The sequence below is a fragment of the Pelobates fuscus genome, chromosome 9, assembly GCF_036172605.1.
Source record: "Pelobates fuscus isolate aPelFus1 chromosome 9, aPelFus1.pri, whole genome shotgun sequence".
NCBI classification, from domain to species: domain Eukaryota; kingdom Metazoa; phylum Chordata; class Amphibia; order Anura; family Pelobatidae; genus Pelobates; species Pelobates fuscus.
The window spans coordinates 131,248,919-131,321,007 of record NC_086325.1 but is presented as its reverse complement, the minus strand read 5'-3'; positions in this window follow the sequence as shown (position 1 = coordinate 131,321,007).

Here is a 72,089-nt window from a genome sequence, read left to right as displayed (position 1 = left end):
CCACCTGCTAATATTTACACATTAACACAGCATTATCAACATTACTTACCCAGGCTGTGTCTCTGTGGTCCCAGCAGTGCACACACCAGCCAGCAGCTTTGCTTGAAGAAGGTTCCTCCCACACAGGCTGCCACTACTCCAGTCCAGCCTGAGACATGTGCGCCCTCCTTCTGCAATCTGCAGCACATGACTGCTGTCTAGATGTAATGCCCAACCAACCCGTTGCCCCCTTTCCCAATGACACACAAGAGACCATATTAAGTTGGGTAAGGGCAACGGCCACAGCTTTATTTATTCTTACATGCCAGCAACACAACCATACTGTCAGCTGTTGGGGTGATTGCCCAACAGACAGGTCTATCCCCACAAACCATGAGTCCAGAGCAGCCTGCCTCTGCCATCAGCTCCCAACAGGCTGCGACTCCCCAAGCCTCCTCGGCAACTTCTTCACTTCTGCCTGCGCTGGCCAGGACTCCCGCCTCCGCGATGACGACTTCCTTTCATGCCTCCTGTCGTCATCGTGCCCCCCAGCCGACAGCGCAGTCTCAATCCTGCTCTGTAAACCCTTATTAAGGATATCCAACCCGATGGCATTTAAGTGCCAGCTCCACATGTCGGACGACTATCCCGCCCAGCCGCCGTACAAATTTTCCTACGGCAATGTTAAGCTTGCGTAGGCTCTTCTCCAAACCGCGTGAATGCGGCAGCGCGCGCCAGCACAGCCTGGAAACCACCTCCGACCAAACCAAGGTCATGTCCGGAAATATCGCCATGCACCTCGCCAAGTCGTGCCAAATCGCGTGGAGAAGATCCACTGTCCTGGATTCCCCTAAGTTATTTCCTCCCGCATGGACCACCGCCACCACCGCCCCTGAGACAAACTTACGCAGCGCCACGAATTCTGGGTATATTTGCTGCCATCGAAGGCCCCTAATGCCCTTCCACCGAACTCGGGCCAAGTCAGATGAAAACCCCAAATTCCGACCATAGGCCCGGTCTTCTGCTCGCCGAGCTGCCCAGTACACGTAGGAATGCCCTATAATCCACACGTACCGGGGCCGACCACCTACAACGAGAAGAGGGTTACAGCATATGAGGACGGACATATGACTTAAAACGCTGCAACTCCCATCTACCAATGCGCCGAATGCCCGCAGCCGAGTAGCCCAATACACTCGCCTGAGTGGCAGCCCCAATCCGAAAAGAATGGGCCGAAAACCCTCGACCATCCATCCCACCAGCGGCCAATGCTCTCCGCAGCATCGCCGAGAACTGATACCGCGTTAGAGGCGACCCATCCGAGTGAGCTAACAAAGGGCCCCCCCCGCTCCGGATGAACCTTCAGGAATTCGTGAAAGGCCCCAACCGGACATACTTCGTCCCTAGTGGCCCCTAAACGAACCCAGGCACCCCGGGCCGCCTGGTCCGTCTTAGATCGCCGCACAAGAATGTCAACGGTGGAAGGAGACCACCGCACATCAGACAATGCCAACGGCGAGGCCTTCCCCTTCCTAAGGGCAACCAACTCGCCGATGCAAAAAGCTCCAAAGAAGCAGAACGAGAAGGCCAAACACAATAACTTGGAACCATACTCTGAACTACAGACCGTCGGCAACACTGAAAGAATCTGTCGCAACATCTCCTCTGAAATCGGGCGTCGACGATCCGGGCACCCCCGCAGCCGCCACCCCTTTATCACTCTCTGAATCCCAAATTCCTTGGTGATATCGCGCCAACCCATGAAACGGAACAGAAAGGACAGAGCAGCCAGCGCCTTTTCTGCTGCCGCGCAAGACTTACCTCTCTTGACCATGCCCTCCAACAGCACTAGAGTCGCCTCCAGACGCCCTGTTTTCCGCGGATACATCCCCGTTCCGTGCTGACGACAGCCACTGTCTCCACACTGCCCGATATGTCTTCCAGGAAGACTCCGCCAAGGAGTCTGATACCAAGCCCATCAGGCCTCGAAATCAGCTTCCATAAGGAGTCCGGACACCTCAGACCGATCCGCCGCACCTCCGGCGCTGCCTCGCAAAACCGCTCCCACTGCAATCGAGACAAGGCGTCAGCCACCACATTTTGCACACCCGGGACATGCCGCGCCCGCACCCAAACGTTAAACTGCAGACTAAGGAGCACAAGTTGCCTGAGAAGCGCCAAAACTGGTGGGGACGAGGAGGACGACCGGGCAATCACATGGACCACACTCATGTTGTACGTGTAAAAGACCACCGTGTGATTTCGAAGATCCTCACCCCACAGTTCCAGCGCAACCACTATCGGAAACAGCTCCAAAAAGGTCAAATTCCGTCGAATCGGGGAAGACCGCCTCTCCTCAGGCCACTCCCCCGCGCACCACTGGCCCCGAAAATACTCCCCGAAACCAACGGACCCCGAGGCATCCGTAAAGAGCTCTAACGCAGCATTGGAGGTGGCCTCCCTCAACCAGCAAGAGTGCCCGTTGTAACAGCGTAGGAAAGAGCTCCACACTGCCAGATCCGCCCTAAGGCGCCTCGTGATCCGAATGTAATGGAAGGGTTCCCTCACCCCCACCATGGACAAGGACAATCTGCGACAAAATGCCCGACCCATCGGTAAAACCCGACACGCGAAAACCAAGTGGCCCAAAAGGCCCTGCATTTGACGCAACTGAACCTTCTTAGAACCCTTGACCAAGTCAACCAGACGAAGTAACACCACCAACTTCTCCTCTGGAAGCCAACAAAACATACTCTCGGTATCAATCTCGATACCCAGAAACGAAAGAACCAACACCAGGCCAACCGTTTTTGTTCCGAAACTGGAACACCGAAATCCGGCGCCACACGTCGGAAGGCCTGGAGCAAAGCCCATGGGCATGCACATATCATAGTAGTAGGAACCGTTAGCAAAACACCCTAACAAGTGGAAACAATCCGGATGAACCGGCAACAAACGAAAGGCGGACTCAATGTTCGATTTTGCTAATAACGCCCCATGACCGGCCCGCCGAAGAAGGAGCAATGCCGAGTCGAAGGACGCATAACGCACCCTGCACACATCCCGGTCGATGTCGTTGTTTACCGACGCCCCCGCAGGGTACGAGAGATGGTGAATTAACCTAAAAGCTCCCGGTTCCTTTTAGGGTACCAAACCCAACGGAGACACTCTCAAATTGTGGAAAGGGGGGAAGTCAAAGGGGCCGGCCATCTCCGCCTCCAATTTTTCCCATAATAAGCCCTCTTTTCCCCGAGTGGACCGAAGGTTGTCGGCAAATCGACCCTCATCCGACAGCACGAATGGAATCCAGAAACCCGTCGTGAACCCGTCGAACAAAAGGTCCGCGACGTCCCGCTTAGCATACCTGTCGAGCCACGATCGCATCTTTTCCACGGTCACCGGAGTCCTCGCCGCGAGAAACGTCATCCCTACCAGAGCCCTTTGCGGCGGATGGTCTACCCTTCCTGAAACAGCGAAGGGCAGGGTGGGTTCCCCCGCAGTGGGCACACTCGTGCCGGAACCTACAGGAACTAAACCATTTACAATGGCTCTCATTGAAGGCACGCCGGCAGCCCCTGGAAAGGGAGAGGGACGACACGGGGTCATCAGCAGCAGCCAAAGGCTGCCGTCTTGCACCCCAAAACCCATGCCCGGACACGCCGCCATCTTCTGGCGGAATTGCTGGTCATATTTGAACCAGCATTGCCCCCCATAAACCTTGTAAGCGCCCCAAATTAAGTCCAGATAGCCAAATAGCAAAGGGGCCTGCTCCGGGAAGCGACGCACTAGGACACTCGCAAAGATATTAAATCCCTGCAGCCAATTTCCGAAAGTGCGCGGGATAGCCTTACCCTTCTCGCCTTCCAATTGTTCACCACGCCGAGGTCTGTCCACTGACTCCTTGTCCGGCAGAACAAGCGAAAGGAGATCCACATACTCACCCCGAATAATCTTTTCCTGCACATCGGGTGGCACGTGTAAACCTAGCGGGGCCAACTCGCACCCAGGGAGAAAAGACCCATGACCCCTACCCCCTAGACTATCCGTACAAACTTGACCCTGAGCCCCTTGACCACTACCCCTAGCTTGCCCCTCCACTAAAAGCCTCAGCAGGCGCAGCACCTCACTATCCTGCCCTGACCCCCCTGCAGAACCCCAGACGCCAGCGCATGCCAACTCACTGAATGGGGGCAGGCGTAGAGGTCGCACACCATCACCTTCCCTATCCTCCTCTGAATCCTCATCCGAGTCTCCCTGGAACCTCCCAGCTCCCAGGGGTGCTGCAGCCGACACGGCCTCCCGACCGCCGGCATCCAGGAGGTGAAGGAGCCTTGAACTGCCCGGTCCTGCCTGCTCCAGCTGCCTTGGGGCTGCCGCCTGATCCGCGGCACCCCTTAAACTGCCTGATCCTGTATTTTCTGTGTGCTTCCGTGTTCCCGGCATCCGGTTTCCGGCGCGGGCGCACACTTCCGGGTGCGACCCGGCGCCATCTTCTGACGTCACTGCCGGTGCGCCTACGTGCGCGACCGGCGTCCTGACGTCACTTCCGGCCGCGCCAGAAGAGAAGGTGGGCTCCGCGATCTTCCCGCCGCGCCGCCATCTTGAAAATGGCCGCCGGACACAGCCGCAGCCCTCACCTGCGACCGGACCACTCGGGGGGACGTCGGAAGGCTCGGCCCAACAGCCCCAGCCACCTCAGAGCGCCTGCTTCGCCTGCTTCTTCCCTCTCTTCCTCCCCTCACCGGACTGGGAGACAGTCGCGACGGCGGCCTGGAATGCCTGGCCCGCCGTCCTCCATCCACTGGCCCTGCCTCTTCACTGGGGACACCGTCCATGCCGGCCAGCACCGCTGCCAGCGAGCCTGCTCCATGTGCAGCCCGGTAAGCCTGCAACAGGGCCACCAAAGACTCCTGGGAAACTTCCATCTCGCTCAGAAACTCAGGAAAACAGGTAAATGGTGAATTCTGTTGATTAATGTATTTTTTTTTTGTGTTAGGGGTCAGCAAATGGGTCAAAGAAAGTTAGGATCCCTGCACTTCCAAGAGCTGACTAGTAAGTCCCCTCCCCTAACTGTCCTTATAACTGTCCTTCCATCTTGGCCACTTTGACTCCTTAGCCTAGCATCAGTCATGTCCCCCCTTCCTTGTCAGTCCAGGGAGGTGTTTTTCCGCCCGTGCCACATTGAAACAGGAAGGAGACCCCGGAGTGCCGATTACACTGTTCATGTAGCTAACAGCTACACTGGTGCATTCTGAAGCCGAATCCGAATGCACTGAAATGTTACAGCGTAATCAGCACTCCTAGTGCACTCCTCCTAGTCCTAACCTGGGGGGGATTTCACCATACCTGTCCCCCCCGCATTATTTCCTGGGGGGGATCCGTCCCCCCTGGTTCCTACACTCATGCCTTCAAGTAAACATGAGAGGGATGGGTGCAGCCAGTGTGAAAGACTGGGTGAGTAATGTGACAGACAGACAGGATAATGTGACAGACTGGTCGAGTAATGTGACAGACTGGATAATGTGACAGAAAGAATAATCTGACAGACAGGATAATGTGACAGACAGTGCAGGATAATGTGACAGACAGGGCAGATAATGTGACAGACAGGGCAGATAATGTGACAGACAAAATAATGTGACAGACAGGATAATCTGACAGACAGAATAATAAGGAACAAAAGAAGAGAAAATAATAAAAGAAAAAATAAATACATTTTATTAAATATAATTACTTACCGCTGGCGATGTGGATAGATTTGCAGCAGTTCCGGTTCCAAAGTAGCGCGGCGGCAGTGTGCAGTCCTGTCACAGATAGGATAGAGCGCAGGACTCTGACATTTTCAGCGGTACCAGGGCGGCATGGTGAGCTACCGGGTGAGAAATCCCAATGCCCGATTTTCGGCAGATCTGAGCCGTTTTCGGCCGAAATGGAATAGGCCCGAAATTTCGGTGCACCCCTAATGGGAAATGTAGTCCAGAAACAATGTATGGTATCATGGTTAGCCATCACTCCACTAGAAGTACTTTCTGGATTTAATGCTACAATATTTGCAGGACCTACACTCTGCATGGAGATGCTGAACGCTCTCCATAGGAATACATTAATTCAATGCACTTCTATGAGGAGATACTGACTGGCGCAGGCTAACAGCGCAGGTTGACTAAGATCATCAAGATTGATGATCTCAGCCAGGGTGTAAGGGAGATCGGGGTGATTGGTAAATAAAGGTTAGTAAATCATACCTTTTTAATGAACACTTCCACTTTTAAAACCAAAACATACTTACATTAAAAATGACCATTCTACAGTTGTTGTTTTTTTTTTAAATCTCTATTTAGTAGAAATATCCCTAATGAATATATTCATGCATGTGGTCATTTGGGTATTTCTAAAAAGTGTTTGAAAAAGCTGCAGCCTTTGCAAGCTCTCTGTGGTGCTCTCCACGGCGCCAAGCCCTCAATTTAGGCCCTGCAGGGCTTCTCGGATTGAGGCCACGTCGGCCGAGATTTTCTTGTGATGGTCCTCCATGCTCACCAGTGTGGAGGTTGCAGCGGGTGGCGGGGGCTGCAACCCGTGACAATGGCGGCTTTGTCTGGGTCGGGAAGCTGTCCCCCTCCGCATCATCCGACGTCTCGTCGTAGAAATCTGAGCATCCACCGTGGAGGGATGAAAATCTGCTTCCAGAGCTCGCCTATATGCATGCCCATCCTAGGTTTTTCGGGCTTAAGTTTTTTTGGTTTTTCACCTCATTGGGCTCTGGTAAGGTTTGGGGTCGTCACAGAGAGGGTTTAGCCTGTGTCAGGGGGTTTAAAGTGGGTTGAAAGGTATTCTGGGTATTTTGGGTTATAGTAGTCTGGAGCTCAGCAGCCATGCGACCATCCACTTCAATAGTTAAGCACCGCCCCTAATTTTTACTTTTAGCCCTGCTGCAGGCTAGCAGCAGAGTTGAAGGGCAGTGACTCCCGACATTGGGAGGGGGCCCAGCGGCTTTCCCTGCGTCGCCGGGTGCGTGGCCCCTCAACTGCCTGGAGAGAGACCCAGCGACCCAGTCTCCAGCTCCGCCGGGTGTGAGCTGCAGACTGTGCATTGTATCGCGATCTCCAAAAGTCAAAACGTTGCCGTGGCCTATGGTACCACCAGGGAAGGTGATGACCTAGAGGACCAAACAGAGAGCAACCAGGGGGCTTCACCAGTCACCTCCTCCTTCGTTCTGTCACCAGTCACCCCCCCCCCCCCCCACTCTGTCAACAGTCACCCCCTCACTCTGTCACCAATCACTCCCTCATTCCTCATTCGGTCACCAGTCACTACCTTTCTTACTCTGTCACCAGTCACCCGCTCCCGCACTCTGTCACCAGTCAACTCCTTACTCTGTCAGCTCCTCCCTTTGCCACCAGTCACCCCTTCCCTCACTCTGTCACCAGTCACACACCCCCTCTACAACCCCTCCATCATTCTGGTGACAGAGGGAGGAACGAGAGACTGGTGACAGAGTGAGGGAGGAAGGGGGTGACTGGTGACAGAGTGAGGGAGGAGATGACTAGTGATAGAATGAGGGAAGGGGTGACTGGTGACAGAGTGAGGGGGTGACTGACCTTATTATTTTTTTTATCTTCTTTATTTTTGTTGAGGATACATACAATCGGACAATGCCACAACATCAAATATCAGCAGTTCATCATTAACATTAGTATGGCACAGGATAAGAATGCACAATTTTGATTTTATAAACAAGCTCGCTAGAACAAGTATCTGTATGTTAAGCAGTGAATAACATGAGAGACAAACAACTAGCACATCTTGAATAATGCAAGAGAGCATAATAATTTGTATACTTCAGGTTAGGCGTATATGCAGTAAAGGCTAAGTAGGCGAAGACATGTAACCTGACTTAAAGATTAACATTAAAGCAATGTAACATACACGTGTGGTGTAAAGTATTAGTCAGGCTCGGCTAATGTGTTTGAGAGATCAGTATGTACAAAAACGCATATAGTACTTAAGTGCTAGGCAAGAGGCTAGCTAAAATGATAGAACATTTAAAAACAAAACATAATAATCCTCAGGCCAGAGCATCCTCTCTAAGTTGCTAAGCTTGCAGCCTTGCAAAGTGGACACAAATGTGCTAAATAACAGAGAACTTATATTACCCCGGGGAACCCCAGCTCTTATATGTGAGACGAGGAATGCCCTTCAGCAGCTTAAAACATCAGGCTAGCTATAGCTATAATACATTAGGTTAGGTCAGAGGACAGTAGATGAAGGTAATATGGTGGAGTTAGGGATAAGCTCAGCTGCATGAGTTACGGTTCATCTAACCCCCTCCAGAGGCATAGGACAGTTGTGGGTTGTTCCAGCTGCTTGTATACACCACATCTTTGGTGTCGGTCTGTGCAGCTCCACGGTGCTGCGACAGCCTAAGCTTAGTGATGTTATCTCACGCCGAGTGCCGGGCATCCACGCTGATGACTGTGGACTGATGGACTGTGGTTGGGCTTCTGGAGGGAATCTCACTGCAGCCGCCATTACAGGTTGTTCCCACCGTTGCCACCTGATGCAGGTCTGTATCCCCTCCGGCCCAGGCACTTCCTGAAACTTGGTCGGTAATCTCTGGGATGGTTGGGCAGACTGTTGCAGACACTGGTCTAGTTTGACCCAAAGGTCTGTGAGCTGTTGGTCGATTTTGCAGGTAAGTTCCTCTCGCTCCCTGCTAGTATCAGCGTTACTTGAGGGTTCCCGCTCTGCGTAATTGAACAGGTGCTATTCTGGGTTGCAAATGGCCCCAGAGGCAAGGACCGGGATCACCCCCACCAGTCCAAAGGGGGTGAATGGGGCTAGCACCGCGTAGCTCCGGAGGTTCGACTGATAGCCACTCGGCAGGATAGCGAGGCGGCGGCTGTCCACCCCACTCACCACCCAGGTAGGCCTCAGTTTCCAAGATGCCAGTTTGCCTTCAAATGGACCAGGATTCCCTTGTAGGTGCAGAACATTCAAAAGGTTAAATCTGAAAGTTTATTTGACCCTTTCCTCTAGCAGGGATTTCCAATGAGGGCTGATGAAAGAGAACCCTTCAAACAACTTTTGATCTTCTGCGCTAATGGGTGTCTAGTGGGCCTCTGATGAAGGCACAGGCTTCTCATATGTCACAGATGGTAAAGGATTGTCCGGTGATGGCTATAAGGAAACACAAACAGTGCTGTAATGTGCTGAAGTCCTCTATCTATATTACAGTAAGGTGAGATTATTCTGAGCAAAGAGACCATAAAGAAAATATACAGCACTGTTAAAACATGCGATAAAACCATTTTCATAAATATGATTAAGGATTTATTCACTAAATTAAAAATGTACCAAATTGCTGTAGTGTCAGCATCTCCGGGAACACAGGACTGCTTTCAGGCGTCGGTGAGGTAGTATAGGGATAAAACTACAAGAACTGATCTTCCATGCCGCCCTTCAGCATGGCGGTTGGCCCTGCCCCCCGTCACAGACCTTATTTAAATACGGTTTTGATTAAAATAATTTTTTTGTTTCAGGACAAGTCTACTTGTCATGGCGGACAAGTAAATTGGGCAAACTCTTTAGTCCCTAAACATGTAGTTTTTTACATTTTCACACCGCTGTCTACTAATTTTCCCCTGAGGAGACTTGCAGTCTCTTTTTGGAGTAATGACCATTAAGAAGCCTCTGAATCAGTGTCCCTCTGCGCATGTCTGAAGAGTTTTCTCTGGACTTAGGCAAAGCACCAAGCTCTCACAAGCATAAGAGATGTTGGCTCAGCAAAGAGAGGTATGCTGGCCACATTTTAGGTTGTGGACATTGCACATAGGTGCGCGCAGTGATGTGGACACACCAGCTCGGGCCGCCACCATAGTTCAATGCAGAGACTATAATTTGATGCAGGAGAAATCAGACAACTGAAGGTAGCTCAGTGGAGCTAACAAAAAGAGGAAGTGGCTTTACTCAGCTGGGATGTGTTTCTAATTATAAAAATTATGATTTCTGAAAGAAATCAGCACTTTTATAAATCACCTTTAAAATGGGACACTGCTTACCCATAAAACACTTCAGCAAGCAGATTGCTTTATGTGTATGGAGTGGTCCTTTAAATACTTACTGTATTTCTTACCGTAATAATTAACCTTGTAGATGCAGAGCATTCAAAAGGTTAAATCTGAAAGTTTAATTGACCCTTTCCCCTAGAATGTCCTGGATTTTCTCATCTGGGATACAGCAGACGTTAATTATGAGGCTGCCGTAGACTGGGGCGAGGATTTCCACTGAGGGCTGATGAAAGAGAACCCTTCAGACATCTTTTGGTCTTCTGCGCTAATGGGTGTCTTGTGGGCCTCTGATGAAGGCACAGGCTTCTCATACGTCACAGACGGTAAAGGATTGTCCGGTAATGGCTATAATGAAACAGAAACAGTGCTGTAATGTGCTGAAGTCCTCTATCTAGTAATCTGGGATAATTGATGCACTGATTGCAATGTATATTACAGTAAGGTGAGATCATTCTGAGCAAAGAGACCATAAAGAAAATATATAGCACTGTTAAAACATGCAATAAAACCATTTTCACTTTTCCAGATGCCTGTTTGCCTTCAAATGGACCAGAATGTACAAAATTGCTGTAGCTTTAGTGTCAGCATCTCCAGGAACGCAGGACCGCTGCTTTCAGGCGTCGGTGAGTGTAGCGTTACTTACCTTATCCGGGCGCCGGCCGCGGTCCTCTCTTCAAGCCGCGCGCGGTCCTGCGGCTCATCCGACTCTCTGAACAGGAAGACGGGCAGTGATCGCGAGATGCGGTCACGTGTCCCGCCTGCCGCTAAGAGCGCGCCGCGAGTCTCGGGCGCGCTCTTAAAGAGACAGTGGGAGGCTCCCATTGGCTCCTGTCATGCCAATCAACCCATACACTTACCTTTTGGGGGTGTGGAAGTGACAGGAGCCAATCACATTAGTTTGAAGGCTACTTATACTCACCCTTTTCCCTTAGTTCCTTGCCCTATCGTGGTTTCTGCTACAGTTCCCTTTAGTGCTTGTTGTGTTCAGTTGTGTTTCTCCGTATTTGACCTTGGCTTTGTATTCTGACTTCGTTCTCGCTTTGTCCTTGTCTGTACTGTTTGCCGGCTTGCTGATTCCTGTGTACCAGACCCCGGCTAGTTCTCGTTTACGCTGTCTCTTTGTGCCCTTGACCTCGGATCGTTCCTGACTCTGTACTTCTCCTATTACGTCGAGTCCGGCCACTCTAAGGTCCGGTAGACGTATCTTTCCTCTGTGCTGCCTTCTGTTTGGCTGGATCCTGCGTGTAGGGGTATATACTCGTTACATTACGATAGGGCCATGGACCCCGCAGATTTAGCTCAACGGATGGCGTCCCATGAGGCTAGATTTGTAGAGCAGGATCACCGTATGGATCAGATAGTTCAAGCTCTCCAGATGCTCTTAGCTAGAACCATTCCAGCAACCGCACCTAACCCTCCTACACCCCTGCTTCCTGAAGTATCGACTGTGCCTAATGCTACGGCCCATTTTGTCAGGGTACCTGTGGTCTCTACCTCCGAAAGAGGTAGAGACTTAGCTGTTCCTCCATCCAGACGGTCTGATGGCTCCCTTCCCCGCGGTCTATCCGGTCATGCTAGGCCGGCCGCGAGGGAGTGACTGCCTTTTACAGCATCTAGGCAGGAAGTAGTCATCAGGACACTCCCCCGGAACGACCTGTCAGTCAATTGCTGCAGGACCAATCAAGACGCCTCGGAGGCGTGGTGACTGCTCTGAACAGGGTATTTAACAGAGCTTCTTTCATTAGCTCATTGCCCTGTCGTGGTTCTAGCTTGTGTATTCTATTATCCCTTTTGGTTTTGACCCGGCTTGTTTACCTTACTCTGCTTATCTCTGTTACCCTTGATTCGGCTTGTCTCTCGCTTACCTGTCTTCTGTTACCCTCGACCTCGGCTTGTCTTTGACCATTCTTTACTGTACTACTTACGTTAGTCCGGCCATTCTAAGGTCCGGTATACGTATCTGGCTACTGTTTGTACTCTGCGTGTTGGATCCCTGTCCCGATCCTGACACATTTAACGCCTCCTCCTAGGTATGGAGGGGATTCTAAGACATGCAGAGGGTTCATTAACCAAATAGAGTTTCATTTTGAGATGTATCCAGGTTCATTTCCCACAGAGAGGTCTAAAGTTGGGTTCTTTATGCATCAACTTACCGACAAAGCACTTGAATGGGCAAACCCTATTTGGGAGGCTAACGGACCTATGGTGCATAACTTTCACAGTTTCCTAACAGCTTTTCGCAGAACTTTTGACACTATGAAAAGGTCTAAGAATGCCGCTAGAGCATTAATGAGGGTTAAACAGGGTTCTAGGTCTGTGGCTGATTACGCTATATAGTTTCGTACCCTTGCCTCACAGGTCGATTGGACCAACAATGGGTTTACTACTGCCTTCATGGAAGGCTTATCAGATTCTATATTGGATGAGGTAGCAGCTAAGGAACTTCCTGTTGCCTTAGAGGACCTTATTGACTACCTCATCGATATAGATAATAGGATTCGTGACAGGCTACCAAGAATAGGAATAGACGTTTTGTTACACCTATTCACCCCAGAGTTAATACACCGGAAAGTGTAAAAGTATCTGAAGAGGAACCCATGCAATTAGGGGTTGCCAAACTCTCTGATAATGAAAAATTACATAGGAGAAGGGGACTGGCCTTGGGTGTGATTTCTAAGTCTCCTACATTGCCTCCTAACCGACTGCTTCTTCCTGTTTCTTTACATATGGGAGAGAGTTGTATCGTTGAAAATATATACGCCCTGGTTGACTCTGGGGCAGCTGAGAATTTTATAGACTCTGGTTTTGTAAAGAAAAACAATATTCCCATCAGGGAGAAGGAGATACCCTTGACCGTTGAGGCCATAGATGGTAGACCATTGATATCTCCAGTTGTTACTCACGAGACTGCACCGCTACACATGTACACAGGGGTTCTACACTATGAAACCATTCGGTTCCAGGTCATCACCTCTCCTTCTTCACAGTTGGTGTTAGGTTATCCATGGTTACGTGCTCACAATCCCATTTTTGACTGGGAGACAGGGCAGATAAAATCATGGAGTGAAGCCTGCCATGAGTCATGTACTATTGAAGTCACGCCTGTGAATTCTATTAATGTTCCTACCACTCCTCCTTTGTCTACGGCTATACCCTCTCAGTATTTATCTTTAAAGACTGTCTTTGATAAAAGAGAGGCTGACAAATTACCGCCTCACAGACCCTACGATTGTGCTATTGACTTGTTGCCTGGCACTATACCTCCCAAGGGCAGGGTGTACCCTCTATCGGTTCAAGAAAACCGTGTTATGGAGGAGTACATTAAAGAATCATTAGACAAGGGATTTATTAGGAGATCCTCTTCTCCAGCTGGAGCGGGGTTCTTCTTTGTATCAAAGAAAGAAGGTGATTTAAGACCTTGCATTGATTATAGAGGCCTTAATAAAATCACCATCAAAAATGCTTACCCTATACCATTAATAACAGAATTGTTTGACAGGCTCAAACATGCTACGGTATTCACCAAATTAGATCTTAGAGGAGCATACAATTTGATACGTATAAAAAAGGACCACGAATGGAAGACAGCCTTTAACACTAGGTCAGGTCATTATGAGTATACCGTCATGCCATTTGGGCTTTGCAATGCCCCAGCAGTATTCCAAGAATTTATTAATGATGTCTTAAGGGACTTTATTCACTCATTTGTTATTGTGTACTTGGATGACATTTTAATATATTCTACAGACTTACACACACATCACAGACATGTTACGACAGTTCTGAAGACCCTTCTTGCTAATGGTCTTTATTGCAAACTAGAAAAATGTCTATTCGACCAATCCGAGGTCCAGTTTTTAGGGTATTTGATTTCCGCTAAGGGTTTTCGGATGGATCCCAAGAAGCTCGCTGCGGTCATAGAATGGCCTCTGCCGCAAGGTCTGAAAGCCATCCAGCGTTTTCTGGGTTTCTCTAATTATTATAGACGTTTTATCAAAGGTTTTTCGTCTATCGTAGCACCTATTACTCGTATGACTAAAAAGGATGGCAATACACATGTCTGGTCTACTGAGGCACTTCAGGCTTTTGACTTTCTTAAAACTACGTTCGCCTCTGCGCCTATTTTACAGCATCCTGTCCCCTCATTGCCATATATACTTGAGGTTGATGCCTCCGATATAGGGGTAGGTGCTGTCTTATCCCAAAGAGAGTCTCCTGACAAGCCATTGCATCCTTGTGGCTTCTTTTCTAAACAAATGTCCAAAGCAGAAAGGAATTATGATGTGGGTAATCGCGAACTCCTTGCTATCATTTTAGCACTCAAAGAATGGAGACATTTGTTAGAGGGAACTAAGGATCCTATTCTCATATTTACGGATCATAAGAATCTATCCTACCTTAGCGAAGCTAAAAGATTGTCTTCAAGGCAGGCCAGGTGGTCACTGTTCTTGTCTCATTTTAATTATATAATCACCTATAGGCCAGGTGATCGGAACACTAAAGCAGACGCTCTGTCCAGACAGTTCGAGACTATTGACAAACAGGAGATTGATGTCACTCCTGTCATTCCCCCAGACAGGATAATAGCAACTACTATATTGTCTATTTCCTCGTCCCTCTTGCAGGCCATACAAGCGAAACAAAGCATGGCACCTAGCGAGAGGCCTAATGATAAATTGTTCGTTGACGTTCCCGAGAGACGGGATATTCTGTCACTGTATCATGATACTAAGACTGCTGGACATCCTGGTATTTCCAAAACGGTGTCAGCCGTTTCTCGGTATTTCTGGTGGGATACCTTACGTAAGGATGTTACTGACTATATAAGTGCTTGTACTACTTGTGCATGTATGAAAACCTCCCATAGAGTTCCTTGTGGGCTGTTGCATCCGTTACCCGTTCCCGAGAGACCTTGGTCTAATCTATCAATGGATTTTATTGTTGAATTACCCCCCTCGAATGGTAACACAGTCATCCTCATGATAGTAGATCGGTTTTCCAAAATGGCTCACTTTGTGTCTCTTCGCAAGTTGCCTACTTCCAAGGAAATGGCTCTTATCTTCGCTAGAGAAGTGTTTCGATTACATGGTATTCCCTTATCTATTGTATCCGATAGGGGTAGCCAATTTATTTCCAGGTTCTGGAAAGCCTTTTGTTCAGAGATGGGTATTTCTCTCTCATTTTCTTCCGCTTACCATCCCCAGTCTAATGGAGCTGCTGAACGTGCCAACCAGTCTCTGGAGCAGTACCTCCGTTGTTTTGTGTCTCACCATCAGGACAATTGGTCTGACCTGCTTCCTTGGTCTGAATTTGCTCGGAATAACGCCACTCATGATTCTTCCGGCACAAGCCCTTTTTACGTTGTCTATGGCCAGCATCCCGTGGTTCTTCCGGCTGCGTTCTCCTCACAGGGCATGCCAGTTCTGGATGAGCATTTGGCTGGTTTACGTAATACTTGGGAGCAGGTTCAGCGTTCTTTGGTGGACTCTGCTGCCCGCCAGAAGGCTCAGGCTGACAAGCATCGCAGAGCGGCTCCTTCCTATGTTGTGGGGGACTGGGTTTTGCTTTCCACACGGAATATTCGCCTCCGGGTGCCTTCTATGAAATTGGCTCCCCGCTTCATTGGTCCTTATCGCATTATACATAAGGTTAATCCCGTTTCTTATGCCTTGGGTCTGCCTAAGAATCTGCGTATACCCAATGTATTTCACACCTCGTTGTTGAAGCCTTACGTACGCAACCGCTATACCCGGCATACTCCCCCTCCCCCTCCTGTCTCTGTGGAGGGTCATGAGGAGTTCGAAGTGTCTGCTGTTATTGACTCTCGTTTCCTTAGGGGTCGACTTCAGTACTTGGTACATTGGAAGGGTTATGGGCCTGAGGAGCGCAGTTGGATTTCTGCGGATGCTGTTCATGCTCCCCGCCTTGTACGTTCTTTCCATTCGCGTTTTCCTGCCAGGCCTGGTCCTGCCCGCCCGGAGGGCGTGTCCTCAGGGGGGGGTACTGTAGCGTTGCTTACCTTATCCGGGGGCCGGCCGCGGTCCTCTCTTCAAGCCGCGCGCGGTCCTGCGGCTCATCCGACTCTCTGAACAGGAAGACGGGCAGTGATCGCGAGATGCGGTCACGTGTCCCGCCTGCAGCTAAGAGCGCGCCGCGAGTCTCGGGCGCGCTCTTAAAGAGACAGTGGGAGCCTAAATTGCAAGAAGGCTCCCATTGGCTCCTGTCATGCCAATCAACCCATACACTTACCTTTTGGGGGTGTGGAAGTTACAGGAGCCAATCACATTAGTTTGAAGGCTACTTATACTCACCCTTTTCCCTTAGTTCCTTGCCCTATCGTGGTTTCTGCTACAGTTCCCTTTAGTGCTTGTTGTGTTCAGTTGTGTTTCTCTGTATTTGACCTTGGCTTTGTATTCTGACTTCGTTCTCGCTTTGTCCTTGTCTGTACTGTTTGCCGGCTTGCTGATTCCTGTAAACCAGACCCCGGCTAGTTCTTGTTTACGCTGTCTCTTTGTGCCCTTGACCTCGGATCGTTCCTGACTCTGTACTTCTCCTATTACGTCGAGTCCGGCCACTCTAAGGTCCGGTAGACGTATCTTTCCTCTGTGCTGCCTTCTGTTTGGCTGGATCCTGCGTGTAGGGGTATATACTCGTTACAGTGAGGTAGATTGATCACCATTTATGACATTTATAGGGATAAAACTACAGGAGCTGATCTTCCATGTCGCCCTTCAACATGGCGGTCATACAACACAGATGGTAAAGGATTGTCCGGTGATGGCTATAAGGAAACACAAACAGTGCTGTAATGTGCTGAAGTTCTCTATCTAGTAATTTGGGATAATTGATGCACTGATTGCAATGTATTTTACAGTAAGGTGAGATTATTCTGAGCAAAGAGACCATAAAGAAAATATACAGTACTGTTAAAACATGCTCTAACCATTTTCGTAAGTAAGATTAAGGTTTTATTCACTAAATTAAAAATGTTAGCAAACTGAGGTCCACATGGCAACCTATAGCTGATGTGGGAAAATCTCCAACTCCAGCTATACTAAGAATGCAATTTGTATTTCCGTTTGCCGGTATTTGGAGTTTGGTGAACAGTCCTGTTTGTTTTTATTATGTCAGAACATGCACAAGTAGAAAAAGAATATATATCCAATATTTTTTTTTTTGTGGCCATCTAGTAGCTAATTCAAGGGGTTCTCCAAGCTTCATGACCACTTCAGGGATTTGAACAAGTCATGATGCCTGAAGTCTGTTTCAGTATAAAACGTTGCCCATATAGACTTTAACCCTTTTGCTGCGGGAAAAATAACGAGTTCTGGGCTGGCTAATTTCACTTCTGAATGAGTTTTCATGCTCAGTGTGCCATTCAGCAGCTGAGAACAGTCTGGATCGACTTCTGCAACTCTACATAATGGTGACTGGATCAACTTCTGCAGCTCTACAGAAGCCATGAGTGCGTCACCAGAGGGTAAATGAGCCTCAGTAACTGGCAGGGGACCCAAGTAAGAAGGCAAACAGTTTAAGAATGGTTTGTCACTTTTCCAGGCAATCAGGCCAGGTTGCTTGGAGTAACCCTTTCACCATGATTCATCTAATGAATTTAGCCCAGTTACAACTAATAATATACTAACTTCCCTACCCTTACCTCTGGACCTTAATTGTATCTCTTATATTTGTCATGTTAAAACATCCGATTTGTACCATAGGCTAGTTTATTATCCATTGTTCAGACTTGAAAAACAGGTGGGAATGGATATGACCTATTACCCCCAAACGCTTATATGGTGACATACACAGCAGCACGTACTTTGTTTAAGCAGGAGGAGGACCTGCTGTGACCTCTCTGTGTAGGCTGTAATTTCTGGATGGGCAAGAGAGTGATTATAGTTTGTGTTTCTCTATTTCTGTCTCCAGTTCTAGATGTTATGATGCTTTAAATCTCTTGAATACTTGCTTTTCAATACCCACATTTTCTTGTAAAAACTAAGCATTGCCTTCTTTCTTACTGATGGGGTAGTCTAACTCAAGGAGCCCTCTGTGCACTTGGACAGTTTGAGCATGTGCATGCCATTCCAGTCTGTGTTCTTCGCTTGAGATGTTCTATGAACACACAGATAGCCCCGTTCTTTTCCCGGCTCAGTGAGCAAGTTGTAGGAGCAGTGGGCCTCACACCATACAAATGAATGTGTAAGCTAGAGATGGAATGAAAGCTAGTGATGACGCTTATGATTCACAGATTACCAAGAAAATTATATGGTATGTTTTTAGGGTCAAATCACCTTAACTACTGCAATATTTGTAGAATGGATTTTCCACGAGTAAGTAAAAATGTAATAATAACAAGCATGTTTCATTTTATCATACAATTATATGTCATTCTTCAATTTCCAGTAATATGCACATTTTTTAGGACATCCCATGTCTATGTGCTTAAATACTCAAGATGGCACAGAGAGTCCCGAAGCACTAATATACCCACTTATGTAAAGATGTAGTTATGTCTAAATGGTGACACTCCAGTAGCCATCTCAAACAGAATAACTCTAAATGACCACCAATACACGGCAGCGCCATTTCCTTTGCCCCTTCTACATTTATCAAATCAAATGTACAAGACTAGCGATAACTGTTCATGTTGAAAAAGCAGGTATAAATTAAGATGGTAACAAATCTATAAAGTATACTATGAGATGTGACAATTATACTTGGAAAGGAAACTCACTGCCTCTTTATAAAGTGATCTTGACACAATTCTGTTCTGAATCATTTAAAAACAATTTGACGAGTACCAGGGAACGGCTATTACAGCAAGTAGCATTGCTTAGAATGCACCTTAACTTGCGGTCATCCCAATCTGGCGTAAGTATATGCTTATTTAAACACTCAAATTGCCACACCCACTGCAGTGCTATGTAATGGTTTTGGTGTGAGGAATATCCTGGCACTCCCACCCCCATTGTAAGTAGCCAAACAGTTTTAGAATGGTTTGACTTCTTACCTGCCCGCGCCAATCCCTGCATCCACTACTTATGACAAAGAGCTGGAACTGCTCTACCTGAGCTTAACCCGGTGGTAAAGGGCTTAGCTCACTGATTGGGAATTATCAGCTGATGCTCTCAGCCAATAAACTACCCTGCACTGCAGGGTTTAGCTCAGGAGAGTTAAGAGATGCTCCTTCTGCAGGAGAATTCGGCACTATGTAAGTAGTGGAGGTGGGAGAGTGGCACCTGCAGACTCCAGGTAAGTAGTCAATCTGTACTGAAACTGTTTGACTACTTACAATGAGGGGGAGGAGGTTGCCAAGTCTTTCCTAGCACCATAACCACTACATTGCTCTGGTGCTTATGGTACTTGGAGTGTCCCACTTTGGCATGTTTATGATGTTGTGCAGTTGTTCATTAAATGGAACATTTAATTTTCAAATATAATCTTTAAAACCAGATTGCGAACGTTCACACCTTACTAGGACTTCTGAAAAGGCAGTGTTTACATTAAAAAGCCTGCAGTGACAGGTGATATACAAGAGAACCACTATATTAAAGAGACTATAGTCACCAGAATAACTACAGCTTAATGTAGTTGTTCTGGTGAGTATAATCATTATATGCAGGCATTTTCACGCAAACATTGCCTTTTCCTCCAAGTGGCCACTCAGATGACCACTGGAGGAGCTTCCTGGCTCAGTGCTGCACAGAAGGCAGTAGTGCCGTTCAGCGTCTCCACACTCTGCATGGGGACACTGAATTTTCCTCTGAGATGCATTGATTCAATGTATCTCTATGAGGAGATGCTGATTGGCCAAAACGGTGTTTGGCTCCAGCCCCTTGCCGCTTTTAGCCAATCCAATGCTTTCCCCATGGGAAATAAGGTGGGTGTATCAATAAATGAAGGACTGGGAGAACAATCTGACCCTTCACGAGGGTGTACCTGGAAATACGCAGCAAACCAAATTGTGCAGGCTGTGGTTTACTGTACCTGTTATAAATATGGCATGTGCAAAACTAAAATGTTAGATGATTTTCTCATGTTCTGAAACTACAACTCTCTTGATGCTCAGTCTACCTCATGTATAGAAGGACTGCTGGAAATTTCCCCGAATATAGATTAGAGGAATTCACTGCTCTTGTGCGTTCGTTTGTGTTCAGGGAAGTTTCCCCGAACATAGACATGCGCACCAGAGCAGGGAATCCCCACGACGGCTTGCACTTATGCCTGGTCATAAGTGCGTGCCGTCGTAAAAAACAGGTAGGTTGCTAAATGAGGACCACCTGTAGTTAATTAAGCTGAATTCCTCGATAAATTAGTAGGCACTAGTTCATCAGTTATCAAGGAATATAACTAAAGTATAAGGATAATGGGGCAGAAAATAAACAATGTTTTAGTAAGGAGAGAAATCACTTTATAAAGCAATGTTGTTAATTATCGATGAATAATTCCATTAGCATGGAGGGATTGCAGGCCAAAAACAATCTGCAAAGTGAAGAATCTTGCTGGTACTAGTGCCAGCTGGGGTAAATGACAACTTTCCCTCCCTCTCTTATTTTGCTACTTTTCATAAATCCGAAGCACTTCGCACTTCCGAAATTTTGCAATTCGGAAGCATCTGAATGTCCGAATTGCCAATATTTATCCGAATTTACATTTGGAACAACACGAATTGCACCTGTCTAATTCTAACCCTTCTCCCAGTTTCCTTAAAAGGTCATTCTACGTATCAAAACCACTACAGCTTGCAAGGACCTTGAGAGTGCAGTCTCAGGTCCTTGGCAAGCTCATTATCTTCCAGAGCTTTGACTTAAAAAGTGTAGACTTGACTTTCACAGTTATCCTCCTGGTTAGGTAGCGGCAACATGGTCAAGTTGTAGGGACACCAAGGCATGGCTGGGTGCATGTTTCTTACAGAGCACCGCAATTATGGAACGACCTCCCACACACTTTCAATACTTCCCTAAGCCTAAAATCCCTTAAGAAAGCCATCTATACATATCTCAAAACAGAATGCACCAGTCATGGTTGATTATATGTTTCTTACCTATTCTATGTTAAATTTTGTATTTATTGTGTATTAATATTGTTTTTGTATTTTATTGTACCCTATTGTATCAATTCAATGTTTCGTGAACCCAGGACATACTTGAAAACAAGAGAAATCTCAATGTATCCTTCCTGGTAAAATATTTTATAAATAAATAATTGTCTGCAGTTGGGAACTTTGTCCTAACCCCCATCCTCCACAAACACACCTCCCATCCTCTAACCATTCTACCTACTTCTTAATCTTGAAATATGATAAAAAAAAAAAGTTGTCTATAAACAGTTGCTGTCATTACAGCTAATATATCAGTGCATTTAATATATCAGAGAATTAAAAGTACTGTGGTATATTTAACATGCTTTTTATACTGACAGTTATTATTATAGCTCTGAGTATACTGATGGAAGTACCGTGAATTGCAAACATTTTAGGTAAATAAAAATGTGAATTCGCTAAAATGGAGAATTTTTCCAAATTAGTACTTTTTGCCTAGAGGTGTACTGTTTTCCCTCCTTGTAAATCTCACATTTGATGATGGACCACATGTTCTCAATGGGGTTCAGATCAGGTGAACAAGGAGGCCATGTCATTAGATTTTCTTCTTTTATACCCTTTCTTGCCAGCCACGCTGTGGAGTACTTGGACGCATGTGATGGAGCATTGTCCTGCATGAAAATCATGTTTTTCTTGAAGGATGCAGACTTCTTCCTGTACCACTGCTTGAAGAAGGTGTCTTCCAGAAACTGGCAGTAGGACTGGGAGTTGAGCTTGACTCCATCCTCAACCCGAAAAGGCCCCACAAGCTCATCTTTGATGATACCAGCCCAAACCAGTACTCCACCTCCACCTTGCTGGCGTCTGAGTCGGACTGGAGCTCTCTGCCCTTTACCAATCCAGCCACGGGCCCATCAAGACTCACTCTCATTTCATCAGTCCATAAAACCTTAGAAAAATCAGTCTTGAGATATTTCTTGGCCCAGTCTTGACGTTTCAGCTTGTGTGTCTTGTTCAGTGGTGGTCGTCTTTCAGCCTTTCTTACCTTGGCCATGTCTCTGAGTATTGCACACCTTGTGCTTTTGGTCACTCCAGTGATGTTGCAGCTCTGAAATATGGCCAAACTGGTGGCAAGTGGCATCTTGGCAGCTGCACGCTTGACTTTTCTCAGTTCATGGGCAGTTATTTTGCGCCTTGGTTTTTCCACACGCTTCTTGCGACCCTGTTCACGATTTTGAATGAAACGCTTGATTGTTCGATGATCACGCTTCAGAAGCTTTGCAATTTTAAGAGTGCTGCATCCCTCTGCAAGATATCTCACTATTTTTGACTTTTCTGAGCCTGTCAAGTCCTTCTTATGACCCATTTTGCCAAAGGAAAGGAAGTTGCCTAATAATTATGCACACCTGATATAGGGTGTTGATGTCATTAGACCACACCCCTTCTCATTACAGAGATGCACATCACCTAATATGCTTAATTGGTAGTAGGCTTTCGAGCCTATACAGCTTGGAGAAAGACAACATGCATAAAGAGGATGATGTGGTCAAAATACTCATTTGCCTAATAATTCTGCACTCCCTGTATACTTTACTACATATTAGAACATAGCATCCAATGCAGGTATTGAGAGTGCTCAGATATCTGATGTTATTATATCTTGTAATTTCACAGAATCCATGAGATACGGATGTTTATTATTTAAGCGCTCCTCCTTTTACTCAGTAATAACTCTGTCACTATGCAGTGGCGTAATAAATTCTAGATTAACTATCCAGCATTTCCACCTAAACTCCTACATATATGTCTCTTTCTGAAAACATTCTTGCATCCCTCTCCTGTTTAAAATGTTTGTACATTCTTCTATTTTACCCTGTCCTAGTCCCCTGTTCTTATCAAACACTATCTTTATGTCTCACGTTGTACTGCGGAGTTCCAGCCTTCTGCTCTTCATTAGGAACTGGAAAAAATATCCTCCATTTAGGTATTCCAGTATGAAAAACAGATGTTCCTTATTTAAAGAGAAATAAATCATAAAATCATACTTCCCAAAGAAAAAACACAACTATTCATACATTTGATAACAGCGGCAAACCAATTGATCCCTATATACTGGAACAAAAAAAAAACGCCGCCCATAAGAGATTGGATCCAAAGAGTGGAAAACACTAGGAATATGGAGGAAATTTGCTACTCCCTTTCAGACAGATACCACTCTTACACATCTATCTGGTCCTGGTGGTGCACGTATCTTCAGCATTCACCATGAGGGGGGATCCCACACGCACCCTTGGGCAAGACGCAATAGCATGGCCAAGCTAACCGAAGGGGAAAACTTCCAACATACACTCCATACCATTCTACCAGGGTTATCTTTGTTTTTGTATTTACTTAACCCCTTAAGACCGCAGCCAAATGTACAAGTTGTGATCCCAAAAAAATGTAAACAAACCACAGAATTGTACTATATGTCTGTTCAACAATTATTTACCTCTTTCATCCTAAGTACACTTATTATATATCATTTTGTTCAGGGGAAACAGAGCTTTCATTTCTTATCAAACATTCATATATGGAACTCCATTTTATATGAATATAAAATATAATGAATATAATGAAATCTAAAAAAACTTAAAAAAATTAAGAAATTTTGTTATTTTTCAATTTCAGCATGGCAATTTAACTGTTAATGTCAGAATACTGTTTGGTTTTCCTGCAATAAAACATAATATTTGTATTCAGAAATGTCTCACGAGGGGGGCGGAGCCTGACCTTGGAGCTGCTCAGACACGTGTGCCGCGAGCTCCTACTGAACGGGCGCAGTCAAAGGCAGAAATCAGCGACTATAGAGCCCACAGACTCACCGGGGTGCACGTCCCACACTAGGAGTGCACCACTGAACAGAATGATGCCCGATAGATGCCCGTCGGAACCGGGCAACCGGAACGCCAAATGCGGCCTACTGGAAAAGGAACCGGGGGGAGGCGGCCGCTCTCCAGGAGCCGGACCCAACAAGCGACACTGAGGGTCTCCTACCCCCCCTCTGGACCGGTGGGGGTTATCCCGGTCCCCAAGGGAAGCCCAGTTCCCACCTTACCGCAACCGCGCATCGAGCATAGCAGCAACGAAGTGGAGCCTAGACCACACAAGATGGCGGAGGCCCTCTCACAGACCTCGCTGGCCCTCAGCCAAACACAAGAGTCACACCTCTGAATTTTTTTTATTTATTTGTAGGTTCATCGTAAGTTAAACAGTAAGACTCGCAGGTCTGATCATGTATATAATATTTGCATAACATAAGCAAGGAAAACTCGGGTTCCATGAGAGAAACATACATTTTGTAGGCCCATTGGCCAGCCCGCTCACGTTATAATGGGACTCGCAGGTCCGTATCGACTTTCTGGGGAGTAGGTCTAGTTAACCTCTCCCTACTGTAGGAAACATATATGCTATAACATTGAATTTAACAACGTAGTTTTAGTGAAACTCCAGGTGTCAATCTTAAGTGGGAGCTTGCACATATCATGTAGCTTATATTTAGTGCTCGAGGTCTAGAATCCCCCCATAACTGTTACCTATGGCAGAGCTCGAGTGTTGCTTAGGTGTCCCTGCACCCCCTCTGTGGTGCCTGAATCCTTGTCTTCAGCTATTGTGTGGTAGGTGTCGAAGTTCTGTTTAGTATGGGTGTCTCTGTTGTACGCGGGTGAGATGAGTTGTGCGTCTATCTAACTGCCAAACGTTCGTCATGCTTTGCTATATTCCCATCTAATCGCCAGGTATCCACGCCACAGAGTGTCCTGGAGCTCCGTGCCTTTGATCAGATGTCATTGTTTTTTGTCAGCTTCCATCTACAATTGCTCGTTTTGTTTATCCTTATTACTCTCCTAGTTTATTATGTTATTTGTCTGTCTCATAATCAACCCGTCTGGCCTCGATCCCGGTTCTTCCGAGTTCTTCCGGTTCTTCCGAGCCCCGGTATTCAGATAGGAGGGGGTAAGGAAAGGGTTAGGAGCAGGGGGTAGTGGGCAATCAAGCTACGTGGGGTGTGATTCCTCCAACAAGGCTTGCGTCGGTCGGCACCCCTGCCGTGGATCCCGGTGCGTCTCCATCTCTACGGTAACGGGAAATGTATAAGAACCATGGCATCCACATCTCCACATGCCTGGTTCCTCGTCCTGTCAGAGTAGCATGTGCTTCTTCTGCTCCCTGGATATCTTCTACTCTGCGAATCCACTCTTTTATGGTAGGAACTTCACTCTTTTTCCAGTGGGCTGGTATGTTGGCCTTGGCGGCATTAAGCAGGTGTCATAATATCGATTTCTTGTACGACGATATGGGTTGTGTCGAGATGTGTAACAATGCCAATTCCGCGTTCCACTCCGGTATGTGTCCCAGGATAAGCGTCACTGTTTCCCTAATCATTTCCCAATATGGGGTGATAGCTCTGCACTCACACCAGATGTGTAGCACCGTGCCACGTCTTTCCTGGCACCTCCAGCACACTGGGGGAATTGAAGGGAATATGCGGTGCAGTAAAGTTGGTGTTCTATACCATAGGGAGAGCAATTTGTAATTCATTTCCTGGTAATATGAACTTATAGAACTCTTATGTTGCCAAAGCATCGCTTTATCCCATTGCTGGGTTGTGAGTGATTTTCCGAGTTGTTCTTCCCATTGCTGTTTAAACGGCGTAGCCGTAGGCGTGCCTCCGATTAGTAGATGTTTATATAGTGCCAAAATTGCGTGTTCTAATGTGGTGCCTCGTCGCAGAGTTCTTCAAACAATGTAAGGTCTCTGTGCAGTCGATTTTTGTGCGGTAGTGATTCGTAGAAATGTTTCAGTTGTATCTGAATTGGAGGAGAGGGGTTCGTGGCCTGTCTCCTAATAGCGAGGGGAGATCCCGCAGTCTCCTGTCTTCGAGGGCCTTATGTATGGGTATGTATGCACCAGTGCTCAGGATGGGCAATGCTCCGGGAGGGAGTCCCCCCTATGGCTTCATTATGTGTGATCGGCATCATTGGACTGTGTATGGGGGGATACGTGGTCTTGCGTTCTCAGTGTTTTCCAACTATGTAAGGTCTGTAGGACCATTCCTTCATTATCATTATGAGTTAGTAGTCTTCCAGAACTTCCCCAGATCTTTGCCTGCATTGTTGGTCCAATGAGGCCTCTGTCGAGCTCCACCCATTGTTTAGTCGTCTGTGCTAAGTGCCAGTCCAGTATACGTTGCATGATCGTGGCCTGATGATATTTCTTAAAATCGGGTAATGCTAGCCCTCTGTAAAGACTAGGTCGGCATATGATGTTGTGTCGAATCCTAGATCGTCCTCCTCGCCAGATAAATTTAATCACCGCCGTTTTCAGGACGGAGAAGAAAGCCACCAGTATTGCGAGAGGTATAGTCTGCATGAGATATAGGATCCTTGGGAGTATATTCATTTTAATCCTCGACACCTCGACTCCTTTGACACCAGGCTGGAGGTAATATTTCAAGCTTTTTGGAACAAACTGCAGGCACGCTTTGCCACCAACCAGCCTACACAGGTACAGAGGAGAAGCCCAGAGGGCTTGGTGGGAAAGCATCCCACGGGCAGAACACTTACCCTAGCAGCTCAAAAAGAAAAGATGGGGTCACTACAGCGTACTGCATGGAAGCCTGCACAAAGGGCAGCACTCAAAACTTCACAGAAGCGCAATCCTGGAAAGCAGCATAAGAGAGAACGAAGAGGGGCACTGCAGAGCACACCCAGACACAGGAGACACCGCCATGTACCACTCAGCAGCCTACTTGAACCCCGGCCCAGCTATCACCCTCGGGCAGTATGTAAAGAGCAACCTGCAAGCAGTTCCCGAGCCATAACCTGTCCCCACCAAAGACCCGCGGCTGTGGGAGAACCCGGGACAGGACTGTGATTGACACTGGAGATGGTGGGGTAGCTATATGGGGACATGGACATGTAACACAGCACCAAACATGACGCATAGCTTGGTGGGCATAGGCTGAGCACCATACTTGAAAGCAGGACCTGGCTACCATGTCCCTTAGGCCCCAGGTCTCATGCTAACCGTCACCCGCCTATATCCTACCTTTAACTATAGACTAAGGGTCTGTTCAGCTCATAAGGGTCCCCATCTCCCACTGTTTGTTCTTTGATTTTTGTTTATTTTTCTTTCTTGCTCCCATAGATGGTACTGGTGAAATATAACATACAGTAGTATGGCATGATAAAAGTTGTCACAGTCCCACTTGATAGGGTGTCCAGACTGAGTTGGATATTTTGAGAAACTTCGTTAAAAATAGCCAAAAGGCAATATTACCAAGCATGTTCCTACACCTGTCATTAGGATATTGTCTCTATCGATAATTTTCAATAGTCACTTATACATGTCATAAAAACCATACTGGACACTCAGCATGTACTCTATCATCTATAAAGAACTCATGATTAACCCTTTACGAATGTTCTCTATCTTTAGTGAATTTAGCTTGTTGCTTAAAAAATTTAAAATGGTGCAGTTTCTAGAAAAGCCAATTGTTTCTGATGTATACTCTTTAATGTCACTGTTAACGCTGTTGTGGCGTTGATGGCTGGTTTGTACCTCTCATGCCTTTGAGACAGTATGGAAGCCCAGAAATGAAAATTACCCCCATCATGGCATACCATTTGAAAAAGTAGACATCCCCAGGGTATTCAAAATGGGGTATGCACAGTCTTTTGTAGTAGCCACTTGGACAAAAACCCTAGCCAAATTTAGCGTTCGTTTTTTTTTGTTTGCATTTTTCATATAAAAACTGTACTTTCACTGATAATATTATATTATTGTTAGTATATAGTTTACTGCCCTGAAACACCCCTAGTTCTGTTCAGTGATGTCTCACGAGCGCCAAGGTACCCCCATGTATAGGTTTTATGGGGTTTTGGAAAGTTACAGAGTCATATATACGGCTTATCCATTTATGCTTTTTCACATTGAACTTTGTCAGATTAGTTTGCTGTGTCTATGCTGCCTTTGAGACCGTATGGCAGCCAAGAAATGAAAATTATCCCTTCATGGCATACCATTTGAAAAATACTTTTTTACATTGAAATTTGGCAAAGTGATTTTCTGGGCCTATATCGCATTTGAGAGAGCATGGCAGCCCGGGTAATAACATTTCCACAATTATGGCATACCATTTTCAAAAGTAGGCAACCCAGAGTATAACAAATTGTGCATTTGGATTGGAGGAAGGCAGATGTTGTTCCTATATTTAAAAAGGGTTCAAAATCCATGCCTGGAAATTATAGACCTGTGAGCTTAACTTCTGTAACTGGGAAAATATTTGAAGGGCTATTAAGGGATATATTCAGGAATTCATTGGGAAGAACTTTGTTATTAGCAATAATCAGCATGGTTTTATGAAACATAGGTCATGTCAAACTAACCTAATTGCATTCTATGAAGAAGTAAGTAGAAGTATAGATCAGGGTGTTGCAGTGGATGTGATCTACTTGGATTTTGCCAAGGCATTTGATACGGTTCCTCGCAATAGGTTAGTCTTCAAACTAAAAGAAATTGGTCTAGATGAATATTCTTGTTCTTGGGTAGAACATTGGCTTAAGGATAGAGTACAACGAGTTGTCATAAATGGTAAATTTTCAAGCTGGACAAAAGTGGTAAGTGGTGTCCCTCAGGGTTCTGTTTTGGGACCACATTTATAAATGATCTTGAAATAGGCATTGAAAGCCATGTATCAGTGTTTGCAGATGACACAAAACTTTGTAAAGTAATAAAATGTGAGCAGAATATTGTTTTGCTGCAGAGGGATTTGGATAGATTGGGGGACTGGGCACTAAAATGGCAGATGAAATTTAACGTAGAGAAATGCAAAGTTATGCACTTCGGGGTTAAGAATACACAAGCAACTTACACACTAAATGGTAGTGAATTAGGGATAACCACACACGAGAAGGATTTGGGAATTGTTATAGACAACAAATTAGGCAGCAATATGCAATGTCAATCTGCAGTTGCTAAAGCCAGTAAGGTTTTGTCATGTATAAATAGGGGCATAAATTCTTGGGATGAAAGTATAATTTTGCCTCTTTATAAATCGCTGGTAAGACCACACCTTGAATATGCTGTGCAATTTTGGGCGCCTGTTCTAAAGAAAGATATCATGGCACTAGAAAAAGTCCAGAGATGAGCTACAAAATTGATAAAAGGAATGGAGCATTCTAGTTATGAAGAAAGGTTAAAAAAATTAAATCTGTTTAGTTTGGAAAAACGGCGCCTGAGAGGGGATATGTAACTCTATACAAATATATTCGGGGCCAGTACAAACCTTTATCTGGAAATCTATTCATAAACAGGGCTATACATAGGACACGAGGTCACACATTTAGGCTGGAAGAAAGGAGATTTCATCTAAGTCAAAGAAAACGTTTTTATACAGTAAGAGCAATAAAGATATGGAATTCTCTGCCTGAAGAGGTGGTTTTGTCAGAGTCACTACAGATGTTTTAACTGCAATTGGATAAATACTTACAAAAACATAACATACAGGGATATAATTTCTAATTAGTGGGTTAATAGCTGCTCGATCCAAGGAGACATCTTACTGCTATTTTGGGGTCAAGAAGGAATTTTTTCCTAGTTTGTGGCAAAATTGGAAGCTCTTCAGACTAGGTTTTTTGCCTTCTTTTGGATCAACAGCAACAACATATGCGAGGAAGGCTGAACTTGATGGACGCAAGTCTCTTTTCAGCCATGTAACTATGTATACTATGTATACTATTTTAAGATGTTTGGTCTAACCACTTTATCAGAAATGAAGGGCCCACATAGCAGTTATAGCACACATGAACTCACTTTTCACAGGACATTTCATATTCCTGATATGGGTTATTGCAACAAAGCCTCACTATTTGTATTTAATATTGTCTCCTGAATGTACAGTACCCCCATGTACTAGATTTTCTGTTTTTGGGGGAAGTCACAAGAAAAGAATATTAGATGTCCTTTTCGAAGTTGGCAATTTGACAAAGTGATTTTCTGGGCCTATGTGGCTTTACAGAGAGTATGGCAGCCTGGGAAATAACATTTCCACCGTTATGGCATACCATTTTCAAAAGTAGGCAACCCAGAGTATAACAAATGGCATAATTTGAGATGTTTGGTCTAGCCATTTTAAGAGAAATGCTGGGCCCATGTAGCGATTTCTAATTTTATTTTTGTCTTTTTAATCAGATAAATTGCATTTTCACTGGAAATGTCATAATCCTGATATTAGTTAGTGCAATAGAGACTTGGTATTTTGATTTAACACTGTCTTCTGAATATAACCGTACCCCCACGTACCATTATTTCAGATTTTTCTGATAAGTCACAGGGCGAAATATATTTGATGCCCTTTCAGGTTGTAAGTTTGTCAAAATGATTTTCTGGGCCTATGTGTCTTTTCAGAGAGTATGGCAGCCTGGGTAATAACATTCCCACCGTTATGGCATACCATTTTCAAAAGTAGGCAACCCAGTGTATAACAAATGGCATAATTTGAGATGTTTGGTCTAGCCATTTTAACAGAAATGCTGGGCCCATGTAGCGATTTCTACTTTGATTTTTGTCTTTTTAATCAGATAAATTAAATTTTCGCTGGAAATGTCATAATCCTGATATTAGTGCAATAGAGACTTGGTATTTTGATTTAACACAGTACCCACATGTACCATGTTTCCAGGTTTTTATTATATCACAGGAATAGAACAGTACCCCCACATACACTTTGATTTGAAGGCAGAGAGAGGCAGAGAGATCTTTGATATCACATAGAGAGTTACTGTGTGAAAAGTTTGAGAAGTTAAAAAAAAAAAACTATTTTTTGTAACCCTTTCAGTGCTAACTACAGCATTAACCCTGTGAGTAGTTTTTTATTGGTAAGTCACATTTCAAGTACCGTATATACTTGAGTATAAGTCAACCCGAATATAAGTCGACCCGAATATAAGTCGAGACCCCTAATTTTACCCCCAAAAACTAGGAAAACCTATTGACTTGAGTATAAGACTAGGGTGGGAAATGCAGCAGCTACTGGTAAATGTCTAAATAAAATTATATCCCCCCCAAATTATATTAATTGAATATTTATTTACAGTGTGTGTATATAATGAATGCAGTGTGTATGTGTGTATATAATGCAGTGTGTTTGTATGAATATGGTGTGTGTTTATGAGTCAAGTGTGTGTGTGTATATGAATGCAGTGTGTGTGTGTATTAGTGCAGTGTGTGTGTGTATGAATGCAGTGTGTGTAGTGTGTGTATATAATGCAGTGTGTGTGTATGAATGCAGTGTGTGTAGTGTGTGTATGAATGCAGCGTGTGTGTATGAATGCAGTGTGTGTGTGTGTGTGTGTGATGCAGCGTGTGTGTGTGTGATGTAGAGTGTGTTTGTGTGTCTGATGCAGAACCTTGGTGGGGGGTGGGCATTTTTATTATTTTTTTAAATTATTATTATTTTAGTATTAAGTTATTATTTTTTTATATATTATATTTTATTTTTATATTATTATTATTTTTTATTAATATATTATTTTTATTGTATTTAAATTTTTATTTATATATTTTTTTGTCCCCACCTCCCTGCTTGTTAGCTGGCCAGGGAGGGGGGCTCTCATTCCCTGGTGGTCCAGTGGATGGGCTGTGTAGGAGGGGGCTGGCAGAGAGCTGTTACTTACATGACAGCCCCCAACAGGACCACCGGGCTTGTAATGAGCCCAGCGGTCCTGTCTGTATTATGGCAATGTAAGTTGCCATAATACAGACATTAACTCGAGTATAAGACAAGTGGGGGTTTTTCAGCACAAAAAATGTGCAGAAAAACTCGTCTTATACTCGAGTATATACGGTACTACAAATGTAGTATTTTGAGTTGGTTTAGCCACTTTAGAATGGCTAGCGTAAACAGGGACAGGCCAAGGTCAGGGGAATCCAGAAGTCAGAGTAGTCGGTAAAACAAGCCAGTGGGTCGGTACAGGCAGCTTACAAAGTGTAGTCAGGACAAGCCAAGGTCAGAAATCCAGGGAAATCAAGCAAACAAACTGCAAAAGTCCCATACAGAGTGATTCAGAAGTTCAGCTCTGTATGGTAGACTTTGAAACAGTCTGTTATGCAGAGGGAGGGTAGAGATGGGCAAGTTGGTCAATAATAACTGGAGTCCTTTCAAACCCCTTTCTTGTAGCAAACAGCACTTTCTTTGGGGAGATTTTTTTTACTAGGGGTGGGTGGGATTCGGGAAGGAAGTGTTTGCCACAAAGTCTTTGGAGATCTCCTGATTCCAAAGTGGGATTGGGGGGCTGGGTAAATAACATAAATAACGGGACAAAAGGCTTAATGTTAATTCGAGGAATGGGCAGGGCCTACCTATGACCTCTTTTGAATAGAGGACATAGGCATTAAAAATTGCAATCTGGCTCACGTAGATTGCAATTTTCTTGTACCAGGTCCTAGTTGTTCAGAAAGGGCTGTATGCATTGGTCAGCCATGTCTACTCCCCCCATAAACTTGCTGTAGTCTACAATGCACTTCGGCTTTTCCAGATGCTCAGTGCTACCTCTCACAGACACTGGCACTGTACATTCGTCATGCATCGTAGACAGCATGTACACAGCTTTCCTAGCTCTGAAGCGAAGAGCAAGCAACTCATCCTGGCGGAGAGCTGAAGAGAAACCTCTACTGCTTCTGCCTCTTGCCAGGGCTTGGGGGAAACCCCTACGATTCTTCCTCACTGTGCCACAGGCTAGGGATTCAAAGCAATATACATTTTTAATTAATTCTATACTGGTATAATAATTGTCAACCCATAGCCTATATCCCTTATTCAACAAGGGAAGGATTAGATCCCAAACAATCTTGCCACTTGTACCCACAGAATCAGGGCATCCTGGTGGGTCAAGATGGCTATCCATCTCCTGGTAAATGCGAAACGCCCATGTGTAACCAGTACAGGAGTCGCATAATTTATAAAATTTAACGCCAAATCGGAAAAATTTGTCTGACAGGAGTTGGATAAGGGGCCGAATTTTTTAGAGCCTGTCAAAAAGTGGGTCGTTTCTAATGGGACACAGTGAGTTATCATTAAAATGAAGGAATCGCACCACTGCTCAACATAACCTCAAGGAAAAGAGGGGTAGCCAGGATGCGTTGCTTGCTCCAGTAGGACCTGATACTGGGCTTTTTAACTATATGTCAGGATCATCATTGGGTTTTACACAATATTGTGTATTTGGGTCTGGCTGGGATCGAACCTGAGTTGCCTGCATCCCAGTCAGGATCCTTACATTGGGCTCCACGCATCTTTGACTGTTTCTACATGTCCTTGGTATCCTGTAGCCTGAGCCTGTTTGCCTGGGATTTGCACACCTGTTCCTGGTTCCATGATCATTGCTTGAGACTCCCTATTTAAACCTCGCAAGTCTGGTCCTCGTTGTCAGATCGTGTTTCCTGTTCCGTTTGGTTTCACTGCTGTTTATCTGACCCCTGGTTTTGATCTCCTGCTCGTCTACTGTTTTCGCCTGATTGCCGCCAGCCCTGACTTCTGATTCTGTTACCGACTACTCTTCTGGATTTCCCTTGTCTGTACTGCGTTCCAGGAAGCACTGGTTATTTCAGCCCCAGTGCACTGTGTCACACCACAGATTTCTGTCCTGAGTCCTCTCGGTCTGTGCCGAATTGCAAAGGGTGCCTTAACTCTGCCTGCCGGACTCGCACTCCAGGTAAGATCCCTGACAGTACGATCTGACCAAATGGAGTCTGCAGAGTTGAGGATTACCGTTGCAGTCTTGACCCAGCAAGTTTCCCAGCTCACCCAGGCTTTGCAGGGCTTACAGCAGGAGCTGGCTTCCCTTAAAGGGAGAGTAACCTATGACTCTGGACTATCTGAACCGCTGGTTGCTCTACCTGAGAAATTTTCTGGGATCCGGTCTAAGTTTGACACCTTCAAGGTTGACTGCGAGATCCTGTTCTCCTTGAGACCACTTACCTATGCCACAGATGCCATTAAAGTGAGGACAGCAATTACCTTATTGTCGGGGCACCTTAAGATTTGGGCCCACCAATATTTACTCACCAAAAGCCCAGTCCTGGATTCCTGGGAGTCCTTTATTCGGTCCTTGGGGCTACAATGCAACAAGACACAAAAGTCCTATGTACAGAGAACACCTACTGTTGCTTCCCATATATTGCAACCCGGACTGGAAATGGTTTACACTACTCCTTTCACTCGGACTGATGTTACTACTAACCCTACCACTCCCAAGTCTCCTGAAATGCCTGAAACATCCTATACATCTGGCAGCGAGGCGGAAGAACCCATGGAGATTGGACTGGTTAGGTGTCGTCAGTCATCTCAAGAAAGGGCAAGAAGGGTGGCGCATGGACTGTGTTTTTACTGTGGGGAGAGAGGGCATTTAATCTCCTTTTGTCCCATTCGTCCTTCTAGGCCTCGGGTTCTCCGTCTGGGTACTACTCCGGCATATCCTATGAGACCTGTCTGCCAACATGCTGCCAGTCCTTGCTTGACCACTTTGAACAATCCTCCGTCTTCTATAGTTGTTGCTCCTGAGGATGTGCTGGAATCAGTTACGAAAGAACCTGAGATCGCTATTTCCACTAAGGAGTCTGCTTCTAGGAAGGCAAGCACCACAACCACTACAAGTCGTATCAAGGAAGTCCCTCCTGCTGGTTGTACCTATGCCTCTAATGGGACTCTAGTCCGGAAGGAGCACTTGGAAGTTTTTGAAAAGGCCCTAAGAGCTATGACCTCCACTCCTACAGGTACTACTAAAACCAAGAAAACTAAAAAGTAAACTCCTGGGTCGTACTTGCCTTCCTCTTCTCGCCTACGGCGTCTTTGAAGGGGGGGTAATGTCAGGATCATCATTGGGTTTTACACAATATTGTGTATTTGGGTCTGGCTTGGATCGAACCTGAGTTGCCTGCATCCCAGTCAGGATCCTTACATTGGGCTCCACGCATCTTTGACTGTTTCTACATGTCCTTGGTATCCTGTAGCCTGAGCCTGTTTGCCTGGGATTTGCACACCTGTTCCTGGTTCCATGATCATTGCTTGAGACTCCCTATTTAAACCTCGCAAGTCTGGTCCTCGTTGTCAGATCGTGTTTCCTGTTCCGTTTGGTTTCACTGCTGTTTATCTGACCCCTGGTTTTGATCTCCTGCTCGTCTACTGTTTTCGCCTGATTGCCGCCAGCCCTGACTTCTGATTCTGTTACCGACTACTCTTCTGGATTTCCCTTGTCTGTACTGCGTTCCAGGAAGCACTGGTTATTTCAGCCCCAGTGCACTGTGTCACACCCTTGGGGATTTCTGTCCTGAGTCCTCTCGGTCTGTGCCGCATTGCAAAGGGTGCCTTAACTCTGCCTGCCGGACTCCCACTCCAGGTAAGATCCCTGACACTATACCCATCAAAAACGAATTGGCTCGCAGTCGTCCACTGTTACAGTGATGCCAGGTGTAACAGTGAATGGCGGTATTTCTGGGGCCATCATATTTGGAGGCACCCAGTCTCCGCCTGGCATTGGGCTTGCTGAGCGTCCTCTTGTGAGTGGTGGTGGGGCACCATCACTTGAGGTCTCACTCAGAGGCTCAATGTCAGAGGCAGTGATAGTGTCACTGTCTTGCAGAGTGTCACTATCACTGCCTGCCAGAATGGCATACGCCTCCTCAGCTGAGTAGCGACGTGCCATTCTAGGGGGACAAATTAATTAATTTATATACTAAAGTGGGTAATTATCTACCTGCCTATCACCTACTACCCGCCCTCAAAAAATAATATAAATGTACTGATCACAGTGTAGGCAGCTGCAATCAGTACACTGAAAGGGTTATTTTTTGATCTATAAAAATAACCCTAAAAAAAGGTCAGTCTGATCAGTGAGCCCTCTGATCACAGTAATCACTGATACAGTACTGTACAGTATAGTGATCACGGCAGCGGGGAAAGGGTTAAGGGAGATTTGGGTTGCTGCGACTGACACAAAGGGTAAAAAAAAATAGAAATATTTTTTTTGGACCCAAAAAAAAAAATAAATATAGTACAAAAGTACTACATGCCCTAATCAGGGTTAAAAAAAATAATTAAAAAAAAACTTTTATAAAGTATTAAAACTTTTTCTTCACAGGATCAGCTCAACAACGATCTCTCTGCCTCTCTCTCTCAGATCGAAGTGAGGAGAGGGGCAGAGACAATGTGTCAGCCAGTGATTTGAGATCATTGGCTGACACATACTAACAGTGATCACAGTGACTGGCTGTCACTGTGATCACCTCCTACAGATCGCGGTAATTGGCCACAGGGGGAGTGCCTGGGTGGTACAGGCATGCCCCTCACCGCTGTGGTGTATCACCAAATTAATATATATATTACACAAGTTCGTCTACATTAAAAGGTATTTATTTAGAAGGCAACAACACAATACTATAAATGTATCACAAACACACAGCCCAGACGCACGGAGCAACAACCCTTTTTAAATCTATCTATACAGGGAGTGCAGAATTATTAGGCAAGTTGTATTTTTGAGGATTAATTTTATTATTGAACAACAACCATGTTCTCAATGAACCCAAAAAACTCATTAATATCAAAGCTGAATATTTTTGGAAGTAGTTTTTAGTTTGTTTTTAGTTTGTTTTTAGTTTTAGCTATTTTAGGGGGATATCTGTGTGTGCAGGTGACTATTACTGTGCATAATTATTAGGCAACTTAACAAAAAACAAATATATACCCATTTCAATTATTTATTTTTACCAGTGAAACCAATATAACATCTCAACATTCACAAATATACATTTCTGACATTCAAAAACAAAAACAAATCAGTGACCAATATAGCCACCTTTCTTTGCAAGGACACTCAAAAGCCTGCCATCCATGGATTCTGTCAGTGTTTTGATCTGTTCACCATCAACATTGCGTGCAGAAGCAACCACAGCCTCCCAGACACTGTTCAGAGAGGTGTACTGTTTTCCCTCCTTGTAAATCTCACATTTGATGATGGACCACAGGTTCTCAATGGGGTTCAGATCAGGTGAACAAAGAGGCCATGTCATTAGATTTTCTTCTTTTATACCCTTTCTTGCCAGCCACGCTGTGGAGTACTTGGACACGTGTGATGGAGCATTGTCCTGCATGAAAATCATGTTTTTCTTGAAGGATGCAGACTTCTTCCTGTACCACTGCTTGAAGAAGGTGTCTTCCAGAAACTGGCAGTAGGACTGGGAGTTGAGCTTGACTCCATCCTCAACCTGAAAAGGAAAAAGCTCATCTTTGATGATACCAGCCCAAACCAGTACTCCACCTCCACCTTGCTGGCGTCTGAGTCGAACTGGAGCTCTCTGCCCTTTACCAATCCAGCCACGGGCCCATCCATCTGGCCCATCAAGACTCACTCTCATTTCATCAGTCCATAAAACCTTAGAAAAATCAGTCTTGAGATATTTCTTGGCCCAGTCTTGACGTTTCAGCTTGTGTGTCTTGTTCAGTGGTGGTCGTCTTTCAGCCTTTCTTACCTTGGCCATGTCTCTGAGTATTGCACACCTTGTGCTTTTGGGTACTCCAGTGATGTTGCAGCTCTGAAATATGGCCAAACTGGTGGCAAGTGGCATCTTGGCAGCTGCACGCTTGACTTTTCTCAGTTCATGGGCAGTTATAGTGAGTGAGATGAGTAAGGTAAAAGAAAACAGTCAAATAGGGGTTGCAGGGGTTGCACCCCACATTCCCCCACTTTTTCTTCATCTATGTTGCTCCATTATCTAGTTATCCCTCTAGTACAAGAGAACCTAGGAGGAGCAAAAACCTGATATACAGGAGAAATTCAACCCACCGTCCCTCTGGAATAGTTCCCTCAGCGACATAAGTTCTCCTGTACTTTCCTATGGCTGTCAATTCACATATTATACAAATTTGTCACAAAAAAACCCCCAGAAATTTAGGTGAATGTGTGTGTGTGTGTGTTAAATGTGTATGTATGTGCAATGTAAAACTTTTTTTTATATATAATTTATTTAATTATTGGTTTTGTTTTATATAAACAGCATATATATACATATCATACATATCATACAATGTATACAGATAAATACAATAAATAAGGACATACATATAGACTAGAAAACATATAACAAAGTTGACCATCCTATCCTATTCATTCAACTCTACCCTCAAATTACATAAAATTAGATTAAATTTCCGCTCCTTCAGAAATTACCAATTAATTACTGCACAGTATATACATTCCAGCATTTAATTCTCAAGGACCTTTAGCCAATCATCCCAAATCTCATATTGTCTAATATTAATACTTAAATTAGAGGCTATTCCCCTTTCCATTTTGCATTGAACAATAATAGATGTCTTAATTTGTGGCCATGAATCTATTATTGTCCTCTTCCAATTTTTGGCAATAGCCATTTTAAAGGCCATCAGAGCCTGAATCAAAGGATCTCTCTTATCTCTAGTTAATTGCGGTAGTTTCAAATGTAAAAGCAAATTGTCTGGGGTCCAGGAATGGGTTATATCCAGCAGTTTATTTACATGGTCCATAAATTGAACCCATGCTTCCTTAATTGATGCACAATCCCACCATATATGTAATTCATTTGCTCCCTCATTTCCACATCTCCAGCATCTAGATGTCCCCTCTTTTGCAAATTTCTGAATCTTGTTGGGAGTCATGTACCATCTATTAAGTATTTTAAAATGTGCTTCCCTAATATTTAGGCAGTGTATCGTGGAATAAACTGATTGTAAAGCCTTATACCATTCCTTTATATCAAATTTTATTGCCAGATCTCTTTCCCATTTACTTTTAGCTATAGGGTAAACAGGTCTTTTTATCGTTTTTATAATCTCAACACATCTAGTTAGTATTTTAGTATTTTTCTCTGAGTCTATCAGAACATTTAATTTAGATAATGAGATAGAGCTCATATTACTTCCAAGGGCACTTTGCAAAAAACTTTTAATTCTAATATAATTAAACGATTGTGAATACGAAATACCATATATTCTGCGTATCTCAGCGAAAGGCATCATCTTCCCATCTACTAATAGGTCCGCTAATTTTTTAACACCCAGTCTAGTCCATTCGGACGTATCCATGTTTTCCATCCAAATATCTAAATTTTTAAAAGTCAGAGCAGGTAAAACTTTATTTTTCAAGTCTGAGAGTTTTTTAAAGTGTAGCCAGAACTTTAGGAGCGATCTAGTTATCAAATTATCCAACATCTTATATTTTTAGTTCTACTATTCTTTCCTATAGGCCACATTAATCTTACATTATTATATGGGTCTGTAATATCTGCCCCTTCTATTTTAAACCAATCTTGTAAGCACGGGTGCTGCTTAATTAAAGGAAGAGTATGCATCAACTGTGCCGCTTGATGGTACAAGAAAATATTTGGAAAACCGATCCCTCCTTCCTTATACTTCAAGTATAGGAGATCCTGGCCTATTCTAGGTTTCTTATCAGACCAAATATAATCCCTAAATAACTTATTCACAAGTCTAAGCCGTTGGGGATGAATCTGTAGGGGAATCATCCTCAATAGATAAATAAACTTGGGGAAAACATATGACTTAATAAAATTAACCCTTCCCCAACATGATAACTGCAAGGCATTCCATTGTTTCAGAGAGTGAGTGCATTCTCTAATAAGGGGGATTACATTGGCCTTCATTGTATTCTCTGGATCCTTCACTATATTAATTCCAAGATATACAAATCCCTTTTTTTCCCATTTAAAGGCAAAATGTTCTTTTAGCTGTTGTAATTCGTTTCTTTCCATATAAAAGGATAATGCCAGTGTTTTTTGAACATTGAGTTTATAATTTGACAAGTAACTGTATCTTTCAATTACTTGCATAACAACTGGAACTGACTTACTTGGGTTGGTTAACGTTATCAAAGTATCATCGGCGTATTGACTTATCTTAATATCCTCCTGATATGATTTGAGGACGTCCTACCTGGTATAAACCCCACCTGGTCCTCAGCAATCAAGAAAGAAATTATATTCTTGATTCTATTCGCAATAATTGAGGCATAGATTTTATAGTCATTATTTAATAGGGCAATAGGTCGATAATTGGTTATTTCTTCCGGATTTTTATTATGTTTTAAAATAGGGGTAATATTAGCTTCCAGCATTTCCTTAGGTAATTTGCCTGTATTAATCACAATGGAAAACTTTTATTGAATAATGTATGAGAGAGAGAGAGAAACAAAAACAAAACAAAAAAAAATTCAAATATATCCCCCTTTTCAAGTTTCTTCCTCATCTATATCATTGCCACACAAAAGTATAGTGTAATTATGAGCATGATTACTAGCGGCAAAGTTTCCATTCCAAAGATTCCATACTCTTAATCCGGTTCCGACTCCTCCCAGTAGAGCTGCAAATATGTCCCGTTTTTCCTGACTCCCTGCTTTGCCTAAAACACTGCCGCTGTTGTTCCGGACACCTTGGAGGAATAGAAGGATTATTAAAATATAGACTCTAATCTTCTCCCTTATTTGGAGTATCTTCTGGCCGTATTGCCTGTCTCCCATTCCTACTGTGATACAGCTTATACTTATCCATCCTGTAACAAGGATCCACTACGATCTTCTGTTGACACACATCATCATCCTAATAGATCCCGGTAGTCTCTATTCCCTTCTTTATTCCTCCAATTATCCCAGTCCCGTCTATTGGTCTGATGCTCATCCCATCTATGGTTCCTTCTCCAATTATTCTCCCAATAACTGTTCCTGTTTTTTCTCAGTTTTTCTCCCCAACTGTGATTTTCCCAGTTATTTTCTCTTCTTTTTAGCCTCTCCCATGTATTATTATTAAAATGATTGTTGATTGCCTGTGGCTCCTCTAATCTATTTCTCCAATTATCTCCCATTCCATTGCTTCCTTTAGCGCTGTCCCTATTCCTATAGTCCCTCTGTGGATCTCTCCATCTTTTGTCAAAGTCCTGTTTTGGTCTCCAGTTCTCATTATCCCTCTTGTTCTGGGGTACATCCCACCTCTGGTTTCTCCATTTACCATATAAATCTCTACCAGACTCGATCTTGAATCTTCTTACGGCTGAAACAGAGCAGGCCTGGTCTGTGAAAGGATGCTTGATCCACCAATTGTCAGCTCTAGTTCGTACCATTTCTAAGTCTGTTGGTGTTGGATCAAAAAGCCTGACAAATTCCTGACACTCCCAGGGAAGGGCTTCCATTATTTTAGCAATGTGTTCTGGTGAGCCCAACACCAGGGGCTGTTGAGGTTGGCGTAGTGTATACCAGAACAATATCCTTTGAGCTACCTCTCTAGGACCATCTGCTGGTCTCATCGTAATATTAGCGATTTCTTTCTCTATGCTAAGTAGATTGAAATTAGTTGCAGCAATTCTTCCTGCCTGATCAGACACACTGTTATTAAATCCAAATAGTCTACTAGCCAAAGACCCCATAGCATATTCTAAAAGTTCTGTCCATTCTTCTAAGTTAAGACCTCCTTTTTAGCTCTATTTGCTTCCCTCATAAACCAATGTGTAAAAGTATTAAAGTCGTTATTTGGCATACTTCCCCACCATTTCTGGAAATTATCTTTATCTGTGATTGACATAGTCCTTGTCTGCCTAGAGAAGCTAGTAGGCATTTCTCTGGCATTAAAGTGTTCAGTTATAATTAAAGGGGCTTGTGGGACACAGTTAAGAATTTACAGATTTCCCTTGTGTTTTGTTCCCAGCACTGGTTCTTTACTTTCAGATATAAAATAAGACTGGCCTGGGTATACTCTAGGAATCTCCTTATCCCATTTATTTGTGTTTTCTTTCATTTTAATTTTATATCCCATGACTAGGTCTTGGAGTTCAGTGATCTTAGCACTATATGCATCTCTCTGTTGTTCTATTTCTCTTAACTCCTTTTCTAGTTCCCCAACAATTGTAGTTGTTCTCAAAGCTGCAATTTTTAAAAAATCACTTTTGTCCATTGCTTCCTCCATTTTATTTGTTGTTTCCAAATTATGCTGCCGTAATTCTACAACTGCCTCTATTAGGCCTCCTATTGTGGCTATAACAGCTTGTGTGACCAAACTTTTTATTTTCTTTGTTCTATACTTTTTGTTATTTACAATTTGTGTTAGTACATCCATTAATCTCTCCTCTTTTTCACTGTCTGGGTTTGCTGGCTCTGGAAGCTCATATGGACCATCATGTTTTTGAATATGTTTCCTAAAGTACTCACGTACTTCTGTGGAAAAGTATTTGGCCCCTTGAAAAGACATTCCTACTCTTTTACTCACTCAAGTAAGAACCCAATTTAAATCAATTTGCAACTAAAGTAGCACGCTTCTGAATAGCCAACAATAGTTGATGACTATTCAGTAGGCCAGGTGTAAATAGAAAAAACCAAAACCAAAACTCAATTACCTTCGCATGCTAAACACAATGGGTGGGGAACACAATAGCCACAACTCTACTGTGAAGCTTGACTTAGGATATGCCCTAAACACACGCCCAGTTTTGTATTAAAAAATGAATGCCTGAAAAAAACTACTAGGCCTGAACTATGGTAATCAAATCAGCATTCAAATACAAAAAGAAGCAGCATGGAAGCCAATTATAATGCAGGGCTAGGCCTGTACTGTGATAGTCAAAACCCAATAAAACTCAACTCAGATATTTGAAACACACAAAAAACTGTAATGATATATTCAAAGTTGAGGCCTGATGCCTAAGATGGTATATTAAAACGGAGGCCTGAACTAGACTCCAAACACAATCAGCCCTTGATTTCCCATGCAGAGGATAATGAAACAAAGTACTCTTTTTTTTTTCTCCCCCAAAAATAAATCTGACTATCTATTAATGTGTTATTACCTCATAAATAACCTTTGTAGAAGTCAAAAATTTGTGGTCACCAAATGTGGTGTATCACCAAATTAATATATATATATTACACAAGTTCGTCTACATTAAAAGGTATTTATTTAGAAGGCAGCAACACAATCATAGGCGTGCGCACAGGGTGTGCCGGGTGTGCCTAGGCACACCCTAATCCCAGCGGCATGCGCTATGTGCCTCCCTCCGTGGGCCGGTGAGGGAGATCAAAGATCTCCCTCACCTAACCAGAGGCATGGAGGGAGGCAGGAGAGGACCCGGGGAGCTCTTGCCAGCAGCTCCGCCAGGTTCTTCTCGCGCGGTCAGAGCGTTACCGCGGTTACCGCGTCAACGCTCAGATCTCGCGAGAGTGAACTCTAGCCCCACAGGGGGTTAGAGTTCAATCTCCACTGGACCACCAGGGATGGCAGCAGCACAGTCCCCCCTCCCTACATAAGGTAAGAAGGGAGGGGGGATATTAGCTAAACGGCCCCCACATCCCACACATTACACACAAACATACAGCACACACACACATACATTACCCTTACACACACACACTAACAGCACCCTCACACTAACAACACCCTTACACACACTAACAGCACCCTCACACTAACAGCACCATTACACACATAGCACACACACACACACACACACTAACAGCACCCTTACACGTACAGACAATAACAGCACCCTTACACACACCCTTACACACACACACACACACACTAACAGCACCCTCACACTAACAACACACTTACACACACAGCACCCTCACACAGCACACACTAACAGCACCCTTACACACACAGCTCCCTCACCCACGCACACAAAGCACACACTAACAGCACCCTTACACACACACAGCACACACACACACACTAACAGCACTCTTACACATACACACACAGCACACATTAACAGCACCCTTACACACAGCACCTTCAACCACACACAGCACCTTCAACCACACACAGTGCCTTCACACACACACAGCGCCCACACACACAGCACGCCCACACACACTCAGCGTCCGCACACACACACAGCGCCCCGCACACACACACAGCGCCTTCACACACAGCACCCACACACACACACACATCAGTGTGTGTGTGTGTGTATGTATGTGTATGTGTGTGTATATATATATATATATATATATATATATATATATACGCGGCGTGTGTGTTTCTGCTTTAGGGTGCACACCCCTATACAATAGGCTGCGCACACCTATGAACACAATACTATAAATGTATCACAAACACACAGCCCAGACCCACGGAGCAACAACCCTTTTTAAATCTATCTATCTATATAGTAATCCCCTTCCCCACACGTTTGATCTCACCCACGGTTAGGCCTGAGTTCCACATCACATCCGGTAAGTTCCACATCACATCCACCAAGGAAGAAAAGGAAGTAACAGAGTGTAACATGGTTCACCATGATAGCATATGGCTTCTGCACATCTGCTCTGCAGCACAGCCAAGAAGGAACAGAGAGGAATGAGGATAGGGGGAAGTGGTTCTCTTTCCTGACTTGTAAAGGTATTGAATTACCCAATTACCATATCAAAGGGTAAAGCTTATCCTCCTGTAAGAAATATCTACATGAACTTGGTCACATGACCCCTGGTCACCATATTAGTTTGATGACAGAATGTCACCACAACCGCGATCTGTAGGGGTCTAATGGCTGCAGTTACATGTGTCAGCCAATAGGCTGACATATAGTAAAACTGATCACACTGACAGGCTATGGCAGCCTGTCAGTGTGATCAGACTGCAGCCTGACAGTGCAGATTGCGGTCACTGACCGCAGGGGGACTGCCTGGGGGCCAGGCATGTCCCCCGACCGCGATCTGCTGCAGGAGAATGCGACCGGCTCCATGTGTCAGCCGATTTCAAATCGGCTGACTCATGGTAAATACCGATCGCAGTGACAGCCTGTCACTGCGTTCGGAAGCTGCAGACCGCGGTCCCCAAGCACAGGGGCCCCCGACCGTGATCTGCAGCAGCCATGTGCCGCCGGCCACGTGGGGGGTAAGACCGCCCAGGGCGTTCTATGCCGCCCTGCGGCGTTTAGAGCCGGCCAATTAAGGACGGCATAGAACGCCCTGCGGTCTTAAGGGGTTAAACACATCTTGATTCACAAACCCTACAGACAATTGTTATCAACAAATTCTTAAATTCTATGTATACCAAACAGTGATATCTGTACCATGACTTTATGCAAATAAAATAAATAAAGAAATCATAATGTGAACATAACTCCATCACATTAAAAAGTAATGTACCCTGGTATGTTTAGAATGCTTACATATTGATGGAAGTACTGTGAATTGCAACATTTTAGGGGGGAAAATTATCTAAAATTAGCTAAAATGGAGAATTAGTTACGTAGTTTAGTTACTGAAAAGTTAGTACTTTTTGCCTAAATTTGCAGTTTAATATTCTAATCACTCAAGTTAGATGCTTAGTAAATAAACTCTCCCCTTGATTTGGGTGATGCTCTGCCAGGGTCTTGCAATTTGAACCCTAGAATGTTCCTTTAATGGAATGGCTGATGTTTGATTTCTCGTACCTTTCTCTGGAAGGTGGCGTAACTCTGGGTAAGGAAGGAGTTCCCAGTGGCAACTTCCAGAACTCTGCGCTCTTTGAGAGTGCTGTCTCTGTCCTTCTGACACAGGAGGCGTTTCTTGATGATTTTCACTGCCAGCATCTTCTTTGTTGTTACATGAGTTGCCAACATAACCTGGTTGGACACGGGATAGAACAAAAACCCAAAGATTGTAAGTAGGCCATAAAGAAACGACATTCAGGGTAATACCATAACTGAAATGTATTTAATATGATTTTGACTCATAAGAATATATTATTTTTGCATGGTCAGGTCTCTTTAATGTTTGCAAAAAAATAAACATTTTGCGGTTTCTGCTCTATAACTTCGCCTTCTTAGCCGTGCACCCCCATCGCCTTTTTAAAAAAAATGGGTTTCTTACTGGCCTCACCCTCAATGTAGATACACAGGAAAGACAATGATCAGTGTGAGCGGAGCTGCTTAAGTGTAAAATATATGGTATTTCCTGCTAGGGAAGATAGAGACAGCACAACATCTCTTAATTCATCAAATAAAAATGTATATATTTTGCACATTGGAATATTTATAGCATGTCATAGACTTACTTGTACCTGACGCCCACACCACTCCCCTCCTCCGGCCGTGCGGGCAGAACGTGCCGCGCGGCCACATTACTCCGGTCCTCAGGCCGCATGGCCTCACCACGCCACGTGGCCCGCACAAAGTAACCTCTATACAACCTCTATACAAAATATGCTCACCTTCATTCCTGCGAACTGCTCCCTTTGCTGGTATGCGGTGCTACAGCCGTCAGAGCCTACAAATAAATTATATAATCATGATGTCACGCCCTCGGCTGGTGTTTGACTTTGTGCAAATATGGTATTCTGACACGGCTTATTTCTGACTGTGTATTTCTGGTATCCTGACCACGGTTGTTATTCCGTTTATCCGTACTTCTATATCCACTCTAAGGCCCGGTTATACGTCTATCTAGTACTTCTGTTTTTGGGATTCACCTTTACTGTTAGTTGGGGTATGACCCCGTGACATAGCACTCATATAAAGCATGTAGGAAAAGCATTGTTTCCTTCATCAAGTTGAATTTAGATGGAAATTAAGTTAAACTTTTAAGCAATTATTCTAACCCTCTTTATGTAAGCAGCTACATTAAGCCTATATAATGAGTGGACCTCAACTAATTATCCCATTATACTCTACTGGACAATACTTTTTGGGGCAATAAAACCCCACAAAGACCAAACGAGAAACTCCTGATTGGTGGAGCCTATTTCAGTTCAGGAAAGATCTGTCTGTTACTGATGGCAACTGGATTTTACAGCATTTTATTCTTTTCTACTAATTATTATGTATTATCTTGAATAGTCAATACAAATAAATAAGTACACCAATGAAATTAATAAAACAAACAACACTACTAATACTAATTCTGCTTGTATATATTCTGTTCTCAGTGCTAGCCCGGGGTCAAGGTCTTACCTGAGGTGTGAGTCTGTAGCGTAGATACGTTTGCTCGCCCTTGCAGATAGACACAGTCCAAGGTGACCAGGTAAGAAGCCACCTGGATTATGAATCTGTGCACAGGGACTGTGCAGGAAAGGTGTTCCAAAGCAGTACTGACAAAGTCACAAACAGCGGGATAGTCGAGGAATAGCTGAAGTCAAAGGATGTCAGAGGTCAGGATAAACAAAGTGTAGCCAAAGTCAAGGGATGGCAGAGGTCAGCATACATGAGTCAGAAGCCAGGGTCAATATGGAATACAAGTTCAGAAGACTAGAAAACTGAAACTGAACACATACATCAAGATCAAGACTTGATAATGTTCTCAGGGAGGGGCATTTTAAATTACCAGCAGATGAATAATCAGGCTCAGGTCAGTAATGACCATAGAATAAGTCCAGCCCCCCAGTGTAGCAGACATAGCCAGGAATAATAGGGCTAGAACAGCTCGAAAGAATCGGAACTGCAGTGGCTGAAAGGGAGATAGCAGGCCCAGGTTCAAATCCCATGTTTGGCACTTGTGGGGTGACCACAACTGTCTGAGTATGGCACGGTGTATGGCACGGTGAGAACCGTGACACCTGGCCACTCTCAGGACCAGTATGCGCTTCTGTGTTTGTCTGTTAGGGTTAATCTAGCCTTGACACTGGCAGGGAGAGTCATTCCTTTCACCCTGCGAAAACCTAAGGAGGAGATCTACATGTGTCCTTTTTACTGGGACTATGGCTCTGTGTCCTTGGGACTACTTGTGTATGCTCCCCAATCACAGCATGTGCTCCATGTCCATGGGATTATATGTGTATGCTCCCCAATCATTGCATGTTTACCGTGTCCCTAGGATTATGTGTGTATGTTCTCCAATCACCGCATGTTTACTGTGTCCCTAGGATTATATATGTTTCCAATAATTGCATGTGTACTGTGCACCATTCTGCTTCTCTTGGATTGCATATGTATGTTTCTCAATTATTGCGTTTTTACTGGGTTCTTGGGATTACATGTGTATGTGCCCTTTTGTTTGTCTCTGTATTTCATATGTCACTGTGCTGCCTGGATCAAGAGTAACATGCTGCCTCCCAGTTCCAGCTCCAAAACCTACTATGGACATAGCACTTCTTACATTTATTAGAACATTAAAGTTAATTTATGTTTCCCTTACTGCACAGTTAATATCTCTCTTCTTCTGCTTCTCAGAATTATTCCCCACTCCTAATATTTTTTTTCTCATACATGTGTCCTATTTACCATTTTCCCTTCCCCCACTTGAGGTTGGGCTTTATCCCTTATTTTATTGTCAAGCCACCTACTTGCCTTCACTACTCTCTGCCAATCAATGATGTCCAGCTTGGTTTTACATTGAGCTGGGTAACAGCACCAAGATGCTTTGTTCAACATAATCATTACTAAGGGCAATGGGTAAGGGGTGGATGTGACAGGATTAGAACCCCAAGTGTGTCCCCAAAAAGCCCCACATTTCAAAGATGGACAATAGTCTTGAACAAGTCCTGAGGTGGCCAGGGACATGGAGCTCTGTGCACAGTGGGACAATAGTCACAGAAGTCGGCAATCATGTGCCAGAATGTCCGTGATTGCTTATCACAGTTGCAGGAGTGCGGAGGCTGAGAGGACAGTGACATTGGATATGGCAGATGTCAGATTGTGTGCTCTGCTCCCTCCATCACACTGGTTTCTGAATGGTAGGAACGCCTGCTCATTGTTTGCTCTGATTGTCTACACCAGAGTTTCCCTAAGGTTCTGCGAGAACAAAATTGGGGTTCCGCTGCATTTTGCCACATCCAAGATGGCTGCCGCTACCCACTCTTCCCGGAAGGTCTAATGAGATGTCGGGAGCACAATGTTAAGTCTACCCGCCTTGTCGTCAGAGCCCGCCCTGCCACCGGTCCTGCCATTAGCCAGCCACCTAGACTTAGCTCGTCCGTGAGAGAGCCGGCCCAGCCGTCAGCCAGCCGGCCCAGCCATTTTCTGTCACTAGTGGTAGAGGAGTAATCGAGAGTGGAGCTGATAGTTAAAGCTCTGTTATTTTCATAGATAGAAAGCTCTGTTAGCTAGGGACATATAAATCTCTGTTAGGTAGGGACAAAGAACGCTCTGTTAGATATGGAAATAGAAAGCTTTGTTAGGTAGAGACATTCAAATTCTCTGTTAGAGACATTTAAAGGCTCTGTTAGGGGCATTGAAAGACTCTAGTCAGGGGCATTGTGTCACGTATTCATCCTCTTATAAAAATGTGGTTAATGGCATTTACTGTCTACACAGGAAAAGTTGTGCCGAGCAGCAACCAAATCCACAGAAGGGTTAACGCTGAGCAGCAATTATGCAAATGGGAACCTGGTAACTGCCTTTGGGGTCAAAGGCCGGTTACAGCCTATCAGATCTAGAGGAGGGGTATTTAGGCCCAGTTCTCATCCTGCTCAGTGCCCTGTCATGGTTTCCCTTGTGGTTGTCTGAGAGTGCGTTATTTATTCTGGTATTTTGACTTTGGCATTGTTTTTGACTTTCCTGTTTTCTGGCATAACTGACTCCTGGCTTTTCCTTATCGTTGTGTCTCTTTCTGTATCCCTTGACCTTGGCTATTCCTGACTATTCTTTGGTACGTTAGTCCGGCCATTCTAAGGTCCGGTATATGTTACCTATCAGTCATCTGTGTTACACAATTCTACGTCATCATTCTGTAATGATCATTCTGTAATCTTGACACATTGAAAGACTCTGCTAGGGGCATTGAAATTCTCTGCTAGGGACATTAAAAGGCTCTGTCAGGGGCATTGAAAGACTCTGAGGGGCATTGCAATTCTCTGTTAGGGACATTAAAAGGCTCTGTAAGGGACATTAAAATGCTCTGCCAGGGGCATTCAAAGACTCTTTAAGGGGCATTGAATGACTCTGTGAGGGGCAAAAAACTGTTAACTGTATTTTTCAAAGTGTTCACATGTTTTTGCTCCAAGTTTAATTCAAAAATCCTGCTTAAAGGACCACTCTAGTGCCAGGAAAACATACTCGTTTTCCTGGCACTAGAGTGCCCTGAGGGTGCCCTCACCCTCAGGGTCCCACTCCCGCCCGGCTCTGGAAAGGGGAAAAGGGTTAAAACTTACCTTTTTCCAGCGGTGGGCGGAGAACTCTTCTCCTCTGATCCTCCTCTTCTCCTCCCCGTCGGCTGAATGCGCACGCGCAGCAAGAGCTGCGCGCGCATTCAGCCGGTCACATAGGAAAGCATTCATAATGCTTTCCTATGGACGCTTGCGTGCTCTCACTGTGATTTTCACAGTGAGAATCACGCAAGCGCCTCTAGCGGCTGTCAGTGAGACAGCCACTAGAGGAAATAGGGGAAGGCTTAACCCATTCACAAACATAGCAGTTTCTCTGAAACTGCTATGTTTATGAAAAAATGGGTTAACCCTAGAAGGACCTGGCACCCAGACCACTTCATTAAAGGACCACTCTAGGCACCCGGACCACTTCAGCTTAATGAGGTGGTCTGGGTGCCAGGTCCTTCTAGGGTTAACCCATTTTTTCATAAACATAGCAGTTTCAGAGAAACTGCTATGTTTATGAATGGGTTAAGCCTTCCCCCTATGTCCTCTAGTGGCTGTCTCATTGACAGCCACTAGAGGCGCTTGCGTGCTTCTCACTGTGATTTTCACAGTGAGAGCACGCCAGCGTCCATAGGAAAGCATTATGAATGCTTTCCTATGTGACCGGCTGAATGCGCGCGCAGCTCTTGCCGCGCGTGCGCATTCAGCCGACGGGGAGGAGAAGAGGAGGATCGGAGGAGGAGAGCAGAAGGAGATCTCTCCGCCCAGCGCTGGAAAAAGGTAAGATTTAACCCCTTTCCCCTTTCCAGAGCCGGGCGGGAGGGGGTCCCTGAGGGTGGGGGCACCCTCAGGGCACTCTAGTGCCAGGAAAACGAGTATGCTTTCCTGGCACTAGAGTGGTCCTTTAAGCTGAAGTGGTCTGGGTGCCTAGAGTGGTCCTTTAAGTTCAGTTCTTTCTAAGAGCGTTATCAAAATCAGTCATGTTGTGAGATCTGTCGTTTTCTAAGTGTTTTGTTTATTTTTACCAATAAACAACCATGAATTTGGAAAGCTGGTTAACCCCTTAAGGACACAGCTTCAGAAGCTTGTCTTACGCTTAATGACACAAGCAATTTTTGCATTTTCTGGCTGTTTGCGTTCAACTGCAATTTGCATCTCTCTTGTTTATTGCACATATTATATACTGTTTTTTAAAGGACAGAAAGGGCTTTAATTTGATGCAACATATATATATATATATATATATATATATATAAATGCTTATTTATTATTAAAAAAATACAGAAAAATGCAAAAAAAAAATTAAAAATAGTTTTTTTTTTTACAGTTTTTGCAATAATAATGTGTGCATAATTACTGCAGGTTAAAGAAAGCAATTAAAAAGAAATTCATTTAGTTCTGATTTACAGAATATATAATGTGTCTGGGATTTTCAGTTTTTTTTGGTAGTTACAGGTCACAAAGCACAAGGAGTAAAATAAACTTTTAATGTGGAGCAATTTTAGAATTTGGTATGTTTGTCTTGTAAGCTTAATAGCCATAAAAGAAAACAAAATTGCCACACAAAAGTATATATTTATATAAAGTAGACATCACAGGCTATTTACCTAAGGTTGTTTTGACACTTTCTACGTAGTCATTTCACCGCCAACCTCTGCTAAATATTGGAGAAAAATTGTGTTTTTTTTTGTTTTTGGCACACAAACTTATAACAAAGAACTTCTCATGTGTATTTTGTAAAGTTGGTGTGTGCTATTCCTGTACAAAGTTTTATTTTGTGTTCAGTTACACCTGCTGAATAAAATGACACCCCCTTTGTATGTCTTTGGCACTATTTCATGAAGCTACAGTGCCATATATGAGACCTGTCCTTTTCAGTATTCACAGTAGATTTTTGAGAGACGGATTTAATGAGCCAATGCTTCCATTTGGGGTATTATAGTAGTTTGACTGTTCAAAAAAAAAAAACACAAAGGCCTACCATTTGTAAAAGTAGACACTCCAGGGTATCTCATATGGTGCATATTGTGCCTTAACATGCCCCCATTTTTTCACCAATATATGCCAAAGTATGTGGTAAATTATTTTGGGCATTTTTTACATACGGATTACATTTTTGCTGGGCCGTTTGTATATTTCATATGTGCCACTAAGTTCAAACCTCCCAAATTATGCTCAGCTAAGTCTTCTGAGTAAAATGACACCCCCATTGTATGTCTTTGGCAATATTTTGTGAAGTTACAGTGCTGTAAAAGAGACGTGACAAGTTTACGTTTTTTAAGTGTGAATTTTCATGGAGGGTTTTGATGTGTCCGTGTTCCACTTTGGAGCACTTGAGCAGGCTACATATTACAACTACACCATAAAGGCATACCATTTCTTAAAGAAGACATCCCAGGGTATTTCAAAAGGTATATTTTGAACCTTAGCGTGGGATCATTTTTCCGCTAGCTTGTACCAAGTGTAGTGGTAATAAGCGTTTTTTCTGCCTTTTTGACACACAAAGTGAGTTTGCACAGTATATTTTGCAAACCTTATGTGTGCTACGACTGTAAAATACTTCATATGTTGCTCAGCTATGTTGGCTGAGTACAGCAATACCCCCGTATGTACCTTTGCCAGGTATATGTGAATGTTGAAGGGGCACATTTGAGACACAGAGTTTTTTTCTAACTTTGAAGTTTTACGCTGTGTCCATGTTCCATTTTGGAGTAGTTTAGATGGTTGGCTATTGAAACTTCCCCCCAAACACATACTATTTATTAAAGAATACACCCTGGGGTAATTCAAAAGGCATATTTTGAACCTTAGCGTGGGATCATTTTTTCTCTAGTTTGTTCCAGGTGTAGTGTTAATGAGTATTTTTTTTACTTTTTTAATTTTTTAAAACTAGTTTTTAAACTTTTGTTTTGCTTATTATTTTTAAAAAAACTTTCTAAACTTTCTTAAAACTTTTTTTTACAGATTTAACATTTTTCGAAGCTTTTTTTACCGTTAACCCCTACCTAGCAGTAAGCAGCACTAACCGTAAATTCCCCATTTGCCCATAACTCCCACCCACCCCAGCTAGCAAAATATATAATTATAAAATATTTAAATTAATTAATTAAATAAATTGAACCCCTGAGAGTTAATAAATAAATAAAAGTGAATCCTTAGGGGTTAAAACAAATTAGATCACAGTATAATACTGTGATCTCTATTTTAATCACTGTAGGCAGCGATCGACTGGCAGGGAAGGGGTTAATTTTTATTTGGACTGGGTAGAGGCAGGTGTCTTTTTTTATTTTTTACTTAAACGTTATTAAAACTTTTTTTTAAAAAGTAATTTTTAACTTTTTAAAGCTTATTTTAAAACTTTTTTTAACGTTAACCCCTAGTTAGCAAAACTCAAAATCCCCAAATTCCCCACTAACTTCCACCCACCCCAGTTAGCTAAATATATAATTTTAAAATATTTAAATTAATTAATAAAATAAATTTAACCCCTGACGGTTAAAAAAAATAATAATTAACACTCAGGGGTTAAAAAATAAAATCAGATGACAGTAAAATGTAATCCCTGCCAATTGATCACTGTAGTCAGTGATCAATTGGCAGGGAAGGGGTTAAATTTTTATTAAAATGGGTAAAGGGGGCTGGGATTTTATTAAAACTTTATTTTTTTTTTACACAGTGGGCAGGATCAGCACTGATCCATCTCCCTGCACTTCACACTGAACCCGGAAGTGCAGGGAGGCGGAAGGTGAGTAAACACAGCACATGTGCCCGCTCTGACATGGTGTCAGAGCGGGCACATGTGCTGGGACAGCCCGATCCGGTGCTCCCGGTCTGCCTCTAATACAGAGGAAGACCGGAGCACCATTAACCCCGCGATCACCGCGACCGCGGCGATCTGGGGTTAATTATACCACGTGACGGACGAGGTCCGTCACCCGTCGTTAAGGGTATTCCCAGGATGACGGACCTCGTCCTCGTCCGTCACCCGTCCTGAAGGGGTTAAAGCAGGGAACTCTTAAGAGAAAAATTATTACTACTTCTACCTGTTTGGCACTTATAGAAACTGAGAAAGAAGATATAACTAAAAATCCAGCAAACATGCCCGAAATAGTTGTATCTACTGTTCCTCAAAAGCAGAGACAAGTGGCAAGTCCAAAAAAAAAAAAAGAACAGCATACAATGCTAGCAAATCTTCTCAAACAAAGAAAAGAAAATATGATAGCTACTTGTCATTTGGATTCACAAGTGCCAGAAATGAAGATTGTCCAGAAGCACATAAAATATTGGCAAACAGTTCATTAGCACCTGCTAAATTACGTAGTTATTTTGAGCAAAACCATGCAGAGTACATTGACTTTTTTAAGCGAAAGCTAAAGGAGTATCAGAAGAGTAAACAATTTATGAGCAAAATATTTCAAAATGCTAATGAAAAAGCCACAGAGGCTTCTTACAGAGTGAGTTACCGCATAGCACTTGCAGAAGAAGCACACACAATTGGAGAATTACTAATAAAACCATGTGCAAGAGAAAGTGTCATGTATTTTAAGTGAGAAGTTGAGTAACAAATTCCAACAACACAGTTTTGCACCATATTCATGATCTTGCATGATGACATCCATACTGAACTAATGTCTTGACTGCATCAATGTTATGGGTACTCACTGCAATTAGACAAGTCCACAGACAGTGGCGTACGTACCGCGGTCGCAGGGGTCGCAGCTGCGACCGGGCCCGGCACTCCAGGGGGCCCGGCCGCCCTGCGGACCCCCGCGACCGGGTAGCAGCTGCCACGCTTTGCGGCCCCGGCCCGTGCAGCAAACCGCCGGGGCCGCATGTTAAGCGGTCCATCGGGTGGCCCATGCTGTCAGGGCCACCCGATGGACATGGATTGTAAGGGGGCCCGGTCTGCGCTGGGCACTTTAAGAGCGCGACCGGGCCCCCTGTGATTACATCATCACGGCTGGGAGGAAGTGACCGCACGTCACTCCTCCCAGCAAACAGAGCCCGCGCGGGAGGAAACCGAAAGGAGGAGGGAGTCAGAGTGGGAACTCTGACTCCCATCAGGCTGAGCCACCACTGGACCCCAGGGAAAGTCACACATGGTAGGAAACATTTTGTGTATTTGTGTCTCTGTATGTCTTTGTGTCTGTGTGTATGTATGTCTGTGTCTCTGTATATGTGCATGTATGTGTGTGTCTGTGTCTCTGTATGTGTGTATGTCTGTGTATGTATGTTTGTGTCTCTGTATGTGTATGTGTGTCTGTTTCTGTGTGTGTGTGTGTATCCGTATGTATGTCTCTGTGTGTGTGTATCCGTATGTATGTCTTTGTATGTGTCTGTCTGTGTGTATGTATGTCTGTGTCTTTGTCTCTGTATGTATGTATGTATTTATGTTTGTGTCTCTGTATGTGTGTATGATTGTGTGTCTGTGTCTGTATGTGTGTGTCTGTCTCTGTATGTGTGTGTCTGTGTCTCTGTATGTGTGTGTCTGTGTCTCTGTATGTGTGTGTCTGTGTGTGTCTCTGTATGTATGTGTCTGTGTGTGTCTCTGTATGTATGTGTCTGTGTGTGTCTCTGTATGTATGTGTCTGCGTGTGTGTCTCTGTATGTATGTGTCTGTCGGGGTTGTGTGTATGTGTTTGTGTCTGTATGTATGTGTCGGGGGGGGGGGCCGCCACAGTCAGGGGGGAGTGGGTCAGGGTAGGGGGGGGCCCACGGATCAGTTTCGCACCGGGGCCCCATGGAGTGTGTGTACGCCATTGTCCACAGACCTTGCAGGACTTTCAATTTTGTTGGTTTTTGTTTTTGAAACTTTGAAAACTCATACCACTGGTGAGAACATCTTTAACTGTATCCAGAAGTTCATGAACACACAGTATAATTTGGGACAAATGTGTAGATGTGCGCAGTGATGGTGCCAAAGCAATGGTTGGTAAAGTGGCTGGCGCTGTGACACGAATAAGAAATGTAGCAAAAAACAGCATCAGTTCTCACTGTGGTCTTCACATACATGCACTGGTAGCTAAAATTATTTCAATCTCACTTAAAACTGTGCTAAACGAATCGGTCCAGATTATTAATTTTATAAAAAGTCGACCATTATAGTCACTACTATTTAATATTATATGTGAAGATATGGGTAGTCACCGCTCTGCTCTGCTTTTGCATTCAGAAGTCTGTTGGCTATTACGAGGTAAAGTCCTTGTTAGAATGTTTGAATTGCGTCAAGAGTTGTTTGCATATTTCCAGGATCATAAATTTGGATTATCTGATCGATTAACAAACACTTTGTGGTTATCCAAAGTAGCATATCTTGCAGACATATTCACAAAATTAAATGGCATATGTTTATCACTCCAAGGAAAAAACACTAATATTTTTAATGCAAGAGATAAAATATTTTCACTGTCTTGTAAGGTGCAGTTTTGGACCTCATCTGTTGAGCAAAATAATTTGAACTCTTTGCCAACACTTAAGGATTTTCTTGAAGAATCAGAAATTGAACTTGAAGATGAAATTCGCAATGAAATCGTAGATCATCTTTGCCATTCAATCACATCTATTAATTAGTATTTTCCATTCTTGAATGAAAACAATAATGACTCGGTTCGAAATCCATTTATAACAGACAAGCCTGCCAATTTTTCTGATGTATATTTTGAGAATCTGATCGATATAACTTCTGACAGTCAACTAATCCAAAAATTTAAAGAAGTTTCTCTTATTGCTTTTTGGGGTGATTTACGCAAAGAATACCCAGAATTGTCCAAGCGGGCAATCAAAGTTCTGTTGCCATTCTCCAGCACATACTTATGTGAAACTGGATTCTCGCTTTACTCTGCAACAAAAACAAAGTATCGAAATGGACTTGATACAACTGCAGACATGCGAATACAATTGTCAACAATTAAACCAGATATAAAAAGAATTGGCCAGCAAAAGAGAACATTATACTCTGCTCATTGAAAGGTTTGTGCTGCGCTACTCTACGGCACACATTTTTTTTGTTGGAGTTCCAAAGTTTTGCTATACCATGTCAAAGGGTTTCCAAGGGAAAAATTAATTGGGAAACCCTCTACACTGACTATTTATCGCATTGTACTCTACTGGTCAAGAGTTGATGGGACAATGAAAATACAAGAAGACCAAACGAGAAACTTGTGATTGGTGGAACCTCTTTCAGTTAAATTTAAATTAAGTTAAACTTTTAAGAAATTATTCTAACCCTCTTTATATAAGCAGCTACGCTCATCCTATATAATGAGTAGACCTCAACTATTCATCACATAGTACTGGACAAGACTTTATTGGGCAATAAAAATCCACAAAGACCAAATGAGAAACTCCTGATTGGTGGAGCCTCATAGTTACGTAGTTACATAGCTGAAAAGAGACTTGCGTCCATGAAGTTCAGCCTTTCTCACATATGTATTTGCTGTTGATCCAAAAGAAGGCAAAAAAAACCCCCAGTCTGAAGCGTTTCCAATTTTGCAACGAACTAGGAAAAAAATATTTATTGACCCCAAAATAGCAGTCAGATGTCTCCTTGGGTCAAGCAGCTATGACCCCCACTAATTAGAAATTATATCCCTGTATGTTATGTATTTGCAAGTATTTATCCAATTGCTGTTTAAACATCTGTATGGACTCTGATAAAACCACCTCTTCAGGCAGAGAATTCCATATCCTTATTGCTCTTACTGTAAAAAAAAACAACCTTTCTTTGCCTTAGATGAAATCTCCTTTCTTCCAGCCTAAATGCATGAACTTGTGTCCTATGTATAGCCCTGTTTATGAATAGATTTTCGGTTCAGGAAAGATCAGTCTGTTACTGACTGCATCTGAATTTTACAGCATTTTTTTATTTTCTACAAATCATTATGTATGATCATGTACAGTCAATACAAATAAATAAGTACACCAAGGGAATTACTAAAAGAAACTCAACACTACTAATACGAATTATGCTTGTATATATTCTGTTTATCTATTCTCAGTGCTAGCCCGGCCACTCTAAGGATCGGTATGCACTTCTCTCCTGTCTCTGTCTGGGTTTGTGTGTTGGGGTTAAATTAGCCTTGACACTGGGAGGGAAAGTCATCCCATTCATTCTTTCACCCTGCAGAACCTGAGGAGGAGAGGGAGGAAACACCATCTGCATGTGTCCTTTTTACTGGGACCTTTTTACATGTGTATGTTCCCTAATCACTGCATGTGTTTCATGTCCCTGGGGTTATATGTGTATGTTCTTCAATGATTGCATGTGTACCGGGTCGCTGGGATTATATGTGTATGTATGATCTCTAATGATTGCATGTGTACTGTGTACCATTCTGCTTCTCTGTGATTACATTTGTATGTTTCTCAATGATTGCATTTTACTGGGTCCTTGGGATTATATGTGTATGTGCCCCTTTGTATGTCTCTGTATTATATATTCCACTGTGCTGCCTGGGTCAAGAGCAACATGCTGCCTCCCAGTCCCAGCTCCAAAACCTACTAATGACATAGCACTTCTTACATTTATTAGAACAATAACGTTAACTTTCCTCAATTCATGCTTCCCTTACCACACAGTTAATATTTCTCTTCAATCACTTCTCAGAATTATTCCCCACTTCTAATATTCCCCTTCCTCATACATGTCTCCTATTCCCCATTTTCTCTTCCCCCACTTGAGGGTGGGCTTTCTCTCTTAGTTTATTGTCAAGTCGCCTGCTAGCCTTCACCACTCTCTGCCAATCAATGATGTCCAGGTTGGTTTTACAATGGAGAGGAGAGTGGATGTGACTGGATTAGAGCCTCAAGAGTGCCCACAAAAAGCCCCACATTTCAAAGATAGACAATAGTCTTGAACAAGTCCTGAGGTGGCCAGGAACATGGAGCTACGTGCACAGTAGGGACTATAGTCACTGAAGTCAGCAATCATGTGCCAAAACATCAGTGATTGCTTATCACAGATGCAGGAGTGCGGAGGCTGAGGGGGCAGTGACGGTGGATATGTCAGATGTCAGATTATGGGCTCTGCTCTCTCCATCACACGGATTTCTGAATGGTAAGAATGCCTGCGCATTGTTTCGTCCTGCTCTGATAGTCTACACTGACCATTGACATCTGCCATCATTTGTGATGAGTGGACCTAAACTATTTATCTCATTACACTCTACTGGTCAAAGGTTTATGGGACAATGAAAATACACAAAGACCAAATGAGAAACTAGTGATTGGTGGAGCCTCTTTCAGTTAAATTGAAATTAAGTAAAACTTTTAAGCAATTATTCTAACCCTCTTTATATAAGCAGCTACGCACATTCTGTATAATGAGTGGGCCTTAACAATTCATCCCATTATACTCTACTGGAAAAGACTTTATTGGGTAATTAAAATCCACAAAGACCAAATGAGAAACTCCTGATTGGTGGAATATCTTTCAGTTCAGGGAAGATCTGTCTGTTACTGACTGCAACTGAATTTTGCAGCATTTTATTCTTTTCTACAATTCATTATATAATATCATGTATAGTCAATACAAATAAATAAGTACTCCAATCATATTACTAAAACAAACACAACAATACTAAAACTAATTCTACTTGCATATATTCTGTTTATCTATTCTCAGTGCTAGCCCGGCCACTCTAAGGACCGGTATGCACTTCTGTCCTGTCTCTGTCTGGGTTTAAGTTAGCCTTGACACTGGGAGGGAAAGTCCGTTCATCCTTTCACCCTGCAGAACCTGAGGAGGAGAGGGAGGAAACACCATCTGCATGTGTCCTTTTTACTGGGACTATAGCTCTATGTCCCTGGAATTACATGTGTATGTTACCTAATCGCTCCATGTGTTCCATGTCCCTGGCATTATATGTGTATGTTCTCCAATGATTGCATGTGTACCGTGTCCCTGGGATTATATGTGTATGTATGATCTCTAATGATTGCATGTGCACTGTGTACCATTCTGCTTCTCTGTGATTACATTTGTATGTTTTTCAATGATTGCATTTTACTGGGTCCTTGGGATTATATGTCTATGTGCCTCTTTCTATGTCTCTGTATTACATATTCCACTGTGCTGCCTGGGTCAAGAGCAACATGCTGCCTCCCAGTCCCAGCTCCAAAACCTACTATGGACATAGCACTTCTTACATTTATTAGAACATTAAAGTTAACTTCCCTTAATTCCTGTTTCCCTCATCCCAGAGTTAATATTTCTCTTAAATCACTTCTCAGGTTGTTTTCCCACTCCTAATAATCCCATTTCCCCTACATGTGTCCTATTCCCCATATTCCCTTCCCGCAATTGTGGCTGAGCTTTCTCCCTTAGTTTATTGTCAAACCATCTACTTGCCTTCACTACTCTCTGCCAGTCAATGCTGTCCAGGCTGGTTTTACATTGAGCTGGTTAATAGCACCAATATGCTTTGTCCAACATAATCATTACTAAGGGCAATGGGCAGTGGGGTAACCCCAGGTTTAAAATATGGACACTAGTCTTGAACAAGTCCTGAGGTGGCCTGGGACTATGTGCACAGTGGGGACAATCCTCACTGAAGTCTGAAAACCTGTGCAATCAGGTGACAGAACTTAAGTGATTGCCTCACAGCTGCGGAAGTGAGGAGGCTGAGGGGGCAGTGGATATGGCAGATGTCTGATTATGGGCTCTGCTTCCTCCACCCCATTGATTTCTGAATAGTAAGAATGTCTGTTCCTTGTTTCCCATTCTCTAACTTCCTACTCTGACCATTAACACGTGCCATCCAAGGTCTGCTCTACGCATTTTACCCCAGAGCAGTATCAGTTTATTTATTGTCATTGTTACTTTTCTCTTGTCAGGATCGGGACAGGGATCCAACACGCAGAGTACAAACAGGTACAGGATACGTATACCGGACCTTAGAATGGCCGGACTAATGTACGGAGAGTATAGAGAATGGTCAGAGACAAGCCGAGGTCTAGGGAACGAGAGGACAGGTAAGCGAGGAACAAGCCGGGTCAAGGATAACAGAGGTAAACAGAGTAAGTCAAACAAGCCGGGTCGGAACCAAAGGGATAACAGAAAATACCAGAGCACTGTGTGACTAGACAGGCTAGAACCACGACAGGGCAATGAGCAAATGGGAGAAGCAAGTTTAAATACCCTGGCTCAGAGGGATAGACACGCCTCCGACGAGATCTGATTAGTCTCTAAAGGGTTGAGTGACAGGTCGTTCCGGGCTGGTGTCATGACGTCGGTTTCCGGACGTCCTGCTACAAAAGGAAGTGACTCCCTCGCGGCCGGCGTTTACGTGACCGGGTGGACCGCGAGGAACAGAGGACACAGCCCGTCCGGACGGATAGACGTCTAGGTCTCTACCTCTCTCGGAGGTAGAGACTTCAGGTACCCTGACAGTACCCCCCCTCTCAGATACGCCCACCGGGCGGAAGGAACCGGGACGAGATGGGAAGCGGGAGTGAAACGCCCTGCGGAGACGAGGAGCATGAACATCCTCTTGAGGTACCCAACTCCTCTCCTCAGGACCATATCCCTTCCAATCGACCAGATATTGTACTCTCCCCCGGGAGATTCGAGAATCGATAATAGAGTTAACCTCATACTCCTCCTGACCCTCCACCTGAACAGAGCGAGGAGAGGGCGTTGTGGAGGAAAATCTGTTGCAGACTAGTGGTTTCAGCAATGAAACATGAAATGAGTTAGGGATGCGTAAGGCAGTTGGAAGAGCTAGACGATACGCAACTGGGTTAATTCGAGTCAGCACCCTGTAAGGTCCAATATAACGAGGAGCGAACTTCATGGAAGGTACTTTTAAACGGATGTTTCTTGTACTCAACCATACTCTATCACCTGGAACAAACACCGGAGCCGCCCTTCTACGTTTATCGGCGTGTTTCTTAACCAGCATAGAATTGTGCAGAAGAATTTGTCGAGTCTGATCCCACAACTTCCTCAAATTGGCAACATGAACATCAACCGACGGTATCCCTTGGGAAGGAGAAGCCGAGGGAAGAATAGATGGATGAAAGCCATAATTCATGAAGAAGGGTCTTGAATGAGTAGAATCACAAACGAGATTGTTGTGTGCAAACTCCGCCCAAGGAATCAAACCAACCCAATCGTCCTGGTGTTCAGAAACAAAACAACGTAAATATTGTTCAATCTTTTGGTTGGTGCGTTCAGCAGCTCCGTTAGACTGAGGATGATAGGCAGAAGAGAAATTCAATTTGATACCCAGTTGAGAGCAGAAGGACCTCCAAAAGCGGGAAACAAATTGGGAACCTCTGTCAGATACAATTTGGGAGGGTATCCCATGTAAACGAAAAATCTCCCTTGCGAATATCTCTGCCAATTCGGGTGAAGACGGGAGTTTAGGCAGAGGAACGAAGTGAGCCATCTTGGTGAATCTGTCAACCACGGTGAGGATGACAGTCTGTTTTTTAGAGATAGGCAAATCGACAATGAAGTCCATAGCTAAACAGGACCATGGCTTCTCTGGAACCTCTAAGGGATGCAGAAATCCACATGGAAGCGTATGACGTTGCTTAGTCTTAGTGCAGACCTCACAAGTATCGATGAAATCTTTAATATCCTTACGCAAAGCAGGCCACCAGAAATCTTTGGAGATTAAAGCATACGTCTTGCGAATGCCAGGATGCCCAGCTACCTTGCTGTTGTGGAAACACCGTAACACTTCCAGTTGGAGAGCAGGAGGAACGAAGTGTCTATCCCCAGGAGTCTGTTTAGGAGCTAGATGTTGTAACTTTATGATCTCGGTAAGCAACGGAGAATGAATCCTGAGATTCGTGTTCACGATGATATTACATTTAGGAACTATCGAGGAAAGAACTGGCTCGGCTATAGTGGACGGTTCATATTGGCGAGATAAAGCATCGGCTTTGGAGTTCTTAGAACCAGGTCTATAAGTAAGCACATAATTGAAGTGAGTCAGGAATAAGGACCAACGAGCTTGCCTGGCGGATAGGCGCTTAGCCTCCCCAATATAGGACAAGTTCTTGTGGTCCGTTAAAATAGTAACAGGATGTAAGGTCCCCTCTAATAAATGTCTCCACTCCTTAAAGGGACACTATAGTCACCTGAACAACTTCAGCTTAATGAGGTTGTTCAGGTGAGTGCTACAGCTACCCGGAGCCTTTTTCTTGTAAGCACTGTATTTTCTGAGAAAATGCAGTGTTTACATTGGAAGCTTGGAACACCTCTTGTTGCAGTCAATCAGACGGCCACCAGAGGGACTTCCGAGTTCAGAGGCCCTAAAAAGGCCTCTCGTCCGATGCATTCTGGGTGAATGCATCAGACGGGCTATCAGCACACAAAGCACTGTGAACGCGCTTTGTGTGCTGATAGCCTGTCAGCACTGCTGTGGGCGTGGCTTCAGCTGACAGCTTCAGCTTCAGCTGACAGCTGAAGCCCGAACCCACAGGGACGCTTACGGTCCACAATAGTGGTTGAAGGGGGGGGGGAGACCTACTCTCCTCCCCCCCCCGGCCCCCACCGCTGTGCGGCGGGTGGGGGCCCTAAAATTATCAATAAGGGGGGGACCTATTGTCCCCCCCAGGCCCCCACCCCTGTGCGGCGGGTGGGGGCCCTAAAATTATCAATAAGGGGGGGACCTATTGTCCCCCCCCGGCCCCCACCCCTGTGCGGCGGGTGGGGGCCCTAAAATTATCAATAAGGGGGGGACCTATTGTCCCCCCCCGGCCCCCACCCCTGTGCGGCAGGTGGGGGCCCTAAAATTATCAATAAGGGGGGTACCTACTGTCCCCCCCCGGCCCCCACCCCTGTGCGGCGGGTGGGGGCCCTAAAATTATCAATAAGGGGGGGACCTATTGTCCCCCCCCGGCCCCCACCCCTGTGCGGCAGGTGGGGGCCCTAAAATTATCAATAAGGGGGGTACCTACTGTCCCCCCCCGGCCCCCACCCCTGTGCGGCGGGTGGGGGCCCTAAAATTATCAATAAGGGGGGGACCTATTGTCCCCCTCCGGCCCCCACCCCTGAGCGGTGGGTGGGGGCCCTAAAATTATCGATAAGGGGGGGGGAACTACCGGCCCCCACCCCTGTGCGGCGGGTGGGGGCCCTAAAATTATCAATAAGGGGGGACCTACTGTCCCCCCCGGCCCCCACCCCTGAGCGGTGGGTGGGGGCCCTAAATACAAAGGGGGGGGGACCCTAGTTAACCCTCCCCCCCCCCAAAAAAAAATTATCTCCCTACCTACCCCCCTCACCCTAAAAATAATGAGGGGGGGAACATTAACTAAAAACCTGTAAAAAAAAAAAAAAAAAAAAGAGATAAAAAAAAACTTACCATTCGATGTTTTCTTTCTTCTAAAATCTTCTTTCTTCAGCCCAAAAAAGGCCAAATAAAAATCCATAATAACCGACGCAATTAAAAAAAAAAAAAAAACGAGCGCAAAAAAAATAATCCGTCTTCACCCATGGAGGGCTCCGCGCAGACTGAGCTCCGCGGGGTGGGGAAGGCTTATAAAGCCTTGCCCCGCCCTGCAATTAGGCTAAGAACACTCTGATTGGTGGGTTTAAACCAATCAGAGTGCTATTTGTCATTTTACAAGCGTGGGAAAGTTCTTTGGAATTTTCCCACGCTTGTAAAATGACACAGAGCACTGTGATTGGATGGATTTCAAGCCATCCAATCACAGTGCTCTGTGTCATTTTACAAGCGTGGGAAAATTCCAAAGAACTTTCCCACGCTTGTAAAATGACAAAGAGCACTCTGATTGGCTTAAACCCACCAATCAGAGTGTTCTTAGCATAATTGCAGGGCGGGCAAGGCTTTATAAGCCTTCCCCCGCCCTGCGGAGCTCAGTCTGCGCGGAGCCCTCCATGGGTGAAGATGGATTATTTTTTTTTGCGCTCGTTTTTTTTTTTTTTTTTTTTTTTTATTGCGTCGGTTATTATGGATTTTTATTTGGCCTTTTTTGGGGCTGAAGAAAGAAGATTTTAGAAGAAAGAAAACATCGAATGGTAAGTTGATTTTATCTCATTTTTTCTTTTTTACAGGTTTTTAGTTAATGGTCCCCCCTCATTATTTTTAGGGTGAGGGGGGTAGGTAGGGAGATATTTTTTTTGGGGGGGGATGGTTAACTAGGGTCCCCCCCCCTTTGTATTTAGGGCCCCCCCCTTATTGATAATTTTAGGACCCCCACCCGCCGCTCAGGGGTGGGGGCCGGGGGGGGGACAGTAGGTCCCCCCCCCTTATTGATCATTTTAGGGCCCCCACCCGCCGCTCAGGGGTGGGGGCCGGGGGGGGGACAGTAAGTCCCCCCCCTCATTGATAATTGATAATTTGATATTGATATTGATATTGACATTGATAATTTTAGGGCCCCCACCCGCCGCACAGGGGTGGGGGCCGGGGGGGACAGTAGGTCCCCCCCTTATTGATAATTGTAGGGCCCCCACCCGCCGCTCAGGGGTGGGGGCCGGGGGGGGACAGTAGGTCCCCCCCTCATTGATCATTTTAGGGCCCCCACCCGCCGCTCAGGGGTGGGGGCCGGGGGGGGGCAGTAAGTCCCCCCCTTATTGATAATTTTAGGGCCCCCACCCACCGCTCAGGGGTGGGGGCCGGGGGGGGCAGTAGGTCCCCCCCCTCATTGATAATTTTACGGCCCCCACCCGCCGCACAGGGGTGGGGGCCGTAAAATTATTATAATTGATATTGATAATTTTAGAAACCTACTGTCCCCCCCCTTATTGATAATTTTAGAAAGCGAGCTGAGCTGTCAGTCAGACAGCTCAGCTCGCGAACGCGCATTCCGTGCACATGCGCGGTAAAGCGCTCAGGTTCTTCATAGGGCGGCATTCAATGCCGCTCTATGAAGAACGCGATTGGTGCAGCGCGAAGCCGTCTCATTGGGCCCCGCGATTTCGTCATTTTGACGAAAAAGGGGGCGCGGCCGAGCGGGGAGCTCGGCGCTGGAACGGAGGTAAGTTTTTAATATAAAAACACTGATTTTTTTTTTTTTAATGAATGAAAGTTCATATAAAAGCAAGAAGGAAGGCTGGGGGACCTGTCTTTCTTGCTTTTATATGGTGACTATAGAGTCCCTTTAAGAGCCATAATGACCGCTAACAGTTCCCTGTCACCGATGTCATATCTGCTTTCAAGACCAGATAGTTTCTTAGAGAAAAACCCACAAGGATGTAACGGTTTGTCCACCCCTAACCTTTGTGACAGAACAGCCCCTACTCCCGTCTCAGAGGCATCGACCTCGAGTAGGAACGGCAGAGTCGTATCAGGATGAACCAAAATTGGAGCAGAAGCAAAAAGTTCCTTGAGCGTCTTGAAAGCAACAAGAGCCTCAGTAGACCAGGTCTTAGTATCAGCCCCTTGTTTGGTCATATTGGTAATAGGCGCAATAATAGAAGAGTATCCCTTAATAAAGCGCCTATAATAATTAGAGAAACCAATAAACCTCTGAATAGCCTTGAGTCCCTTAGGCAATGGCCAATCTAAAATAGATTGGAGTTTGTCAGGATCCATCTTAAAGCCTTCCCCAGAAATCACGTACCCAAGAAAGTCTATCTGAGACTGGTCAAAACTGCATTTCTCCAATTTACAGTATAGGCCATGTTGCAGAAGTTTGTGCAATACCTTTCTGACTTGTCTGTGGTGGGTCTCAATCTCCCTAGAGTGTATAAGTATGTCATCCAGGTATACAATGACACAATCATGTTGAAACTCCCTAAGAACTTCATTGATCAAATCCTGAAATACTGCCGGAGCATTACAAAGACCAAATGGCATAACCGTGTATTCATAGTGACCATAACGGGTATTGAACGCTGTCATCCACTCGTGTCCATGCTGGATTCTCACCAAGTTATACGCCCCTCTGAGATCTAACTTGGTGAAAATTTTAGAGCCCTTTAAACGATCAAACAGTTCGGTAATCAAAGGAATGGGATAGGCATTTCTGATGGTTATCTTATTCAAACCTCGGTAATCAATACAAGGTCTCAAAGTACCATCCTTCTTTTTAACGAAAAAAAAACCAGCCCCGGCGGGGGAAGAGGATCTCCTAATGAATCCCTTTTCTAGATTCTCACGAATATATTCCTCTAGAACTGAGTTCTCTTGAGTGGATAGAGGATATACATTGCCCCTCGGAGGCATAGTACCAGGTAGAAGCTTAATTTTACAATCAAATGACCTGTGTGGAGGTAAGGTATCGGCATTCTTCTTGTCGAATACTGCTTTTAAGTCCTGGTAGATGAACGGTATCTGTCCCTCTGTAGACTGAGTGGAACTACCCGGTGTGTTTATTACAGCCAATGGGGAAACCCTGCATAAACACTTCTCCTGGCAGCCCTGACCCCATGAGAGTATCTCCCCTAACTCCCAATCGATAATAGGGTTATGTCTTTTTAACCATGGGTACCCCAGGACTATGGGGACCGAAGGGGACGAAATGAGCATAAGTGATAAGTTCTCCTCGTGTAAGATACCAACAGTTAAGTTAACGGGTATGGTCTCACGGGAGATAACAGGCTCAAGTAAAGGTCTACCATCTATGGCCTCAACGACCAAGGGTGTATCCCTTAACTGGGATGGGACAGTGTGTTTAGTAGCAAAGGCTTGGTCGATAAAATTCTCAGCAGCTCCGGAATCTATCAAAGCCATAGTCTTTAGTACTCCCTTCTCCCAAGTTAAAGAAACTGGTAGCAGAAGCCTGTGATCCTTATAATTATGAGTAGAGGACAAAATAGAAACACCCAAGGCCTGTCCTCTAGAGAAACTTAGGTGCGAGCGTTTCCCGAACGATTAGGACAATTCAGGCGTAAGTGACCTCTGACTCCACAATACATGCATAATCCCTCTCTTCTCCTGTACTGTCTCTCTTCTTCTGAGAGGTGAGTATTGCCTATCTGCATAGGTTCAGGAAACAGTGAGGTAGTGGACTCAGGACCTTGAAATGCGGGAGCTAATTTACAGGAAGGTCTAAGGTTCCTCTCTCGAGTGTTTTGTCTCTCTCTTAAACGCTCATCAATACGAGAAATGAACGAAATTAAATCCTCCAAATTTTCAGGGAGTTCTCTACTAGCAACCTCATCAAGGATTACGTCTGATAACCCGTTCAAAAATACATCTATATAAGCCTGCTCATTCCACTTAACTTCTGACGCCAGAGACCTGAACTCTAGTGCATAATCCACGAGAGTTCGGTTCTCCTGTCTCAGGCGCAACAGTAATCTAGCTGCATTGACCTTTCTACCAGGGGGGTCAAAAGTTCTTCTAAAGGCAGCTACAAAGGCATTATAATTATATACTAACGGGTTATCGTTCTCCCATAGTGGGTTGGCCCATCTCAGAGCTTTCTCAATGAGTAAGGTGATAATAAATCCAACCTTTGCCCTATCAGTAGGATAGGAACGAGGTTGCAGTTCAAAGTGGATACTAATCTGGTTTAAAAAACCACGACACTTCTCAGGTGAACCACCATAACGTACTGGTGGGGTAATGCGGGAGGAGGCACCTACAGTGGCTACCTCTAGGCCAGAACTTACAGGGGAGATAGACGTAGTATGTGTCTCCTCTGGTGGATTATTGGCACGAGATAATAACGCCTGTAGCGCTAGTGCCATTTGGTCCATTCTGTGTTCCATGGCTTCAAACCTAGGATCAGAGAGACCAAGCTGACTGTTTGTACTTGCAGGATCCATTGGCCCTGTCGTAATGTCAGGATCGGGACAGGGATCCAACACGCAGAGTACAAACAGGTACAGGATACGTATACCGGACCTTAGAATGGCCAGACTAACGTACGGAGAGTATAGAGAATGGTCAGAGACAGGTCGAGGGAACGAGAGGACAGGTAAGCGAGGAACAAGCCGGGTCAAGGATAACAGAGGTAAACAGAGTAAGTCAAACAAGCCGGGTCGGAACCAAAGGGATAACAGAAAATACCAGAGCACTGTGTGACTAGACAGGCTAGAACCACGACAGGGCAATGAGCAAATGGGAGAAGCAAGTTTAAATACCCTGGCTCAGAGGGATAGACACGCCTCCGACGAGATCTGATTAGTCTCTAAAGGGTTGAGTGACAGGTCGTTCCGGGCTGGCGTCATGATGTCGGTTTCCGGACGTCCTGCTACAAAAGGAAGTGACTCCCTCGCGGCCGGCGTTTACGTGACCGGGTGGACCGCGAGGAACAGAGGACACAGCCCGTCCGGACGGATAGACGTCTAGGTCTCTACCTCTCTCGGAGGTAGAGACTTCAGGTACCCTGACATCTCTTTACTATATTATTATTATTATTATGTTTTTTTAGTACGAGCACCCCACCTATCCCAGCATCCTCCTATTAATGTAGGATCTATTTATTTGACTGCCCATCATGCCATGGGTACTAATGCAAAGGGCAAGGGATGAGATGTTGTAAAGGCTCCCAAAATTATTTTTGGGCTCAAGCCCTTGGTGTTGTTTTTTTTTTTACCATAACCACACCCCTGCCCTTCACAGCATACTGCTGCTTAGAATGTACCTTTCTGATTGGCTGAACACTTAGAAAAATGTAGTTCACAAACATATTCATTGCCTAAAATTACCTTTGTAGGCCAGGGCTCTTTAAGCACAGTTTAAAAGTTTGATATTTATACCTCTTTTAACTCATTTTTGGTTTTTTTTATGTTCTTTTCTATTATTCTTTTTTTTTTATTCAATATAAAACCCTAAATATTTTTTCTTTCCTTAGTAACGTGAAAGAGAACACCTAAGTATTTTTATTATATTTTGCCATATGGACATTAGTTTATTAACATTCTAAATGTGACAACCTACTATCTGCTTATTTATTTGTATTATATAATTTTAAATAGTTCAATATATTGTTTTATGTAACAAATTTGCACTACTGAATTGTTGGGAGGTCTGAGTCTCATAGATCACTTTACTATGCTTACATTGTCTCTTTAAGAATATTCATCAGCATTGCTGGGTCATGTTATCAGGCCGTTGATACAGTTTAACTTGATTTATAATTTCAGTTAAATTGGTTTTAATCAGTAAATGTAAAATATCTGAGCTCCACCAGGGGCTTCTGTTCACAGATATCCTCACAGGTAAAAAAAAACAACAACAACAACAAAAAAACACATATTGCATGTGATTTTGGGGGTTCATTCTTTTACCAGATGGGTGGGTTAAGCTGACAATGGTCATGTTATGTGCAGACTCCAGAAGTGCAATCCCTGGGTTTTTTTCTGAAATAATTTTCATAGTTTTCATATTGACTGACGAAACATAGAGGATTCCCCAACACCTAAAGCTTGCATGTCTTACAAGATAATCTTAAAGTTATCCACCCAGAATATTTCTATATGACAAAATGATTAATGGAGATTCAGTAAGGCACTTGAAAAGCCTACCCATTAGGTGAAACACGTTGCACTTTGTATACTTGTTCCTATATTTGCTTTTACTTATGTGAGTAATAATAAAGTTTGATCTATATTGTACTCCTAGACCTTCCTGATTTTGCTGATAATACATCATTTTTCTTAGTGGGGAATATTTGGAGTGAGCAAAAACTTTTTGCTTTCATAAAAGTGAGTACATTTCCTATTTTTATATGTTCTTATAGCCACACGGTGTGCACTATATTTTATTTTTTGTTTTTTATAACTGGGAAGAATTTTACCTACCCATATAAAGAAGTCTGTACCTATTTCCCAAGAGTGGGGATTATTCCACTCCAGGCCATATCCAATGAGCCATTAGAGAGCTCTAACAAAAATGAGTGTGCATTTTTAGAATATTGATACATTTTTTGTTTCCTGACATATTGCGCTATTTTTTGCTCTTCTGTTGGTTATATATGCATAAGTGATTCAGTCGGACAAAGATTTCATCATTATACCCAGATTGTACTACCCAGGTGCTACATCTAGAGCTAAGAGATCTCTTCGTACACTGAAAGTGTATTTCCTTCTTTTTATTTTTTAATTTGGAAATTTGACATTCTGCACCATAAATGTCTCCTCTCTTTTCCCACTACATCCACTTGGAATTTGAGGACCCCTCCATGGTGCTTTTCCCAATTTTTAATCTCCTCTAATGGAGATTTGGTGAAGACATTTTGGATTTATAGTGAGGAAGCTAAAATACCCTCATGTAATGGCCCAGGCTTAGGAGGTGTGTCCTGGGTGCTGGGAAAGGAGAGGGACAGCGCCCATAGAGTTCAAGCACCATAACAACTGTAATACATTTTAGTGGTAATGGTGATTGTATTGTTTCTTTAAATCTCTTCATAAACATGGTTCTGTAAAGTTTAAATGTTTTTATTTTTTTTTTGTACATTTTTATTTTATTTGTGCATTGAGAGAACAAACATGCCTGCACTACCACAACAGCGGGTGCACGCAAATATGCAGACAAGTATAACAGTGTGGTATTAATAAACTTTGCACATATTTTGTTATGAGAATCAGAGTATGGAACAAGGCGAACATTAAACAATGAGTGTAGCCAAGCTGCGCAGTGTTCCGCTTATGTGTTAAAGAAAACTTGTTTCAGTTTAAGGGTAGGTCACGTGTATATCAGTGGTACGCTTTTTGTACATTATGCTTTTCCACAGTCTAGGTTGTCAATCGGAGTAATTCTAGGCCCAGATGATTACAGCTTGTTATATCATGAATCATTCTTAAGCGTGTGGCGATAGTTTAACTAACACAGATTCACAAGACATGCATATCGATCTAGACTCTATAACAGGTGAAAACGGTTATCAGTATTGTTTTCACAGGCCGTATAGCCGCTGGGCGGGTCACACCTTGGGCTATCCACGACCAGGGGGGGCACTACAGTGTTCGGAGGTAGATGGCCCTGTAAGGAGGGGTAGTTAAGCAGTGTTGCCTGAAGGGTTACTGAGAATCCATATAAGCTCTGCATGTG